The sequence below is a fragment of the Ovis canadensis genome, chromosome 3 (assembly GCF_042477335.2).
Source record: "Ovis canadensis isolate MfBH-ARS-UI-01 breed Bighorn chromosome 3, ARS-UI_OviCan_v2, whole genome shotgun sequence".
Lineage (NCBI taxonomy): Eukaryota > Metazoa > Chordata > Mammalia > Artiodactyla > Bovidae > Ovis > Ovis canadensis.
Genome location: NC_091247.1, coordinates 65,251,707 through 65,323,795, shown reverse-complemented (window position 1 = coordinate 65,323,795; position 72,089 = coordinate 65,251,707). Strand labels below are relative to the sequence as shown.

General features: G+C 41.2%; 1 long non-coding RNA gene across 1 annotated transcript; it reads left to right on the top strand.

The window, feature by feature from the left end:
* Positions 1 to 35,193: 35,193 nt before the first annotated feature.
* Positions 35,194 to 68,345, top strand: LOC138435579 (uncharacterized). Its single transcript, XR_011255146.1, has 4 exons — positions 35,194 to 35,263; positions 37,568 to 37,617; positions 38,768 to 38,795; positions 68,327 to 68,345. It is a non-coding gene; the product is annotated as an uncharacterized lncRNA (long non-coding RNA).
* The last annotated feature ends 3,744 nt before the right edge of the window (positions 68,346 to 72,089 follow it).

The window sequence follows — 72,089 nt, the reverse complement described above, 5'->3', positions numbered from 1 at the left end:
TATCTTGGTTAATGTCCCAGCAAATGTGTTTTCCCTAGGGCTTTGCTAGGGATGTTCCAACCCACATCTAAGGACAGGAGAGTTTGAGGACATTTTTATCCCATGCTCGTAATGGTCTGATGGTGTGTGTGTGTATGTGTGAGTGAGTGAGTGAGTTTAACGCATCTCAACCATAACTTTGTTCTAAAACTTGGACTCTCTTATCTCCAGCTGTCCCAAGTACAGACTTGGGTCCTATTAGGTCCTCGGAAGGGATGGTCGAAGTGAATTTGAAAACAAAGCTGAGTTCTGGCAACTTTGCTTCTTCTTCCAGGTTGTAGGGAACGAAGCCAAAGGGACAGGGTAAGATAGGGGGAGGCAAGCACCCAGAGCTGATCCCCAGCTGTGCCTTCTCCAGGCACGAAGCCCAAACTCCCACGGTTTTCTCAGCAATTTAGCAACTAGGAAAAGCTGGCAAAAACGATACCCTGTGATCCAAAAGAATGACTGCCCTGCCAGAAGGTGAGTGGTTCTGTCTTCCCAGAGGAAATTGTTCCTAAGAAGACAAAGAGCAATGATTAACATAACAACAACAAATAATAATGAGAATAGCGTGGAAGTGTGCTGTAGATTAACACCAAGTGCTTGAGAAGTTTACAGAGTTCCTCCTCCCTCCAGGAGTGATAGATATTGGCCCATCCTATGCCTGAACTGTTTGGCAGTATCTTAAAGCGCAGTGCTGCTTTAAGAGCAGTGATATTATCCTCCTGCTGGGGTGGCCCCAGAAATTTCATTTTTTGTTGAATGTTAAATATGTCCCCTGAAGTTTATCACAAACAGCATGAAGGAATAAAGCTCCACGTGGCTGGTATTCGGTAGCTCTTCCTCCCCACTGGAATGACAAGCCCTTAAGTAAGAGAAGTCCGAAGGGTGTGTGATAGATGGGAAGCGTGGGCTTACCTTCTTTGAAGGGGGCCTTGGCAGTGCACGCGGTCTCAAACTTTATGTAAAAATAATGCTGCCGCAGTGAATGAGAAGAACACACTGTCGTTTTTGGATGCCAGACAAAGGCGGGAGTAAACATGCGTTAAAATGGAATCTCTATTTTTAATTTACCTTTCTCTTTCTAGAAATCTCATCAAAATCAGATGACACGTAATACTGCATTTCTTTAAAGGCTGCAGCAGCCTTCTAGTATAACTCACAAGATCGTTACTTTCCCCATTGTTAATCAGATGTATAATGTCTGAAGGCACCCCCAACATTTCCTTTTGATTCAAGAGCCCAGATTTGTTAGAAATCGTTCATGTCAAAATCATAATGCGTTTAACAGCTCTTGCTTTGTGCTGATCTCTGGAATGAAGCTATCTAATATTTCAGTGGCCCCCTTTTCTCCTGGATCTCATTAAGTTTCCTCACCCTTTGGGAAGGGTGTTTATTTCACATCTCTTGTTTTGCTTTTAGTTGAGTACTTTCTAAATCCAGATGCGCCCCTAGGGGCATAGGCTCTGAGAGTCTCAGAACACAGGGCGTCTTGGAAACGGGACACGCACGTATGCTGATTGGCTTTTACAGGTGTAAGAGTGATTGTGGGAAGGACTTGGGGTGTTTCTTCTGTGGCTCTTGTTACTCCACTACCGAGAGGGAGAAATGCCCCTGTTGAGAGATTCAGGATTCCTCTCCGTGCCGTGTGGGGTCTGCTCCTTGTGAAGCAGGAGAGCTGAATGGAAGAATGAGCACAACTACAGAATCCCTGTTGAGTATTGCAGATCCTGAAGCTTCACACCTAATCCTTGCCTGGCCCTCACTCTCCACCCGGCCCCACTGCAAGGGCTTTCCAGGGGTTCCCTCTTTGTGCCTGGAGACGACACCCTGAAGCAGGAACTCTAATCCTCCTCTCAGTTTTACCAGGTGGGAAATGGAGGCAGAGGGTGGCCATGTAACTTGCCTGGGTCACAGAGCAGTCAAGCCATCTGACACCTAGAGGTCAAACTTATAATAGCTCTGCTCAGCTCCCTTTGTGGACCACACCCCATTTCATCAATGCAAGCAGTTTATCAATTAAATGCTAAGTGCTAAAATGTGCTGTCCTTTGATTTTCAAGACCACAAGGCCATCTTTCCATCAGTAGCATCTAAGACTTAACTTTAATCTTTTTCCTTGTTTGTGTTGCTCCTCACTGCTCATTTCCCAAGACCATCTTGAGGCCAGTAGTATTCTTTATTTTTAAACACTTGCCTATAGAGATGTATTGCCTATGCATGGGAAAGTTATGTGTATAAAATAAACACACCCACTTTAGGCTTAAATGCCTGATTGTACTTCGTTAGTACCACCTATTACTGTAGGGAGCTGTCCAGCTCTGGTGAAATGAGATGAAATCACAACATGAAATCAGATGGGATGCTCTCTCTCCATTGTGTGTAAATTCAGTCATATACAGTGAACCAGGGGGTGTGAAGATGGAATAGAGTGTTGCCAATTTGGGGCTTTCATTTTTATGGAAATTAAAAAGTTCTCCCAGACATTAGAGAAAGTTCCTAATATCCACTCTTCCAATAACTATTTATTGACCCTAACCTTGTATATTGAACTGTACCAAATGAGGCAGAAAATATGGTGATACATAAATAAAGGTCCCTTTCTTGGAAGGATCACAGACTAATGAAACAAGGTGATTGGGAATGACAGCCCACAAAACAGAAAGAACTGAAAGATATAAGACAGTGAATATAACAAGTTACTATATCTGAATGCCTTAGCCACTAATTTTCTGAATTTGAGAGAGAGAAAGAAGAACTAACATTTATGAAGACTATTTTATTACAGATTTTTTAATGCATTTTCATGTAATTATCACAATAGCCTACTAAGGCAGACACAATTATTTCCTTATTTTACAGACAAAGAAACCAACTGAGCCAAAAGAATGCCTGCCCTGCCGGAGGATAAATAGCTCTGTCTTCCTTATGACTCTCACTATAGTTAGCCTAAGCATTTGGTGGTAGATTTAGATATTTGAAGTCAGACCTTAGGCTAAAGTAGTCAGGGAAGGCTTCATGGAGGAGGTGGACTTAAATGGCTCAAGACAGAAAACGTAAGGGCAGAGAGAAGTCAGAGTGATTCTTGGCAGGAATCAGCATGAATAATGTGATGGACGGAAGGCTGCACCCACAGGCAAAGACCTAATGGTAATAGAACATTTCTTTAGGGGAAGGATTGGAGATAATATCAGAAGGAGGTGTGAAGCTGGGTAGTATCAGTATGACTTACGTGGTAAAGGGAGCATACTACGCACAAAATCTCCAATCTTTCAGTCATATTTCTTCCTTCAGTCTGGTATGTGGCACCAGTGACATTTCAACTCTACATTAAATTTATCTTTAAAAGTTTTTTTTTTTTTTTAATCAGTATATATATAGGTTTCATGGGCTTCCCTGGTAGCTCAGCTGGTAAAGCATCTGCCTGCAGTGCAAGAGACCCTGGTTTGATTCCTAGGTCAGGAAGATCCCCTGGAGAAGGGATAGGCTACCCACTCTGGTATTCTTGCCTGGAAAATCTCCATGGACAGAGGAACCTGGAGGGGCTACAGTCCATGGGGTCGCAAAGAATAGATAGAACATGACTGAGCAAATAAGCACAGGATAGCACATACAGGTTAAATAGGGAAATCAGCTCTACTTCTCCCATCACCATTCACTGAATTGCTCTTTGGAGTAAACAAACTGGGTAAAGCCCAGTTTTTTCCTTACCCTCTCATCATCCCCGTCGTCACTTGCTTTCACCTGAACAGGTCAAGTAAAGCAATCCTTGTGGATCCCAATGTGTCAGTTGCATCCGGCTGGGGTTTCCAAGGGGACTAGAAATGCAGAGCCGCAACCATACAGTCTTCTCTCTGGGACATGCATATCTTTCCACAAATCCCCTCTGCCTGACTTTATAATGTCACATTCTAAAATATTCAGGTTGCTTTTGTTGTTCTCTCCATAAAAAATTAATGATCATGAAAGTATTATCATGTTTATTTTAAAGCAACCATTTTCTACATTTTAATTAAAAGTTGTAATTCACCATCTTTTGACCAAGTTATCTTAAATCTTCATCTTATTGGTAATGGGTATTGGGCTGGATTCAGAGAGAAATACAAGCGTTACTTAATGCAAACAGTAAAATCTCGGCATTTCTAGAGATATGGTTCTGTTCATTTTGTGCTCTGCGCTCGCTAACTCTGCCTTTTTAATTAGAAATATCCTCCTGCTTATGCAAGAATCCTGGGAAAGGAGCATTGTCTTATTCATTATGTATTCCATGAGAATCACAAGTGGACAAAACCAGGCATAATACGATGACTGTTGTGTTATTAAAGCACTTTAATAAAGGTTACTCCCTTAGTAGAGTGAGCATCTCAAATACCCATTTCTTTTTCAAGAGGTGGGCTGCTTGGAGCAAGATGCTAGGTCTCCTCTGGGTACGTGTGAGGCCCCTTTTTGTACATTTTACAGGTCTCCGTGGGTGTACTAGCAGGATTAGTCCTCTCCCATTTTAGTCACCTGTCCTACCTTAGGGAATGATGTCTAGAAAGTATTGGGTTTTCTATTTTAGGCCTATGATATATATATAAGGAAATCATTTAAAATAATGATATATGGGGGAAAGATCTGTAAACAAAATTCATAGACTCATGACATTTGGGGCATTTTTTGTACCATGCTCTTCTGTTTATTTATACTCCTCTGTTCTCCATCCCCACCGACTAAAAGACACATTAGTTAAGAATTGGACCTCTAATAGTTTTCTTTAAAAGAAAATCTTTAATGGTACTAAAAATGTCTTTTAAGAAAGAAAATGCAAGTGGTGATGAAGGGTGGGAAGCAGGGAAGAAGGCAGAGAAGAAAGGGAGGGAGGGTGAAAGGGAGGGAGGTGAAAGAAGGAAGGGAGGGAGGGGCAGAAGGAGGAGGGAGGAAGAAGGTGAGAGGGAGGGAGGAGGAGGGGAAGAAGGAAGGGAAGAAGGGGGAAAGGAGGAAGGGAAGCTTTTAAAAATGGGCCCAGCCAGTTGCAGCACAGCAAAGACTTATCTCTATGCAGTACTTTGATTTCAAATTATTTTTAGCATGGCTTTTATTGTACTCATTGTTACATACATAAATCTTTAAAGTAATACGTTTTGTAAGAAATGGTCATAAAAATTTACAGCCAGTAACTTTTCCCCTGTCCCTTACAATGATATTCTACTAAAACCATTAAATGGTTCTCATTAATGCCCTTTAAATGATTGTGTAATGACCCACAATCGCTTGTAAGTGAACAACCATTAAAGAATTACCAGTTCTTAGCATGCTTTTAAGTACAGCTTAAATACATGGGAGGTAACATATAATATATTAGAACAAGTATTAAATTTGAAATAGTAAAAACATGATCGTCACAAAAGAATGAGTAGGTGTGCAGCCCTACTCTGCAATGACCACGGTTCCCACTGAACACATTATTGTACCAGATTTTATTGCGTTTGTCTTTTTTCTGTATTGAATCTTTTCCTTTTTCCTGGGATTAATAATAATAATAATAATAAACCCTGCCACCGCAGGAGTGAAAGTGCATATAAAAGCAAATGGTGAAAATAATTAAACCCATGTATAACAAGACAGCCACCTATCTAAACAAAAGGAGAACGATTCTTCCCCCAATATTTTCTACACGACAACACATATACATTTTCTTTTTTTAAACGTACAGATATTTGTTGTAAGATTGTCTAGGCACTCGAATGATTGCATTTTTTTACATTTCAAAGTATTCTGCATCATGGGAAGATGGTCAAAGATAGTAAAAGGTAATAACTTTTACAAAGACATGAAGTCAAAGGAATCCCCTGCCATTCCCAGCATGTTTTATGGTAAGCTTACCCACTCATGTAGAGCTGGGCAGTTGTTTTACTCCAAAGTGTCAGATAAAGGGTTTGGTGGCAGCTGTTTTTGAAGTTCTTTCACTCTTGACCTTGTTTTGTATTCAAGTGATGCTCATGGTGATGTGCTGATACAACGAGGGCCCCAAATAGAGCAAGGCACAGAGTGAGCATAAAGCCGGATTCCACGAGGGACCAGAGAAAATCAGACTTATTAACTGCTACTCACATCTACTTACTTTGAGGGCATTTAATCTACAAGGGTAGTTGAGGGACAGGGCAGCCACAGAAGTTTGAGGCCAGAAAGCACAGCTGTGTATTTTCCCTGTGTCATTTTATAAACTCAGGATCAAGGTTGAATCCCCCAACTGGTATCTTCTTAGCATCCCAGGACTGGTGACACACTCCATTTTCCTCCCTCCAGCAAACTCTTGCTTATCCCCGCAGGTGTAACCAGGTTCTCTGAGTTGCCTCCTTCTGGTGCACTAAGCAAGCAGCAGAGGGAAGAGTCCTGATTTTACAAATGGTGAGATGAGACTCATAAACATGATCAGAGTTGTTTCTCTACGTTATGAAAGTCTCACCTTAGCTCTTACTCCCTCTGGGGTACCCTCCCTAAGCCACACAGCTGGTCTATTGCTCAGCAAATGTTAGTATGCTGCTGCTGCTAAGTCACTTTAGTCGTGTCCGACTCTTGTGCAACCCCATAGACGGCAGCCCACCAGGCTTCCCCATCCCTGGGATTCTCCAGACAAGAACACTGGAGTGGGTTGCCATTAGTGACAGAAGATCTGCTGGGGTAGGGACCCTGTCAGTCCTGATCAAAGCCAGATCCCTCGTGCCTAACACAGCACCAGGTAATGCTGGGCTCAGTCAGTAAAGAATCTGCCTCCGATGCAGGAGACACGAGTTTGATCCCTGGAATATCCCCTGGAGAAAGAAACAGCAACCCGCTCCAGTATTCTTGCTTGGGAAATCCCATGGATAGAGGAGCCTGGCAGGCTACAGTCCATGAAGTCCCAAGAGTTGGACAAGACTTAGCAACTAAACCAACCAGACTTTCCCAGAAAGGTTGCAAGATAAGTTTAGTTGGTCAACTCAAGCCAGACAATTTTAAGTGGATCGCTGTTCAAAATCAAAACAAACAGTTACAAAACTGTCATTAGAACTGGGCCTGTCGAGAATGAAATAAATCTCAGGTAATCCCCAGGTTCCCCCCCTGTCGCCCTTCCCCTTTTTTCCTGTTGGTCCCTCTCAGCCTTCATCCTCCTTCAGGAAACTATGCTTCTTTTATTCTCATCTCTTCCATTCTTCTCCCTGGATACAAAGCCTCATCCCCTCTAAAAGCTGTTCTTCAAAAAGTCCTTCCACTTTCCCCAGTCCAGGAGTGTCTTTGATTTTGAAACCTTGTCATATCCTGAAGAAAATAAAGTTTCCCTTCCTGTGACTGGAGTTCTGGGTTTTGATGGGTTTGTAAACATCACTTCCTGGTACCCTGGAATCCTGACAGTGTGGTGGGAGAGAGTGGAGGGGAAGAAGAGGGCTTCAGTTAACTTGAAGTCTGACCTGTAAGGAGCATGTCCCATAACTGATTTGTAAAATAAATCAAGCGTAGAAACAAAGATGAAAACAGAACACAAAACCAGACCCTTTATTCTCCTGATATTTTCTTAGCTTCATGTCAGCTAGCATTCTGTCTTCAAGTCAGAGACCTTTCCCATCTCTGGCTGTGGGAACAGATCCAACTGTAAGCTGCTTCCTGTCGTGCCTGGCAGTAGCTGCCACACTGTGTGTTATTTAAGAAGCTCCGTTTGGCTCCCTGCTCCGTAGAGGAGGGGAACATATGGCCTTGACTGTTAAAAATATTCATGAGTCATGTTGCCCAGTACTGAAGTACAGCCACCTCAAGGGCAATTTTCCAACAGCTCATATTGGTTTATATAACATGGAATGAAGACCAGATGAAGTTCCAGGAGGTATTCAGAGGAGACAGAATGCAGTGAGGCAAGTTAGAATTTGGTCAGTATGCTGGATTGCATGTCCCTTCTGGAAGGAGGCATGGAGTGTTGGTAAAATCTCAGAGTGAGGGATCTCACTCTTTGGTTCCGTTTAGAGACTCGGTGTCCTGCTACAACCTTCTGTAGAAAGAACCTGAGAAGACTTGGAAGTGAGGGTGACTCCATTCATTGGTTCCCCAGTGACTTTCTTCTCTCCCTGACCACCAAGAACTTACCATGCCTCGTGGCGTTAGCTTGGTCCAGAGTACCCCTTCCCCTAACTCCTATGGTCCTAGCAGAAGATCCTTCCAGGGACAAATATTCATGATTTTTTAAAAAATGCTCATGGCTTTTAGGCAACTTCTGAAAAAGTTGAGATTGCAGATTGTAGTTACTGTTTCATTTTCACATTTCTGTAAGTTTCTACGGAAGTGGTCCTGAGTGGGTTTGGCTTCCCAGGGACATTTTATGTGATTTGTCAAATGCCAATATTGCCAATATTAAGTAAGCCCAGTTAAAACGACCAAGGCTGTAAGATAAAACGACTTAGCTCTCAGATGGTCTAAGAGCAGACAGGCTGGATGTCTATAATAGTTTCATGATTTAGAATACAAGGTACTATTTGCCCTTTCTCCTTCTTTCTATTGTAAATTAATCATTAGAGGGCTGTCTCTGAAGCACTCCTTTTCTCACTGTACCCTGTTTCCACCTGCCCCATGCGGGCGACTGCACCTGACTGTAATTTGGGGATCACAAATTGCAGTGGTTCAGCACTTTGTGCCTCCTCTAATAAGTTAATGTCACTCCCATCTTCTGGCACAATTCAGTTCAGAAGGGCCATGGTGTATCATTAATGCATTAAAAAATGTTGTGTTTTTAGACTGAATATCTGGAATTAGTTGGGAGACTGACTATCCAAAACAGACTTTTTACAGTGCTTGGGAGCCCTGAGGAAGCAATTCTTGTTTAAGCATCTGCGTTATCAGAGCAGCCCCAGTACTTCAAAGGTCTGTACAGGATGCTCAAAATAGGCACCCTGCCAAACAGAAATTGAAACACATATACGTACTACACTGTTTGCCTTACAGAAATTAATTTTCGTCCAGCAGCACCTAGGATTATTTAATATTTATCTTTAGCTGCAGGAAGATGAATCTATTATTTTATGAGTTGATTTTGTTATTTCACCTGAATGTTTCAGTCCATCTTTCCAGTAGGAGACACTTAGAGTCTCTTCTGTCTCTTGCCTTTCACCCTCTTTTTATTATTACTTTTATTTTTTAAGTATCTGGAAGCAATGGTAAGGTTCTTTTTTTTTTTTTTTTTTATAACTTGATGCCCCTAGTTGGTTTGCTGGGAAGAAATGATCACTGAACAGATTTTAAGGTCTAGGTTCATACCCATTGCATTGACTCAGTGGTAGTAATAGGTATTGAAGAAACAGTTTGGGATTGAAAGTAAAGAAGCCAAGTTCTAGAGTTTATCGCCACCTTTGTGACCCAGGAGAGATCCCTAAATTGTTTCCGAGCCTCCCCTTCATTATCTGCACCCGAGTAGTGTAGAGTCAGTCCCTACAGAGCTCTTTCCCCTAGCGATTCGTCATTCTGAAAGGCCACCAGAGTCCTACAGTCCTCCTTCTGTTGCTAAGATTCCAAAGGGGTCTGTGCTGCGTTGATTGTTCGCACCTGTGAAATTAAAGCACCAAGAAAGTCATGTGTCACCGTGTTGAATCACAAAATGACTGATAGAGTATCAGGGGGGACTTGAGTGTATAAAAAGCCACAATATTGCAAAGTACCTTGAAGACGGGAACTGTTAAATATCAATGGAGCATTGCTCTGTCTGCACCGTCAGCACTTCCCTGTGACCACAGTGAGAGAGATGCTAAAATGTCATTTCATGGACCACATTATGTGCTGCTTACGATGAATATTCTGGCCATGGTTTATTACATTTTTGATAAATTGTAACTTCTTGGACCCAAATTTGGTTAGCTTATCTCTAGTGCCATTTAAATATCTGAAAAGACTGAATTTGCCCCAAAGATTTAATCATCATTCAGCAGCGATCTGTAACCATGTGGTACTAATTTAAATTACTGTAGCAATGGACAAGTCTCTATCCAGAAATTAATAAATGCAATTTATAAGGAATGTTAAGTAACAACTAACAATTTAATGCTTTGTGAGTTTCAGCCAAACTGATTAAATAATTAAAACAGATTTCTAGGGATAGGGAAAGAGATTTTACCATAAAAGAGATAAACAGTTTGGGAATTGTATGCATTCTTTTAGACATTTAAGATAATTAAATCCAAAACCTATGTTAAAATAACACTAAAGGTCTGGTTTAAATCAGGAGTGGGAATTACCAAGTTAAGAGTTGAACATCATCCTAAGTGTCTGCTCCATTGTTTTAAATAAGGCATTTGGGGACTCTTGGAGCACTGGGTCAGTTTATAGAACCTGCTATTGGTGGGACAATATTGGTCTCAGGAATAAATAAATGTATCCAATGGAACCTTCTTCTTGCTATGATGTTTCTAGGCTTTTACTAAATAAAACTGGATGTTTAGATTCTTCAACGTTGCTGTACAAATCTAAAACTTCTTTGTAAATGGTTTTCAAATGCTTATTTGTTAAAAAAAGGTAAAGGAATTTAGAGTTCATAGCTGTTTTGATTATATATGTGTGTGTGTGTGAGTGTAATATATACATCTATAGGCTCAAATTAATTAATTTTTGTCACAAATTATTGAGTACTTGTGTATGTACAATACATGGATATCTCTGTGATATGAAGATAAATAAGACATGGAAGCTGTAGACTTCCATGAAGGCAAGAATGAATACTCTCTTTTTTGATGAATAATAACTTTGTAGGCAGCAAAAGCAGATGAGTAGCCCCCCTGGAGACAAATGACCATGGGTTACAATAGGATATATTTCTTTTAAGACATTTTTAAAAGTGATTTGCCCAAGTGACTCCAAGGTGTCCATCAGTCATCCTTTTACATTGTATCTGTAGCTCACCAACCCTCCTGGGAAAACTACCCAGTTGTAGAGCTCTTACCTTAACTGGGGGAAAGCTGGATGGTGGTATCTACAGGTCGGAGTGTAATGTGGAAATTGTTGGAAAACCTTCTTTCGGGTGGGGACCTAGTTAGTGAATGTTGGCAAGGTTGAATTTTCACTGACCTGGCCAGCTGTTTGGGAGTTAAGTAGATGCAAATTGCATGTTCTACTGCCCACTAGATTTGGAATTCATTATCTTCCAAATTGAACGTGTCATACTTTCCTTAAAATGTGCTTTTCCTTATGTGATAGCCAGTTACCCTGGTTTGCCTGGGACTGAGTGGTTATGTAGAATGCAGATCTTTTTGTGCTGGAACAGGGAGAGTCCTGGGCAAACCAGATGAGTTGCTCATCCTGCCCTCTAACTACTCCTCCTGTCTGCTCTGTCCTGAGTAATCATATTTTCGCCTATCCTATTATCCTGGACTTTTCTGTTTCTTTTCCCACATCTACGTTGTTACTGAATTTTATCAAGTGTTGTGTTCTTCCCTCTTCTCCAGACTGTTAGTTGTTGCCTTGGCCCAAGCAAGGGCATGTTTTTGCCTGAACTGTTGAAGTAGCTACTAAACTGAAAGCTCTGTTGCTAGGCTTGCTCTCACCCTAATCTTCTCTGGACGCAGCCACCAATATTTAAAATGCCTATACACATGGTAAAGTCTTCAGTGTTACTTATTACCCCAAAGCTCAATTTACGTACATGTGGAGAAAAAAGGCCCTCTCTCATCTGGTTCCTGTCAAAATCTCCAGGCTCACCCCCAATCACACTCCTTGCTCAACTCCATTCTTTAGCCATTTGAACCTAGTTGGTATTTCATGGGGGAAGAATTCACACATATATTGTACACCTCTAGCTTAAGTATTTCCTATTTTTGGAATGCCCTTCCCACTTCCTTTTCATCTTGGAAGTAATGAATCACTTTTCTAGATCCGGTTCACACATCGCATTCCTGTATGAAAATTCTTTCTATCCCCAAATAAGACTGGCCATTGCTAATTTGGGACTAGACTGCGCCTTGTATACTCATCCTGAATCTAAAAGCACACACGTTACAGTTGCTTATGTAGTTGTAGATTATATGCTCTTCTAGTAAAGGAAACCTGTTTTATTAATATTTATTTCCAGATTTGGGTATGAGCTGTGACACACAACAGACAATGGAATGATGTTGATGGAGGGAAAGAAGAATCTCGCTGCATCATGGGAACTATTCTGAGACCTCAGGGCAGTTTGTGTATGGTGAGTCTCTCCCACTTTGATAATGTCCTTCTCACATCACCTGGTTGAAACTTGAAGTAGTTATGTACTTGTTCATCCTTTTACTACTAGATATTCTATATCCTCATAGGGTAACTTCCAGAAGGAAACTTTATGTCCACATATTAGGAGATGTGCATTTTTATATCAACTTTTTTTTCTTATGCTGTATAAGTCTCGGGGCTTTCTGGTGGCCCAGCAGTAAAGGGTCCACCTGCAGATGCAGAGCCACAGGAGACATGGTCTAGATGCCTGGGTCGAGAAGATGCCTGGGTCGAGAAGATGCCCTGGAGGAGGGCATGACAACCTACTCCACTGTTGTTGCCTAGAGAAGCCCATGGACAGGAGAGTCTGATGATCTACAGTCCTTGCGTCACAAAGAATCAGACTCAACTGAAGAGACTTAGCACACACACCCACGCATTAGTCTTGATTCAAATCTAACACTGTTAACTGTCTATCCATCATCCATTTCCATTTCTCTGCCCTCCCTCAATTCCTTATCCTTCCAAGAAGAACCGTGTTTACTCCAGGGTCACCTCTTCATCACAGACCTTGTACTTCTGGAAAAGCTGCTTCCCCTCCCTGGGGAGTAGCTCTTAATTAGCCTAAGGCAGTCACAGTGACCCCATTCCCCAAAGCTATGAAAAGATGGCTTGAGGTTCTGGCTTGTGACACAGTTCTGGCCACTGAGATGTAAGACAAGTCTGAAAGTGAAAGTGAAGTCGCTCAGTTGTGTTCCACTCTTTGCGACCCCATGGACTGTAGCCCACCAGGCGCCTCTGTCCATGGGATTCTCCAGGTAAGAATACTGGAGTGGGTTGCCTTTTCCTTCTCCAGGGGATCTTCCCGACCCAGGGATCGAACCCAGGTCTCCCACATTGCAGGCAGACTCTTTAACCTCTGAGCCACCAGGGAAGCCCCTAGGGGTATTTTGGCAAAGTCCCCTCTCACAACAGAGGTACCGAGGAGGATATGATCTCTTGTTGCTTGTGTGTTATTCTGTCTATAAGTGACCTAAAACGGCTGCAACCATTTTGTGGCATAGAAGGAAGCCAGCTTTTGGATAAAGGTAACACCAAGACTGGGCTTCCCTGGTGGCCCAGATGGTAAAGAATCTGCCAGTGATGCAAGAGACCTGGGTTCAAGCCCTGGGTCAGGAAGATCCCTTGGAGTAGAGAATAGCTACCTATCCAGTATTCTTGCCTGGAGAATTTTATGGACAGAGGAACTGGGCAAGTTACAGTCCATGGGATCACAGAGTTGGGCACGATTGAGCAACTAAATTTTTATTTATTTATTTTAAAACTAAGACCAGCATAGCAACAAAATAGAAGGAGCCCCATCTTTGATGCCATTATGGAGTCTCTGATCCTGCCCCTATTGCAGCCCCCAGTCGCCTTCTTCTCGGCTTGTAATTATGTTCCATGTGGCTGAAAGTCTCATAAGTGATGCAGACAAGTTTAGCATTGCAGTCTGAGAGGGCCAGGGCCATTTGTTTAATACATACCACATGGTACTTCAAAGGTAAGGATAAAAATGCTTAAAGTATACTTAGAATAAAGGAAGAAACCCAAATGACCATCAGAGAAGATTCAAGTGCCACCATTTGTTCAATAGCTATGTTGAATGAATCAATCAGTGGGTAAGGATTCCATTGGAGGAACTGTATTAAGTGCTTATAAGGATCACAAACTCTAAGCGCTGGAAACCGTTCCCTGTATGAGCTAATGGTCTCATTACTGAGCAGGGCAGTGACCCAAATGACTATACAATAAAGAAGAAAGTAATGGATATTATAGTAATGATAACAATCTAACATTTACTGAGCAATTACTATGCACCTGGTGCAATTCTAAGTCCTTTCCAAGGATTTTTATTTGCATCAGCTATGTCTTCTCTCTCAAACATATTCCTCATAGACCACTTCAAAGCCTAAAACTACTTATATTCCCATATATGTCTTTCTCCTTCTAAAAAGAGAGAGAAAGAAAATCACCAATTTTCCTGAGTTTGCTTTTATGTCAGGATACCACCTTATTTCCCTTTCAAACTTCACTAATTGTTTTTACTGATAAAATTCATTTTTAGATTCACAAAAAACTGAGTGGAAAGTCCAGAGATTTCTCATATACCTCCTGTTCTCATATAAGCACAACCTTCCCTACTATCTACGCCCTCCCTCACAGTGGTACATTTGTTATGATCGACAAACCTACATTGACACGCCATCATCAGCCAAAGTCCGTAGTTTACATCAGGGCTCACTCTTGGGGTTGGATGTTTTATAGGTTTTGACAAACGCAGAATGGCACACACCCACCGCTGCTGTATCAGACAGAAGAGTTTGACTGCTCTAAAAATCTGCTGCGCTCTGTCTATTCATCTCCCCTTTGCCAAGATTTTGAAAAAATAAATAAATCACTCCTTCTATGAGCCTTTATTGTTCACATCATATTTATTCTTTGACCCACTGCACTTCTTTTCATTCCCCTCATTTTTCTGAAGCTGCCCTGGGAGAGGTCACCATGGAGCATGACATGGACAATTCAGTGACAATACTCCTGCCAGTTCTTTCTTTTGTCTACCCTTCCATTGCAGCACCATCTGCCCGGTTTATCCAAGCCAGAAACTACAGGCCCATACTTGACTCTCACCTCTTTTCTTCTCCCACTTGCTCGTTCTGTCTCCAGAATTTCTATTGCATGAATTTCTCCCGAGAGAAACACAGCTTGTCTCACCCTCCTCTAGGCTTCCTTCATCTTTCCTAGAGACCTCTGTAATAATCTCCTAACTACTCTCAGGCCAACCCAAGCCCTGTGGTCACATGAGAATAATTTTCACCAGTACCATTCTCTTCTCGCCACTCCCTGGTTGGAATACTTTCATAGTATCTCTTTCTAGCAGAATAGCCTGTAAATTCCTCGGCACAGCCTTGCAGGCCTTCACAATCCTGCAAAGGTGCCACTTGCCTGCTGTGACTTCTAGCCCTCCTCCGCCACATTCTCCTACCTTGACTGAAGTGGTCTGGGCCCCGAACACGCATACTTCCACTGCTCTGTGACTTTGCCGGGTCTATGCTCCCTGTGTGGCATGCCCTCTCTCCCTTGTCCAGGTCGTGAACTTCTACTCACAGGAAGGAATATTGCAAGTATTTTCTGCTTTCCTATCCATCTTTCCAAACATAGTTCCCTCATCAAAGCTATTGTGCTGTGTTATTACATGTGTTTGTCTGTATGCCTGACCCTTTCCCTGAAATATGAGCTTTTGAGATAAGGCATTCTGTATCATTCATCTCAGAATCTCTAGTACCTGGTACAATTTATATAGTCCATGGAATCCCCCAAGCCAGAATACAGGAGTGGGTAGCTGTTCCTTTCTCCAGGGGATCTTCCCAACCCAGGCATCGAACCGAGGTCTCCTACATTGCAGGCAGATTCTTTACCAGCTGAGCCACCAGGAAAGCTCAGGGATACTGGAGTGGGTAGCCTATCCCTTATCCAGCAGATCTTTCTGACCCAGGAATCAAACTGGATCTCCTGCATTGCAGGCAGATTCTTTACCAGCTGAGCTATCTGGGAAGCCCCAGTATAATGTCCAGTAATTAATAAATATTTGTTGAAATAAGACTGTTGTGATGGTGTGAATAGAGTGTGATGGGAGCTCTGAACTGGAGCATTGGAGGGGAGTTTAATTCATTCATCCATCCATTTTTTTTCCCCCTAACAAATAGGTACAGAATACTTACATGAGCCAGACACTCTTCAAAGAGCTGGATATAACCATGAACAGGCAGAGGACCATCTTACACTCAGAGATCACAGCATTCTATTCTAGCGAGAGAAGACAAATACAGTGAGTTTAGCAAAAGGCCAGTACCATGAATGAATGAAAAACTTAAGACATAGACAGAAGACATAGGGAGTGGTAGAGGCCATTGTTAAACTGGGCAGTCCATGATCCACCCAGAGGTATTTAGTTAGTTAGTTTTGGCTACACTGAGTCTTCAGTGCTGTGTGTGGTCTTTCTCTAGTTGTGGCAAGCAGGGCCTGCTCGCTAGTTGGAGTGCACAGGCTCCTCATTGCAGAGACTGCTCTTGTTACTGAGCACAGGCGCTAGGGCATGGGGGCTTCAGCAGTTGCAGCTCACAGGCTGTGGCTACCCAGCTCAGTAGTTCTGGATCTTGGACTTAACTGCCCCATATCACGTGGGATCTTCCTGGAGCAGGGATCAAACCTGTGTCCCCTGCATTGGCAGGCAGATTCTTAACCACTGGATTACCAGGGAAGTCCCAAAGGCATTTATTTAAATTCACATCAAAACATCAGTAACAGCATCTGTGCACAACCTGGCCCATGAAACATAGCTTGGGGCCAGGTTTGGTCAGTGGACTACCTCTTTAAGGTCTCTGTTGCATGGGCATCTCTGCTATGTATCTAGTTCCTTGAAAAAGTAGAGAGAGACCATAGATCCTTGAATCCTGGCAGTATTTCCTCATTAGTTTGACTCCAGTCTACCTTGTTAACAGCGTCTTACTTTGTCTTATCCTCTTTATCCTGTGCTTGTAGCTTTATGATGGTTTTTTAGCAGCCACAAAATTGTCCTGAGAAAATGGACCTTTTGTATTCCTTGGAAAGAATACTCCTGTACTTGGAAATCAAAGGCCCAGCAATGAGAGCGCAAGGCAGCAAATGAGTATGGGCTCTCTCATACCAGATTCAGAAGTTTTGGTGTCTTAAAAATAGCTCTGCAGTCATCCATGTTAGGGGATGGGAGAACAAAGAAATATGACATTCACATGTGCAGGTAAAACTAGAGGACAGAAAAGTTGAAAAGGCACCTAAAGATAATTCAAGATTAGCCCCTTTGTTTTGTAGACAATGCAACTGAATTGAGAATCAGTAACTTACTAAAGTCATGGATCTTAATGTATTCAAGTGGAAATATAGTTGACCATCCACTTATCCCCCTACTAATAGCTAGGGTTTCAAACAGTAGAAATGAATGAAGGCTCTAATCAGCAAATTGTAGATGTTTTCCAAATTTTTGTGACCTGAATAATCAGCTGTTAATGAGAAGAGGGGCTTCCCAGGTGGCGCTGGTGGTAAAGAACCCGCCTGCCAGTGCAGGAGACATAAGAGACCTGGGTTCAATCTCTGGGTGGGGAAGAGCGCCTGGAGGAGGGCATGGCAACCCACTCCAATATTCTTGCCTGGAGAATCCCACAGACAGAGGAGCCTAGAGGCTATGGTCCATAGAGTTGCAAAGAGTCTAACACAACTGAAGTGACTTAGTTCGGTTCAGTTCAGTCGCTCAGTCTTGTCCAACTCTGCGACCCCATGGACTGCAGCACCCCAGGCCTCCTTGTCCATCACTAACTCCCGGAGTTTGCTCAAACTCATGTCCATTGAGTTGGTGATGCCATCTAACCATCTCATCCTCTGTCGTCCCCCTCTCCTCCTGCCTTCCATCTTTTCCAACATCAGGATCTTTTCAAATGAGTCAGCTCTTCACATCAAGTGGGCAAAGTATTGGAGTTTCAGCTTCGACATCAGTCCTTCCAAAAATATTCAGGACTGATTTCCTTTACTATGGGCTGGTTGGGTCTCCTTGCAGTCCAAGGGACTCTCAAGAGTCTTCTCCAACAGCACCACTCAAAAGCATCAATTCTTGGGTGCTCAGCTTTCTTTATAGTCCAAGCCTCACATCCATACGTGACTGTTGGAAAAGCCATAGCCTTGACTAGATGGACCTTTGTTGGCAAAGTAACACACGCAATGGGCAAAAGACTCATAGCAGAGGTAAATGGAGCCTCATTATAGCTGACAGGAAGATATGAGGATGAATTGTCTTTAACTCCAGCCTGTAATTTAAACAGAAAGCCTTGCAAAATTAGCAGTTCAGTGGTAGGTGTGAGAATGGTACTGCTATTGAATTATTCATTCATTTGTTCACACATTCACTTATTCATTTCCTCATTCACAATTGCTGAACCCTCACTGTTACAGGCTTCTGAACTTAGTGCTGCAGGGACCACCGTGTTATAGAGTGCTCCTCCCTCCTTGGGCTCAAAGAGCTCCCAGTCCCACAGAGGAGCTAGATGTATAGTTAGATCATCACAGTGCCCTGGGCCGTGCGGTCATGTGTGTTCTTCCTGGATAAAGGAGAAGCTTGGACTAGACTCTGCAGGCAGTTTGCCCTCAGTCGGGGGATATATTATAAGTACTTCACTGTACCCTTCCTAGTCATCCCAACATTGCCTCCTGTACAGCCATTATCCTCTGAAAAGCCCTTCCCCCTCAGGCAAAAATAACCGCCTTGGAAGAAATTATGAAGAGCTTTTCTGCTTCTTTTGAAGTTACAGTACAGGCCAAGTGACACCCCCCGTGTTTCTGTTACACTCTTCCCGGAAGGACCAAGTCTCCTGAGTCATAAGATGGCAGCCATCCTTTGCAGCCATTGGCTTCTGAGGAGCAGGCATTTCCATCCATCTGCAAAGGGAAGAAGAATTAGCTGCCTGCTTGAATCAGCCGTATGTGTGTTGGTTGGGGGCTGTTAGGAGATGTACCCCTGACGAGAGTCTAGTTGCCCAGCCAGCTTCCCTTTATCAGATGGGCTGGTGCCCGTTATCATTGTTCTCACAAGGTGATAGCAGGAGTTGTTCCCTGTAAGAAGACGGTGGCATTCTGGCAGGGTCATCATGGTGTTAAGATGCATAGCGTTTGTCAGGTTTGCCTAGGACTTCTGGAGGTTTAGTTATGAAACTTGTTAATTGAGCTATAAATATAGCTGCAGCCTTTGCCTTCCAGTAAGGCAGTGTGTTAATTTGGGTTTGGCAGGGGGATGGTACAAGCTGCCAATGTTATGTTAGGATTAGTAACGTGCGGTACATTTTAACTCCACTTCCCCATGTGCCATGCTTTCTTCCTCTGTTTGATATCTTTGTGAGGGAAGAGAGAAGAGAGGAGAGAGCAAGCTCATTGTTATGAGCATCTCATGTTAGGAGTGTTTATCCGTGGACCTGCTTTGCACCCTGCAAGTCTCCAAGTGGTTGGAGTTAGCTACATGAAGAGAGCCACGTGCGCCACCCCAGAGAGGGTTCAGCCACAACCTTCTGCCCCGAGGTAGTGTAACCGTGGTTGCCAAGAGCAGAGTATTTGCCCTTGCTCCCTCCCAGGAACTCTTCCCTATATTTAGAGCACCTCTCTCTTTGTTAAAGTGATAATCATAAATATGTGTTTTCCATAATAAAAAAATACATCCTCCCCTTCTTTCACACAGAAGGAATCACATGGGGAATGGAGTGGGTTTGTTTGCTTATTTCTTCCTCAAATACTTATTAAAGGGTAAACATGTCACTTGCTCATCTCACTGAGGAAAAAGAAACGTTACGTTTTAAAGCTGCACATAAAAATAACTTTGGCTGTGTCCTTTGTGGTCCTAGGGGGAAGGAAAGGGTGCTGTTGAAGCAGTTATTGCCCTGCCTGTTTTGAGATGCTTGGTAAGTGATAGCTAAATGAATGAATGAGTGGGGCTCACTTAAGTAGTGTTTCAAAAGAATGGTCTTTGTAGATTATCCAGTAGATCACACCTCCTTTTGTTTCTTAAAATGTAATACTGACCTGGAAATAGGTTGGCAAAAATGTGGAATTCTGTTTGTTGGCAATATGATAGAGGAAAGAACCCACTTCCGGCTAAACAGTATCAAACATTTAATTTTTTTTTTTTCTAAATGCACCTGGCTTGAGTAGAAATATGAAAGAATGTGGAAGTCCAACATCCTGTGTGTGTCTCTGGAGATACCACTGATTGCATTTTCCCTGGTTATGAAATGTTAGAGAGATCAGCTCCAACTCAATATTCTTTGTGTTTCATTCTGCTTTCCCCCTCCATGGGCATGTCTCTCACCTCTGATAAGTAGAAATTTCCAACTCTTTTTGTTTTGTTTAATTAGAGCTGGATGTCTTTCTCCCTTCTTTGGTTGAACTCTGGAAATGAAGATGGTATGTCATGGATAGAGAAATGTGCTTCAGTCTAATGAAGATTGTATTGATTTTTTTATTTTTTACAGTGAAACCATAGCCTGCCTCAACTACACCAGCTGTTAATTGTATTTTTCCTAAGTCCTTTTGGTATTCATTTGAAAAGCATTTTATAACCCATCTGGTGACCTCGCTGCTAACCAACAATTATAGTCTGACATCTGAATACAAAGAATTTGGGACAAGCCACAGTTGTACATGGAAACTTTTAAAACAATGTCTCCTTTAATATAGTCTTTACTAAAAAACATTGTGAAGAAATGATTATAGCCTCACTAAATTCTGACATGCTGAAAAAAAAAATGGCTGTTCACTCTTTGGGAATTTGTACCAACTTCTCAAATGAGAGATTGAGAGAGCGATAATCATAATAAAAAAGGGCACCAGCTCTGCTAGGCAGTGCACTTTTTGTCCACTCTACCCCATTCACAAACCTGACGCTGCCTAGACCGATGTTAATTCCAACGGCTGGAGGTGGACAGAGAGTGGGTGCTATTCACAGTGTGGTTACTCTGGAGACTGAAGAATCTGGAACCAAATTGCTGGGATTATTAGAGTCTGAAGCAGGATGGCTGTGGGCACTTGTGGGTTTTTGTACTTAGGCACCAGGCCGAGTAGGCAAGTGTGGGCTGGAATCTAGCCCTGGGACTTCTTGCCAAGTTGTGTGCCCCAGCTTGAGGCTGCATCAGCTGGGAGGAAGGGGCCTTTCTGCAAGTCAGCTGCCAGGGTGGAGTGCCTTTTTGTAACTTGCACAGAGATGCAGTGTGTGCTTGAGGTGGCCTCGGCTGGATCTAACTATTTGAGGGACCCTGTCCTTTTACCCCTGCTATAGTGTATCTGACACTCACCTGCCCACCCTCATCTCAACTGGTGGGAGGAGTGAATTATCTGATGGGGGATTTGGAAGGGGAAACCAAGCCAGGGTAGCTCTGGCTCTTCTGCTGGCTTTATAGGGAACCAGCCACCTGGCTAGGAGCATGGATCGTGCACAGGGGTATGGGTGGCTAGGAGGAGGGGAAAGGGGCCTGACCCAGTCCAGCATCTCTAAATCTAGGAAGCTGACTTGCCCATCTTTCCCAATCTTGCTTTATTCCATAAGAAGAGTGATAATTTGCCCTCCTCTGACCTCCATCAGCTCAAATTTGTCTCATTTTTTAGTTAATTCAAAATTCAGAAAGAAGGATGCTGTTTATTGAACTTCCTCTGCCCTCCACCAGGGTCTTAGGAACCATACAATTTTCCATTTCCCTTTGCCCTGCGCCCCCACATACATAGAATTTTTCTTTCCAGCAGAAGCCATGAACCCGTGCACGCCATTAGCCAGATCTAGCCTACATCATGCTTTGTTCAACCCACAAAGTGACTTTTGAAAATAGGGTACACCAACACTGAAAAACAGGAGAGTGCATGTACAGGAAAGATTTCTGGACAATCTTAAACAGTCAAGTCAGAAAATTTGGCCAAATTGTGTCTGCCTCCCCAAAGGGCTCCACTCAGCCTGAATGAGACCCCCCTTTCCACTGGATATAGACCCCCAGTGTCCCTGTCCCCTCTACTCTATTGGCTCCTGGACTGAGACGTGGTGTCAGCCACCATCCATCACCCCTCTCACACAGTTCTGGTTTAGAAGTACATGAATGTCCCTTTATTCTGTGTCCCTTTTAATAGTGGACTGGGAAGCCTCCACTGGTGGAGCCTATGGGAGACAGCATATGTCTTTATGGAACTATAGATTATTTCCATATGCTTAATGCCTTTTTTTCCCCTGGATGATTCACACATTAGGCTACCTATTTGGTTCCTATAATCATGTGGGATTTCTTTAGCATTTTTTTAAGAAAAAGTCGTTCAGAAAAGAAACCTAACAACTTAAAAAAAATTTTTTTTTTCCTAATCCAACCAATGAAAAGAAATCTGCTACTTCTCTGACCAGCTCTTCACATTATGTGGAAGCTCGTCTTTATCTGAACCTGATACCTGGACCCTGTACAATGAAACCCCAAACAATGAAATTGGCTCAACCATCTGGTGACCAGTGAACAAATATCCTGCTGCTAGTTCTTAGAATGGGTTTCCCTGGTGGTTCAGATGGTAAAGAATTTGCCTATAATGTGGGAGACACAAGTTAGATCCCTGGATCAGGAAGATTCCCCTGGAGAAGGGAATGGCAACCCATTCTGGTATTCTTGCCTGGGAAATCCAATGGACAGAGAGGAGCCTGGCGGATTGCAGTCCTTGGGGTCACAAAGAGTTGGACACGACTGAGTGACGAACACACACACCCACCCAGTCCTTAGAACTGTTCACTAACATTTGTTATTTCTCTGGACATGGGAGAATTTAACTCCCAGGCCCATAAAGTTAGCCGTGGCACAGTGATTTGCATTGGCCAATGAAATGGTCACTGAAGGGGTGAGCATTATTTTCAGAGAGAATCTGTAAGATTCAGTGTGAAATGAACAGTTCACCTCTCTTCTCTCTGTCCATGACCAGGGACTGTCCCTGTGCAAGGGCACATCTCAACACTGCCCCCCACCACCCCCACCCCAGATCAGAGACAGACTAGTAGAACATGTGAGGGGAAAAGAATGTTTGTTGTTGTTCTAAGCCCCTGAAATTTCAAGGTTGTTTTTTCATGCTGCAGGCCCAGTCTATCTCGACTGCTAGACCCCTGCCTCCACTTGACTGTCCTGGCATTTGAAGAACATTCTTTTGTCTTTATTCTTTTTCCCTTCTGGAATAAATTTCCATTCAACGGATGCTTGTATGTTTTCTAAATACGTGACAGTTCCCATTCCACTCAATTGTAAGAAAATCTCTCTCAAGATGATTATTGCTATGGTCAGCTCTGCCAACAGCTGCAGAACATTCCAGAACAGAGAGTGAAATATGCCATGAGGCCAGAAAAAGGACAATGTGACCTACTCCTTATTTAAGAAGATGTCACACTGGGCCTGTTTGCTGTTCTATCTAGCCCTAAACTGTTCCTAACAGGTGTGCCAAGAAACAAGTCATGGAGAGTGCAGTTGCTGTCCACGGGTTTGGCTCTGAGGAACAAGCATGGGTGTTCTTCAAGCATCCCATTGAGTTCCTGCCATGCTTGCATGCATCCAGACACCTTGAACTTGCTGGTATACATAGATTTTTTTGGTAAGCCTAGACTTAGTTGGGGGAGTAAGCACCAAGGGTTACTAATTAGTATGCAAACAAATACTCTCTTGGTTGATTCTGAATAATATCTTCCAAAATTCAGGAAACACTACCTGGTTTTAGTATTATAATTTTATAGGCGTGAACTCTGTAATCTCTGATGACATGAATTTTCCCTGTCCTACTGAGAAAAGCCTTTCTTTTTCATTTGGGGCTTGTTTATAAGGATTTTTTAACTATTCCTAATAACTTATCTTAATAAATATTCCTAATAACTTAGAATTGCAATAGCATAGTATATACCATGTATTAAAAAAATAAATCTACATCCATTTGCCCGTCTACTTGTCTCTGTTAATATGTCCTTTTCTGTTTCTGACTAAGTGTGTATTTGGGTGGAGTGGGGGGTGCCAAGGAGGAACTAAATGGGAATGACAAAGAAGAAGCAAAAATTCTTTTTGCTTCTCCCTACACCTCTTGGGACCTCCCCTCTCTGTGGCCCCCATTCAAGATATTAAAGTGATGAAAGCTGAAGATTCTAAAGGCCAAAGTGAAGCATTGGGCTCATCACAAATATTTCAGTCTGAAAACCATTTTGATCTCCTACCTACTGATTATAATTTTGGGCAAGGTAAAACAGAAAGAACTTGAAATTCTGCAGTAAGAAGCTTCTGGCTCCAGTTCTAGAGACTGTGAGGCTATTTGTCTTGTTTGAGCCTCACATTCCTTGTTTGTAAGATTTTTTTTTTTTTGTTTCACCTATCTTACCAAGGTGACCCTGTGTGTCAAGTTCACTCTGGAGCATTCTTTTAGAGTAGATGTCTCTGAATGGGCTGAATTGTTTTCATTACTGTTCTCCCATCCTAGGTGGCCAGTAGAGGACATTTTAATAGTGGGAAATTTATTTATTTATTTAATAGTGGGAAATAGTGGGATTTTTATTCCTTTAAATTTTTTTGAGTGTTTGTCCCCCCCCCCCCCCCCCCCCCCCCCCCCCCAGCCACTTGGCTTGTAGAATCTTAGTTCTCTGACCAGGGTTGAACACGATGACCCTCTGTGTCAGAAGTGCAGTCTTAACCATTGGACTGCCAGAAAAGTCCAATAGAGGCATGTTTTCTAGGAGGGGATGGCTTTCCCCAGAATGTTTCGGGTGGCCCCAGTTGGCCCTGTGCTCCTGCCAGCTCTTCCTCCGTAGCCCTTGGCAGAACACAACTTCACAGCTTCACAGAGTAACGGTGAGCATGCTTCCTGCACCAGGTCATCCTCACCTCTCTCCCTGCTCTGCACTGAAACCCCTGAGAAATTCAGCACTTCTCTGTTTGGCCCTGGGCTCTTTGCTGAGTTGATACGGGAAGTCCATGAGGTCCCAGGCCCTAGAAAGCTGACGTCTGACTTGGCAGGAACTCGAACTCTGGCTGTGCTCAGATATTGGACTTTTCTGGCTGGGGATGTCTCTATGGGACCATGACATCTGGGGGCAACAAGGCTCTGTAGGGGTTACTGAAAGGGTCCTGGGATGCTGCAGGAACGAAGGGCTGCAAGCACTGTTGGCAAGCCACTTCTGCCCCAGAATCTCTTATTCCTCCAGAGGAGGGTGTGTTCCTTCGCTCCCTCTCCCACTTCTGCCACCTGGAGTAAGTTCTTTCTCAGACAAGGATGGTTTAAAGAACTCCAGTACAATTCTGATACCTGGGCACTTGGTCAGGAATCTTTTCTTCGCTCAGGGGCTAGCCACTTTCCAGTTTATTTTCTGGATAGTCGGAAGTTTCTGGTGTGCTGATATTACCAGATTTAGGATCTTATTATCAGGCCCCTGCAGAAATATACTTTCTGTCAAGCTTCGGTTTCTGACGTGGAAATACCTGTAAACCATTGCTGCCACCTTATTCTTTATATTTTTAAGATTATTATTTTGAAGACAGACCAGCTGGGTGGTGGACTGAATTGGTAAAGGAAAGAGAACAGGGTTCTGAGGGATCAAGTCATTTCTTTCTGGGAAAGCAGACTGTGGGTGAAAGCAGAAGTATAAACGAATCTACAGATATTACATTTTTATGTGTCCTCCCATCTAAAGCGTATTCCATGTAATAAGAATGTTTAAGCCAGAAGGGAAGACTTTGTGATCTATTTCTTAGATTTATTTCTGCTCTCTGGAGTCACTGCTTCGCTAACCTTGCTCTGCCCCCACATCATCCCTCATCCTTCCAAAGTAAATAAATGGAGTTTTCTTTGCCTTTTGTTCTTAATTAGCTATCAAAATTTGAGGTGTCACCCAGACTCTGAAGGCCCTTGTGACACTGTCTTAAGAATGTGGGGGTCGCCTTGTTGTCCTTGACTAACTGGCCTCTCTCCCGTCAGCAGTCTCTGAGATGCATGGAGCTACACAGGCATTTTCTGCCTGGCTCTCATCACCAGCTCCAGAGATGATGGAGCTCCTGGCCTCTGTTTGTATATAGAGCTGTCTGAAATGCATTCGGGATCTCTTGAGGTGAAAAGAGTTATATAAACAGAGAATGTTATTATGGATTCTTACTACAGATGGAAATGACTGGGTATTCTCAAAATAAATAACATTTCACATTTTTATAGATATGTAACATAATATGCATGTGTGTGTGTATTTATATTCTTTCCATCTTGAATACACAGCCTCTCCTTCCTTAGCACTTGGATAAGCCATTCATTTTGCCTCCTGCTTTTTTGATTCTCTTCTTAAGAATTCATTTAATTGTTGCCAGCATTTGGAGAGTTAGGATGAAGCGGTTATAGGCTTCCTGCGAGCTCCCGCCAGATAAGTCTGCCGTGGCTATCGCATTTAGGAGAGCTGAATGCTGAAAACACTTAAGTTCTGTTTTTCCACCTCCCCTCTAAAGAGAGATCAATCAGCTTGTGGCTCAGCATAATTACAAATGGAAACTTCCTAGAAGAGGTGCCCAGAGTTTAGAGGATTCAGTATAAGGCACCTAGATTCACAAGTTGCTTATTTAGATACTTCAGGAATCCCCTTCTTTTTTTTTTTTAATTGAGTCAGTGTATTTATTTTCCTTGAATATTTGAGGGCAAAGCCTGCTGTATCTTATTTACATTGATCTACTTTCAGTAAAACTAACAAGTGAATGTAGGTAAATGAATGATAGGATTATAACTTTCCTAACAGTGCCTTTCCCACAAGGAAAATCCAGAGTATGGGGACCCTATTGCTGGGGGCTTACAGAAAAGAGCAAAGATGCCAAAGATTTATCCCGAGCCATGGGATAAAGAAGCCATGGGAAGAAGATTGGCATCCACAAGTCTGAGCAACACGAGGCGGACAACAGCTGGCTGTGCCAACTCCACCTGGCTCCAATAAAGGACTGGCTAGCATCCTTGGCAGTAGCTGGTGGGAGAGGCAGGCGGAAGCCAACTGCCCCGAGGCTGGCCAGTTCTGGCGGAAGGAGGTGGAGGAAGAAGAGAGAGCTGGGTGAGAGGGCCTCGGGCCCTCAGTATGGTGCTGAGCAAATGGTTGACTTGGGGGAATTCAGGCCAATTAGAGAGTGATCCTTTCACAGGCAGCCATCTGGAGGGACCCATAAGGGGACTGAGCCTGTAATTGGGAAGCTACCCTATATGACAACTTCCAAATTTTAAGAGGATTTGATCAAATTTTTTAAACTAAGATTTATTGAATGCCTCATACATAAACAGGCTCTATGATAGGTGTTGAGGTCTACAATAATCAAAATAGTGATAAGAACAAGATGATTGATGATAACGATTGCTAACTTTTAATGAGCATTTATTAAGTGCCAAAATATGTTACATGCCTCGGCCATTTACTTCTCCCAATATTCCATAAGATAGGCATTATTATCATCTTCATTTTAGAATGAAGAAACCAAGATTTAGGGAGTTTAAGTAACATTCCCAGGGTCACAGAATTAGGTGATACATCTGTATTCTTGACTATGCTTAAAATGTATGGCCTGTACTTAAGGAACTAATAGTCTAGTAAATAAAGTAGACATGAAAGAAAATACATAGTAATGAAAATAATCCCACAGTAATGCACTCTGCAACAAATCGAATTCAGATATAACATGATTGAATATTGGGTTTCATTCCCTTGCTTCAGACTCAGGTATACTAAAAAATTAATGGCATTATAACTCAACTTGTATTTTTAAGATTAGATTATTTTGGACTCCATTCATAGTGATATGGAGGTTGTCACTGTAAAGTAACAGTAGCTTATTTGTATGGTGTACTAATAGTAGCTGCTTTTAGTGGCCATGTACTATAAAGTTGTTAGTTCTAGTGTCTACGATCATTGGGAAAAGTAAAGAATGCTATTTCTGATGTACAGGTCATCTAACTCAAATGATTTGCCCACAGTTCAGAGTTAGTGAAGTGGCAGAACTTGATCAGAATGGAGACTATTCTAATCTAATGCTTTCTTCACTATGCCCATCCACATTGCTTCTCTCCAATAGAGTGGGATGGATGTGGTACAGCTACACAGAGGAAGAAGCCTATTTAATTTTATGGAAGAGATTTGCATAGGGAAGACAGAGAGAACATGTATTGAATTCTTCCTCCATGCCATCCACCATACTGAGTACTTAGCATGTATTTTTTTTCATGCATTTTTTTTTAATTTAATTTTTATAAAAGCTAAGTCGGGACTTATGGATGAATAGGAATTTTTCCAAAGAGACTGGGGAGCTGTGGCTATTCCAAGAGGGAATGGTGTGACAAAAGGTACAGAGACATAAAATACTATGGTGTGTTTGAAGGAATTAGAATCAGGTTTATATTATGAAAGCATAAAGGGCAGTGCAGAAATAGAGAAATTGTGGTTCTGGGGGAATGAAAGATGGTAGTGACTGGAGATGGGGTTGTAAGGATAGAAATCCAATGAGATTCTGGAGGGCCTAGGACAAAAGAACATGGAACTTTTCCTAAAGGCATCCGCAGCAGAGTGAAGAAGAAATAAGTTCAGGTTGAAATTCCATGTTCCAAAAAATTTTGAAAAGTAGAGCTATTATCCTATTTCTTTTAAGTCAAAAGCAAGTTCAGATAGAAAGATGAAGGACTTTAGCCAAAATCATACAGTTTGTAAATGGCAAAGCTGGGCTTTGAACTCACATCTTTGTGGCTCAGAAATCTACATTTATTTATAACCACTAGGTGTTATGCTTGAAATAGCTCATTTCCATATATTGGAAGGAAAATGATTAGAAATAAGGAGAGCAGAAAGTGTTCAGCAGCTTCAGACCTGCTCATCCAACATCCTGTTGTGAAAATGCATTGTTTTCTTCATATAGATGTTTATTAGAATTTCTAATATTACACTTGTCGTGACGAATTTTTAAAATGTCAATCAAGAAGCATGATGTTAAACCAAGAGAGGCATGTGGGGGTGGGATGAATTGGCAGATTGAGATTGATATATATATACATACACACACTATTGATACCATTAATATGTGTAAAATATTGAGTTAGCCAAAAAGTTCACTTGGATTTTTCCAAAAAATATAAGGAAAAACAAACACACATTTTGGGCAACCAAAGATAACTAATGAGAACCTACTATATAGCTCTGGGAACTCAGTGCCCTCTGGAGACCTAAATGGGAAGGAAATCCAAAAAAGAGGGGATATATATCTATATCTGTATCTATATCTATGTGTCTGTGTGTATGTGTGTAGCTGATTCACTTTACAGTAGAAACTTACCCAACACTGTAAAACAACTATACTCCAATAAAAATTGATTGAAAAAAAGAAACATGATGTTTAAAGATGGGGTCAACACAACAGCATGAAGAAAAAGATCAAGTCGAGGTGGAGCTTCTCCCACTGCTGTCACTCGGCAGGTCACAACTATTTAAAATTTGAAAGCAGAGTTGCCAAGAATCGCTGCAAAGAATACATGGACAGTGACACACAGTGAGGACAGAGATCTGACTGGAAGTCCCCTTCCCTAGACCCAGCAGTGAGCTATTTCCATTTGGAGTAAGGCTTCATTTTACTATCTATAGAGAAAAGGCCATATACATTAGCAGAAACCACCCTCAGAAAAGAAGGAAGCATCAATAAATTGGCGGTTCCTATTAAAAGTTTTATCTAATCTCCACAGTTTACATTATGGAGTACCACCAAATACATAAATGGTAGCATTTAACTTCAGAGTTAATGGGCTTTCAACCTCTGCTCCAAATTGTGAACCCTCCCATGCATTTGCTATTCTTAATTGACACTAGAGATTTTGGTTTGGTTTATGTTTTGTCCTAACCTTTATAGAAAGAGCTGTGTATAGGAGTCAAATAATTCACTTTTCTACTCACTAGTTGGCTGAACTTTGCCATGTTGGTTACTTTCTCAGAAGTCTCCTTTACTCAGCTTCTAATTTGGCATAACAATGCTACAAAGGTGTTTCATGGGAAGGGCCTGGCTGGAAATAAGAGCTAAAAGTGGAGAGGATTATTTTATTATCTGTATCTTACATAGTATCAGAGTCAAGATCATAGCACAGGTGCATCTTCATCCAACCTGGCAGGGAACTGCTGTCACTGCAGAGCCCCCAGGTGACAGATTTACTCCAAGGACAGATAATGGATTGTGGACTCAAAATGGGGACATTGTGAGAGCCATACAAGGACCAGCCTTCTGGGTGGTCCAACGCCATACCACCTCTAGACTATTTTTGTTCTGTAGCCTTTCTTTGAACCTTTCTTTGGTTGAAATCCAATTTAACATGACACTTTTTAGTTAATATAGATGTGGTACACATAAAGTTACACATTAATATTAAATATAATATATATTTAGGTTATATATTAATGTAAGTAAATTGTCTCCTTCAAGTCTTTGCCTAAACGAGCTTTCTCAGAGTAGTCTCCCACATCTACCCAAAATAAAATCCAACCTTCTTCACAGCACCCCTTCTCTTCTGCTTTATTTTCTTGGCAATTTTTACCTTCTAATATACAATTTAATTTTTATTTTGTTGATGTTTTATTTTTCTCCTCTGACCAAAATACATGCCCCATAGGAGCAAAAATTTTGATTTAAAAAAAAAATCTTAATAGTCTTTTTTCCCAGTGTGTGGTATTTCATAGGAAGTCAGTATTGAAAAACATTACCATGTTGCTTTTCTCCCTGAATTTCTAGGACTTGAGTTTACTTTAACATAAACTCATTCATTAAATGGTTTTTATTTTCATAATTGAGATAAAATTACAGACATAGAAGCTCTCATTAGCATACTCAAATATTTTACATGGCCCATCATTTATGAAAACCAAAATGATTTCCCAGTTGTCCAAGGTGATATATTTTTCTCTGGGATAAGAGGCCTGAAGGTTGCCTTTGTCTATTTCATGAAAAGCAGTAAAATTTAGAAGTGTCTCTTCAGCACATGATCTTTGTTTCCACAGTATTATTAGAGACTTCTAAGACTGTAATGCCAGTCAGAGATATTGCCTGCTGCTGCTGCTAAGTCGCTTTATCATGTCCAACTCTGTGCGACCCCATAGTCAGCAGCCCACCAGGCTCCCCTGGCCCTGGGATTCTCCAGGCAAGAATACTGGAGTGGGGTGCCATTTCCTTCTCCAATGCATGAAAGTGGAAAGTGAAAGTGAAGTCGCTCAGTCATGTCTGACTCTTAGCGACCCCATGGACTGCAGCCTACCAGGCTCCTCCATCCATGGGATTTGCCAGGCAAGAGTACTGGAGTGGGGTGCCATTGCCTTCTCTGGAGATATTGCCTAATAGATAGCAATTAAAGACTTTAGTCTTGACACAGGCAATGCAGTGAAATTGCTCTGAAAGGGTAAAGAAAAAAAGAAAGTCCATCTGCTCCATTTCTCTCAGTGTGAAAATACTTGTTTATAAATTGTCAACTCCATATATGTGTGTGTATGTTGCTTTTGAAATAATGGTTATTTCAAGCAAGTAAAAAACTTTGCTTGTGTCACCTATACATAACATTAGCATGAAAATAATGAGACTGTTTTCTGGTGACTTGATTGATCCATTGAATTTTTAAATGCCAGTTAAGTGACTAAGGCAGATGAGGTGACAAAAAAATTTTTTTTATCTTTTCTTAAGTGCTATAATGGAAACATAAATAAATTACAGTATGTTTGTATAAAGGAATCATTTAATAAGATAACATAGATTTGTGTGGGTTGAGAGGGAGGAAGGGTAGTGTTCTCATAGAGAAGGATAAAATGGTACATAATTCGAGATCACAGGCAGCTTAATCACATAAATATAAATAGAGACAACCCATTTTATTTGTTGGCTTTTGCTCTTATATTTTTATCCTGGAACTTTATTTTGCTTAACTAGCAGAGATTTTTCTTTCCCTCTCCTTGAGTAATTATTTTTTTTATCCCTGAGTATGGGGAGAGGGAAGAGGCTTAAAATCACAGTAAGAAAATAGAAGGAAGGACTAAGCCACCTTTGTCTGTAGGTTATAACCGGCATTGATAATTTTTAAGGGGTTAAGACACAGCTGCCATGGTCTGCAGAAAAAGGGGATCATACTGGCTGGTTCTCTGGTTCTTCTGTTCAGAAGCATTTCAGCCTAAGCATAGTGAACTTCCTAGAATACCACTCTCATCAGCTGATGGAAGCTGAGCTTGTGTTGTAAGCAGTGCATATTACTGTATACAATTTACTGCAAAGGGAAGTGATATGAATAGAGAATGGATACAGTAGCTTACTGCGTGCTAGCAGGTCTTTTCTGGGCTCCTAAATGTTAACTGGATAGTAATGTAAGTTATTACACTCATTAAATTAGGCCACAAACAAGTCAACAGTGATTCAGCAAAATGGCTTTGTTTGTATAGTGCAAGGAAGTCTGATAGATATCCAGTCACACATTTATGGCTAAATGGATGAAGATTTTAACATTACAGCCTAATAAAAACCCCATACTGTGTGATTAAATAAGAGGGAAAGCAGTAAAAAAGAGAACGCATAATGACGGTAACATGTAGGTCAGTTACAATTTAATTGTCATTGCACTTCATTGCTAACATATCAATTCTCTGCTGCTTAGCTGAGCAGAAAACAACAACTTAACATGTACACTGGGCCCACTGACGAGTCATCAAACCCCTACTTCCATCACCTGCTTTTGACTACTTCCTTAACAACCACATGAAGTCTTCCTGCTTTAATAGGATAATCTCGCTGAAAGCTCCTGCTGATTATTTCTTCCCATGCTCAATGCATCAATGATCAGTAAATTTACTTCACACTCTACATAGATGCTAAAATTAGATTGTTTGCATTACAACTTTCAATACTTCTGCAACAAGAAACACCTGCCTGCAGATTTATATTGTTTTTTTTTAATGGTTTAAAATAAAGATAGCCTCACCATGGCGATACCTTGATGTACTATATCGGAGGCGCACAATGGCTGATCATTTTTCTTACTTATCCAATTTGTACTGTATTTCTTGCCATATAAGGTGTAGCTTCATTATCATTAATTGCAGCTTTACAAAAACCGAGGAAGTATTTATTCTTGCCAACTTTGCTGCAATTTTACTTATTCATTCAGTGCAACTAAGAGGGGGGGTGGGAAGTAAAAAAGCACTGTATATTTAACTTTTTTCTCTCTGAATCTGGATAATTCACAGAGTTCTCAAAGGGGCTTTGGCACCATTTTAAAATGTTAGCTCTAAAGGATTGTCTGTCTAGCACACTTAGGCTGATCTATAGTAAAGACTTAACCGAATACATAACCAAACTATTAATTCAGGTGCCTAAGGTGACATTTTTTTATCCAGCTTAGCGCAGTGTATTCCATATAGAATAGAGCACAGCTCCTCATAGAAAAAATGATCCAGAAAAAGCTAGGTAACTTTATTAGGGTGATTAGCAGCATCAACAATTTTTCTTCCCATTCGAAATCTCATTTTAATTTGGATTTCTGGGAATCAAGCCCACAGATTCCAAATGTCTCCAATACGCTCTCTATGGGTAGATTTTATTCCTTTTGCACCTCTTTGTACATAGCTAGATAGAATTATGTGGCATCTAAGGGCAAGAATTAGGACCTGGATTTCAAGATCATGGACAAGCAAAGCAAAAAACCCAGAAATAGGTTCTACCCCTGGATTGATGTCCAAGGGAGCCACTAAGCAGTGAAAGTTATCTGGTGTGCCTTGGAGATTTGGATGGCCTTGCAGTTACTTCCAAGACTGGCAGCTCATGAATCCCTGAATTCTTACTGAAGGATCAAAGATGGATGGGTTACTAATCCAAGGCTGTCATGATTAAGAAAATATTCATAAGAGCCACCTTCCTGTATTCATTTCTTTTTTCTTTATCGACTATGGAATGGGAAGTCCTTTGAGTTCAACAAGGGAGAAAACCAAAATAATACAGTACTTTTCATTTCCATGGTGCTTTATATAATGATTATGCGAAGTGTTTAATGAATGAGTAACTCTTCTTGATATTTTGTAGATAAGACATGTAAGAGATTTGGACAAAAATAACAATATGAATCAAGATTTATCTGTGGTATTCCAAACACCTGATTTTCTGCATGTTGCCCTAGTCTACTCAAATGCACCGGGAAAGTGACTGTCTTCTCTTGACATTACTCTTTGACATGTGTTCTGATCATCAGTACAGGTCAGATTGGTTCCTCCAGCTTGGGCAGCTTTCTTACCATCATGGATAATGGTCTAGTGGGATTGATGACACTTATTGCCATCTAAGAAGTGAATGCTGTTGATATGCGGAGACTCTTTGACTAGGTGGTACACCTTGCAGACACTCAAGCATTTGAGGCTAAGGAAGACCTATCATCTCTGAATTATCTGATCAGCCTTTTTATTTTTAACTGTTCTGTTAAGTGTTCATGTACATTTCTCTGTGTCCCTTTTAGAAATAAATTGTCCCTGTTAGAAATAAGTAAAAGACTCATTTTCACAAGTAACATTTATTATCAAGGGGGGATAAATGTATTGATTTTGCCATAAAAAATGAGCTCTGTAGATTTACAAGTGCCTGGCTAGCTAAATATAGAACTGTGATAAATTCAAGTTCACAACAATGGATTTAACCACATTATTATCCAAATAATCCACTTAACCATGTTTTAACCTCTCTGAAAATAGCTGGAAGAAGGATTGGAGGAGAGAGTGTTTTCAGGTGTTTTTAGATGATATTTTTGAGTCATATCTCCCACTTGTCTAATTTTTAAACCTTGACCAGAAAAGCCATGCTCATTTTATCTTTGAATCAAAGGGAACTTGGCAGATTTCCTAATGACAAACTCCATTCAGTGACTCGAAGCAATGATTCATCACCCAGCGTATAAATATCTCGATCCTTGGTGCTAGCTGCTTCATGTGTGAAAGCCAGTTGGTGTTCTCTGGGGCCACTTTAGATTTGCTTCTCCCAAAGCAGTAGGAGACCAGGACCTAGGCATGGGATGAGGGAGGTGAAGTTCCATTACACACTGCGTGTGTCTATGTGTGTGTGGGGGAGGGGGGCGGTGGGTGTGCGTGAGCAAATGCATGAGGCTGATGTAATGCTTGATTTGGCAGGATGGACTACCACTTTCTCCAACAGCTGCCTTTTATAAGCTTATCTGAAACCTTGACACAATTTTTGGAAGCTCATTAGACTTAAGAGTGATTGCAAATGAAAGAGGATTCACGGTTACTCACTGACATTCATGCCTGCTCTTTAAATCTTATGCTGTGTTGTTGCGGACCTTGATTTCACACTCAGATGCTTAACCCCGCATTAATATGTGTCTTCTTTCCCAAGATGAACACAGTTGCCTTTGCTATCTGGCATTATCGTTCCCCGCCAACAAAATGGATTGCAGGAAATTCAGTGGTGAGTGGGGGCGGGGACACAGCAATGATGTCTCAAAATTTTAACCATGATTTGTCCATTTATTCTTTAATACAATGCATATATTTTTGAGAGCCTACTGTGGCAGCCCAGTACCAGGCACTGTGCAGATTCTTCTTGTGAGTTAGGCTCTTAAATAAAATGGCAGATGTTTTCATCTCCTAGGGTCATACCAGAAGTCTATTTCTTTTTATCTTTCCTTATTAAATTATGTTTACCTGAATACATCAGGTTCATTTCACCTAGGCAGGATGTCCCATTAAGCATGACAAGTAGAAGGTTGCAAGATTAATGCCCTTCTTGAGCTTGAATTAGTGTGTCAGCATCTTTCCAGATCTGGGACCAGAGTCTATAGGAAGTATTCCATAATGGACCTTAGCCTCTAACTGAACTGCTCTAATATTATTCCTATAACAAGACTCCTTTTAAAGAGCCTCATTATTGGCTTCATTAGATATGTTACTTGCATCAGTGGCTGTAGTTATGCGTATAATATAGGAGAGGTTAACATAGCATATTTTTTATGTTTTCTATGGCATACAGCTTTAAGTAGCCAAAAGGTTTATGGCGATGTAATTGGTAGTTAGTGTGAAATTTGTAAGACAAATAGACAATATCTAGGGTAACCCCTCTAATCCTCTTCTTTCAGGTTTTTACAGCCACCAAAGGGCCTCATTAAAACAGCAGTCAGCACCTAGTGAAAAGATACAGTGCTTAGAGTGCCCAAAAGTGACAGAAAATCTGCATTTTGTAAATCTGACACCTTTGATCGATTATACAGTGTGAAGCCATTTCTTCTAAGCGTTATGATAATACTTCAGGTTCTCTTCTGAATCCAGCTTTGCTATATGTTCACTAGGTATAACAATGTGAAAAAGAGTCAACTGAATAAAATGAAGCTTAGGAAGTAAAGAGGAACCTTTTTCTATGGCACAAAGCTCTTTGCAAGCAAAAGGGCTGGAAAGCACCATTAGCATTTCCAAGGACCATATAATCTTGGGGTACCACTCCTATAAAAATGAGGATACTGCTTATGAATATACCAGTGTTTGTGTAGATGGAGGTAAAACAACCTGCAGGCTTCCGGGAAGGAAGGAATCATTTTATTTGCTCCATGGAAAAAAGTATTGGTTTTTTTCATCTATTTTTAGATTAATGTTTTACAATTATACCCAGGCTAAGGCAATTAATGAAAACCTTACTCTTCATTTTACAAAGTGAAAGTGGAAGTCGCTCAGTAGATTCCAACTCTTTGCAACCCCATGGAGTATACAGTCCATGGAATTCTTCAGGCCAGAATACTGGAGTGGGTAGCCTTTCCCTTCTCCAGGGGATCTTCCCAACCCATGAATTGAACAGGGGTCTCCTGCATTGCAGGGGGATTCTTTACCAACTGAGCTATTAGGATACCTTTGAAATTTGAGACTTCAGAATGAGGGGGTCAAGTGAAATGATACAAATTTTGGCAAAACTTATAATGTAGTTCTAGGTGGCTGTCATGTAGAGCAGGCCTTATGAAAATGACACTGAGTTTCAGAAGCATTATTGCAGATATCCTAAACAAAGATTGTCTCCTTCCAAGCCCTCCACACCTTCTCCCATGCCAGCAGAGGTGTTTGGGTTAGTCTCTTCTACTCAGACTCTAGACCCCAATGCCCTAATCAGTTAGATTCGTTTGGATAACTGACAGCAAAGATAGAAACTAAAATTAGAGGATCGGTAGAAGAAATATTCTTTAAAATTCTGTTAAATGTAAATTTATATTTTCATCATAGCCAGAAGAGAGGAAGGTGTGGAACAGTACTTAAGTGTGATTATTCTCTATTTTTGAGAATAGAATATTTTGAGGAAGATTTGAGACTGTTTACCAAGTATGAAAGGACCAAAATGGAAGGGTGACCTCGCCTGAGTCCTTTGTTTCTGCGTAGGATTGAACACTGTCCTTGTGTATATATTTCCATCAATTTCAGCAAAGGGAGAAAAGCCCATTTCCCACTCTCTCATTCTTTCTATCTTTTTGATCAAATGATATTGAAGTAAAGTTTTTGTTCACAGAAACTTCCAAAAAACTAGCCAGACCATTTTGACCTGTATGATTTATGCATTTTGTGATGAGTATAAACTGCTTAATACAGTAATAGAGTATCTTTATGAAAAGTTAAGAGTAGACACAATGATTGCAAAGCATCTTGCATCATTTGTGGTTTGAGTACATAGCATGATAATAGAGCATTGTTTGTAAGAAGCTATCATTCAAATCTTATCTGACCATTGTTTATATTTTAGAATTGAAAGTCTTCGAGGACAGATTGATAATCTGATTTAAACATGCCAAGGTAATTGCCTTTCTTTCCCCTTAAATGTACCTGGCTATAAATGCCTGCTGAAATTTTCTTTTCAGAGTTTTATGTATACTCATTTTGAATCAGTTTATTAAAAGGGCTAGATTTTTTCCCATTGTTATAAAAGAAACCAGTTTTCATTTAAATGATTCCATTTAGGTATTTGCAGTTATTAATAATACAGTTTACAAAGGGAAACATTTTAATGACAGGAACCTTGGAACGAATCCTTGAGAATCTGGAATGGATATTACTTTCTCTTATAATAATCTGGAGCCAGTATCTACTTTTGTTGAATGCACCAATTTTATTTTATTTTATTTTTTTGAGGGTCAGAGGTATTAAATTTTAGTCAGTTGCTAGAGGGAGTGGCAAGCCTCTTGGCTGAGAAATTTACTTGAAATTACACTTTGGGAGGGAAAAAAAAAGAGAAAATTGCCTCATCAGATCCATCTTTCAACCAACAAACCCTCCAACTCTCACTGTTCTTAATTGTTGACCCCTACCATCTGTGTCACACAATGTGGCAGGAACTCTCTCTTCAAATAAAGATACATGTTACCTCATCAGAATGTACTTGTTAAAAGTGATAATGGTTTACAATCAGTACTTAGCCATGTGAAATACAATACCCTCTTTTAAAATGTGGAGGTTTGGGGCCTAAGTTAATACCTTGGTACATAAGTCATTACATTATCTGAAAAATCACTTGATTCCAGGGGAGAATATCTGAAACGCTTTTGTTAGCTTCAGAGTTTGAAATGCAGAATTTATTTAATTTAGGAAAGGAAGTTATTGTGTGATGTCTGTTGCTAACTGTTGAGTGGCACTTAGCCTTTAAAAAGTTGCCCTTACATAGACAGTACCAACAGTAGAAAATGAATGGAAGGAAATTAAATACTTTCTCATCAAATAAATTTTTAAAAATCTGAAATATAGGAGGCATTAGATAAATGAGACTGGACTTACAAAAACCACCATCTTTTAGAGTGAATTCTCTTGGTGTCTATAGCTTGTCTTGCCCTAAAAAATGAACTTTAAGGGACATTGTGAACAGAATGTGTGGGTTTAAAATTCAATGGATTATCTACATCTGTTAGGTGAGAATGAAACCATGCTGAAATAATGTATTCTTGTGTTTCAGAGCTATCACTGCCAAAGGCTACTGACTAGTAAGTATCAACATCTGTGTTACTTCTTCTTTAGATTTACTGATTCAATGTGTCTAAACATTTCATTTACCTCTGGAATTTTTTAAAGTTGTTTTAAGCCTCTGTTGGATGTACTATTTCATTGAAAGATATTATTAGCAAATATTAGTTGAGGGATTATATGTACAATTAGCCCTAAATCACATTAACCGAATGTTGTGATTCGTATTATTGAAAGAACGTCACACTCTTGAAACGGTAAATAATGGAATAAAAATAAATAACAGTACCTGTATTTTGACAGTGATATTCCACCTCTGGTTTTCCCGTGCGCAAGCGTAAACACGCATACACTCGCTAGCTCACACACACACACACAATCATTCAAATGCCTTTTCTTTCTCTGACAAAAATATTCATTAAAAACATTTCACTGTGCTGCCTTTTAATATAGCACAGGCATTCAACCTGCGCAGGAAGCTTCCTGGAACCGCACAAATACTGTGTAATTATCTGGTGGCTCCCTGCTGGCTGCTGCATATTCCAAGCACAAAGTGAGCAGTGCATTTCCAGAGCCTGACTCCTGTCTTCATTGTCCCTGCTTGGAATACGAAGCCTCACTTCATTATAGGAGACCTGATCAAACTTGATAGATTTAGCCATTATTCTTGACTGTGTCAACTTTCCACAGTTTTTTTTTTTTTTTTCCCCTCCTTGAGCACTTCTGTTTTACCACCCAGGGAATGCAGAATATTCTGAGTCTGGGTTTCTCTCTTTCTTGCCTATTCTCTTTCTTCCCTCCCTCCCTCTCTCTCTGGGCTCTCCCCATCCCCCCCTTCTCCATCCACCCCACTCCTTTCACCATCTCGCCCCCTCTTTTCTCCCCTCTCCCACCCAAACAAACCAAGGATTCAACAAATAATGTTCCTTCCACATCATGTGATTCAAGGAAAATAGGGCTTGCAATTTTTCTCTCAATTGTCCTCTTTGGGTTTGATTTTTCAGTTACTATAAAAGAATTCTGCCGCGATGTTGACATACAAGGCAGAAACACTTTGAAAATCCTTTTTCTATTTCCTCTTAGTAGCACCGTAACTTTTGCTCTATGATGTTGTGATGATGGTTGGGTGTTTTTTCTCTCTCTTTCTTTTTTCTTTTTTTTTGCCTGTTTTATAACAACTTTCAAGGAGTACTTCAGAGTTCGTATTTTCAAGGATCATTCACATCAGTGTATTGTATCGAATTTTATAAACGTCGCAGTGCATTTTCTTTGCAAAAGGCATTAGATCATTCTCTAGGCAAATACAGATGTTGGTACAACTGGTTTAGCATAACAGATTGCTTTGTAGTTTTTGAGAGTTGCTATGCAACAATAGAGAATAATATCATAGCTCCAGCAAAATTTTAAAAGATCAAAAAATTAATGCAAGCTGCAGCACCATAATTAGGATCGCACACCGATCCCTCAAACTGTCATGGAACAAGTTAATCAATATGTCAGGTATTTGCTACTGACCTTACAATGCTTATAAGGTCAGTTTATCATTACTCTAGTTAATGAATATATTTTGTGGTGAGATTTTATTCACTGAGTTTTTTTTTTTATATACATACGTATTTTCCTTTGATGGACCCCAAGCACTATTTTAAAGTAGCAAATAATGGTTCATATTTAGGTCTGCTTATTAAGTGCAAATTATTAACACAGTGAAAAGGAAGGATGTTGGAAAGTCCTATCACTCTTTTCCCCAAACCCCTCCCATCCCCTTGGTTATGTTTATTTTTTGAAAGCAAATGCCAAGCTCCCCGTAGAATGCCTTTCAACAAGTTTGCTCCCAGGATGCGTATAGAGTCTGGTTCTATGCCACAGAAATAAAGCAAGACGCTAGTATAGCTTGAATTTAATGTTATCCTCCTCAAATTAAAAATAAAATAATTATTTTTTTCAGAGTGGCATGTTCAGTCACACCAAAAGCTTCGCAGCGTCTTAAAATGTAAATTGCCGTGAAGCAACACAAAGGAGAAAGGGAAGATTGTGAAGGCAATCGTACTGATCACTTAATTCAGTCGCTGCATATCCACTTGGCATAAGGTAATTAGAGTGCCACATTGCTGTAAAGACAGAAAGCTTAGGGTCCCATTCCGACTCACCCAGACGATAATACATGATTAGAAGTCAGTGACAGATCACAACTGCTGAATGACCCACCAAGGTCTTATCAAGGGCAAATCACATAATTAGCATGCACTTGGCTGGCAGAGGAGTGCAATGCTATTGTTCCCGCACAATCAAATTAGCCCCGCCAATGAGGTCAGTGTTCTCTGACCTTAACGACATTTCATGTTTTATCCTCCCCCCTTGGCACACACACGCACACATGCACACATGCAATCTGCACGCCTGCACCTGCACTTAAACCGCACCTGAGTTCTGTGGACACTAAAAATATGTTTCACGTACACATTTTTGAAGTACACTCCATTGACTCTTCAGTTCGTCACGTATGGAATGAGGAATGCAGCTAATGTAGTCTGACCCAGAGGGACACATATGTAATGGAGCTACTTTGACATAAATTCAAGCATCTAGTGAGGCCCAGATTTCGTTACTTGCTCTTCATGCATCTGCACCATCCCACGTGTACTAATGAAGTCTGAACTCATGCTCAGGTCTCCCTTTCCTTCTTGAAATCAAAAAGACCCAGGTGACATGTGCACCCTGCCTCCACCCTGTTGACATTGCCCTCAAGTGTTACCTATCTCTGTGACCCAGAACTTCTCTCAGAAAGAATGGTGTTTTGGAAATGGCTGAGGTTCCTTGTAGCTCCAGAGTATGCTTGCAGCCGAAGTCTCATTGAGTTCAGTGGTTGCATGTCTGAGGCTTTCCTTGCTAGGTTGACATGACAGCCTGCAAAGTTAGCATCTTCTTTCCATTTTTAGCCCAGTGGGGATCCAGGCAGAACCCTTCAGGGAAACAACCTGACGGCCTAGTGTGGAGGCTGTTTTATTTACCAGCCTTAAAGTCACTTTCTCATGTGTTCTCCACACTTGATCCCTTGTTCACTGCACACAAGGGGTCGCTTGGTCATCAGCATAGAGCTAGAGTTTGTTACCTTTGCCTTGTGACTCCCATTGTTCAGCTCTGCTCCCTCTGACCCAGGTATCACCATGGCCCAGGCTTCTGGATCCCATTCTCCTGACACTGCAGCTGCTGCTGCTGCTGCTGTTGCTAAGTCAGTTCAGTCGTGTCCAACTCTGTGTGACCCCATAGACAGCAGCCCACCAGGCTCCCCCATCCCTGGGATTCTCCAGGCAAGAACACTGGAGTGGGGTGCCATTACCTTCTCCATCTCCTGACACTGCTTGCTGCCAAATTTTGTATTGATTCTTTTAAAGAAATTATTTACATCCTATCAAATTAAAACTGGGTTTTGAGTTCTTTAATGAGAAGAGCTTTAATGTGTCCTTTAATTTAAAAGCTCAATGACTTCATGTTTTTGTTCACCAAATCTTATTGCTCAAGCATGTCTCACATTTACTACTATTAAGATAAGGTTGAGGTTTCATAACTTTTCAAACACATGAGTGGCTCAGTGGTAGAGAATCCATCTGCTAAGCAGGAAATGTGGGTTCAATTCCTGGGTTGGGAAGACCCCTTGGAGAAGGAAATAGCAACCCACTAAATGGCAACCCACTCCAGTATTATTGCCTGGAAAATCCCATGGACAGAGGAGCCTGGTTGTCTACATTCCACAGGGTTGCAATGAGTTGAACACCACTGAGTGACTTCAGTCCAGTATTCTGGCCTGGGGAATCCTATAGACAGAAAAGCCTAGTGGGTTACAGTCAATGGGGTCGCAAAGAGTTCCATAGGACTTAGCCACTAAACCAACCCCACTAGGCCACATTGAGATGCTAATGAAATGTCTAGAGAACACAAATTTGTGTTAGAGGGAAGAGGGACTCTGGCTTGAGGCTGGTGTTGTGGGGATGGATGCTACAGGAGAGGTGGAGACTTTTCGATGTCAAGAAGCGGTGGAAGTGAATATCAGATGACTGGAGTCTAGTCCTGGCTTTGAACTTGGCCAAGGCTTTTTTCATTCTTGAGTTCAATGTCTTCATCTACAAAATGACTAGATGTGATAAGAAGCGCTCCCTGATCCTTCCTAGCTGTAGCATTCTATGTTTCTGAAACCTGTGTGGGAGCTTGGCCCCAGTCCATTTGGTTATGTGTCCTAATCAACTGGAGTACTTAACATTCACACTGATGGATAGCAATGTTGCAGGTAGGGAACCAAGACCTTGGACATGAGGACAAGACCACACACAGGGAGGAGAGGGGTACAAGTACATCTACTGTCTACAAGATTTCCTCCCCCTGCGCCAAGCTTCCATGCATATACCTTCTGTAATTGAACACTAAAGAAGGGGAGAAGCCAGTGAGAGCACAACTGATTTATGGTTAAATAATACATTCCCAAAGTGTCAGTGAGAAGGCAAGTTCAAATCTGAGCCAATTAAATAATTCCAGCTCCCCCTTCGACCCTTCTGTAATTGTTCTATTTTGCGATGCTTGCATCTTCAGGGGCAGTGCATTTCTACCACTGTACCATGATACTCTTATCTTTCCACACTTATTTTCTTGGATAGATAAAGGATTTCACTTGACTTCCATTTTCTGAAGCTGAACTACATGGATATTTTAAGAGAAAGAGATTTAAATTAGAGATTAGCTGTGCAGGATTGTCCCTAAGAATTCATTTCTAAAGTGTATTTCATTAATTACAAATGCCTTGGTCATTTGTGCCAAACACATGGATGAAACTTTTTTCTGGTATGGCACAAAGATAATTTCTAAAGGTGTTGTTGATCATGCAAACACAGGGACATTTCAGTGAAAATTAATATTGCCTGTCCATAGAACAGTGGCAGCATTCAGTGTGCCCCTAAAGTTTCTGCAAACATTGTTTTTATAATGGTTGTGATAAGCTATTCCATCCGCCTGGTATTTAGCCTTCATGGTAACTTCTTTTTGATGAAAATTATAGCAAATTATGCACAAAGGGGCAGTTTTTATACTTGTAATGAAAATATTAAAAAGGGACCCATTTCTACCAATTGTCTATCTAACAGTGATTTTACAGCGTCTGTAAAAGACAGGCGCTGCATCTGACAGCACAGTGTCTGGTATAAGGGTGTGTGCCAGTTTGCATAAGGTGTCGTCATATGTACGCTCTGTGTCCACTATATGTATCACAGATAAATATAAATCATGGTGCCCAGTGTCTCAGGGGGACCCCAGCCTTAGTCCTCCAGGGCAAACCATGAAAGTTCCCTAACAAACAGGATTAAAATTCACTCCTTTCAACCATCCCAGGCATTTATTCCTTCCTTTTCATTGAGCTACATTTGTCTGATTTAACAAGATAAGATTTGAGTGCTGATGCAGCCCGTTGTTAATGTAGCAGCCGCATCCACCATACCATCGACACTCGGCATCAGAGGAATGCATAAATCAGGTATTCAAAAAAAATTAGATATGCAGCACACCAGTTTTATAGTCCCAGCCTCAGAAATTGAAATGGCCCAGATTAATGTATTATATCTTACACACTGTCCGAGTGAATCAACTTTAATATATTGAACAGATTCGCAGAACAAGACTTTGTTATCTAAGGCGCACTCGGAAGAAGGAATTGACCTGAGGATTTGATTTGGTTCAGGTAGTTCATGTTGTACAGCAGCATTTGAATAGTTTCACATAAAAATAAAATTTGTATTAGAAATATTTCACATCATCATTTCTGGGCTCATCTGCACGGCAGTTTTGCAGAGGGCCAATATTATAGAAACAATGTCCGGCCAAGATATGATTTTAACCTTTGCTTCTGACATGGCAAAACAATATAATTGTAATTTTAATGCAAGCTGCTGTTTCTCGGCGAGGCAGCTTGTACAGGCTGACTTTAGTTTGGATTGCGACTGGAAATGAAATGCCCATTGAATTGCTCATACAATAGAAGCATCACAGTTTGTAGCATTCCATTCCCAAAGGCTCAGTCGGGGCTGAAGCCGTTCTGTGAAGAAGCTGCTTTTTATACGGTTGGATTCCATTCCAGGGAAGGACCGGCTTGGATGCATGGTGGGCCTGTGAGGACAGTAGCTCTTTTCCTTGCCAGGCTGGGATAGCCACAGTGAGGAAACAATTTGGGGATTTGCAGGCAGAGATGATGTGGTCCTTCCCCCTGAGTACCCGGAAGGGGCGGAGGGGGGGGAGGGATGGGGAAAGGAGCAAAACTTGAAGTCTGGGAGATATAGATTGTATTTGGGGATTCATGGCCAAGTGCTTCATCCTCCTATGACTTTCTCTTATTTCACATTCTAGAGGGTCCTGTTTGTGTAATCTCAAGACCTACAAGGTCATGTTCTCTTTCCAGTGATGGAGCCTGAAATCTTGTCTTGTATTTATCCACAATGTCAGCTGTGTGGTCCACAACCCTTCCCTGCCCTGCCCTGAGATGGGGGCTTCCCTGGTGGCTCAGATGGTGAAGAATCTGCTCGCAGTGCAGGAGACCTTGGATCGATCCTTGGGTTGGGAAGATCCCCTGGAGAAGGCAATGGTTACCCACTCCAGTATTCTTGCCTGGAGAATTCCATGAACAGAGGAGCCTGGTAGGCTATGGTCCATGGGGTCGCAAAGAGTCACCCACCCCAGAGATGAGATTCTACCTATAGAATGCAGTTGATAGAACAAATGTTCTTAGTCCATGATGATTTTTCTCATGGAACTCAGAGAAACAGACAGAGAAGAGGTACTACTAAATATCAAGACAGCAAACAGATCCATAACTGGTCAAACACTAGTTCCTAGTCCATGCAGATGAAAGGTAATCGAGAAGTTGCAAGGAAAAGCACACTTCTTCATAGGATGGCACCCCAGCCCCTGTTGACATTTATACAAATTCCTTTGCCTATTTAATCCAGTTAGCCTTGCCTGTTTCCCATAGCTTTGATTTATTCTGTTCTTGCAGATATTGGAGGCCCAAACAAGCTACCCAGTAGCAACAACTAAAAGACTTGTTTTGGCATATTCAGCCAGTTTCATGGTAGATGGCAAATGCCTGTTTTTCTCAGATGAGTGAAGCTAGTTGTGAACATGTTTGACATCAGAAATCTGGCTGTGTTTCCACCAGCCTGATTCTCTTTTTACCCACCTAATTCTCCTTTTTCTCCAGATGTCAATATAGGCGTCTTTTGTGACTGGGCACCCAAACCTCAGCCCTCTTTTGGCAACTCCCTCCACTCCCCCAGCCACACCCAGGAGGGCTACCCTCCTGCAGCCTCTGCTAGCATCCTGGGTTTCTCTCTGTCACACATTTACCTGCTGTTTGTAACTGGTGATTTAAGTCTCTCTCTTCCAGGAGAACTCAAGCTTTCTTTAAAACAATTTTTTTTTCATAATTTTATTCTTCTTTTAGCACAGGAGAATTTTTCTTTGCCTGGCACAGGAAAGATTTTTGTTAAGTGTCAATAGAATTCACTTATTCAATCCATAAATATTTTTGAATGCCTACTAACGTGTCTGCATTGTTCTAAGTCCCGGGGACACAGCAGTGAACACAGCAAAGTCCTTTCTCTCACACAGCTTACATTTTAAAATGAGAGATCCATCACCTAACAAATATTAAACAAGCCTATGAAATTGCCAGTATTTGACTATAGAAGATCTTTAAAATATATATATATGGTCCAGCCTAATACATGGTGTGTCATGGGGAGATAATGAGCACTTCAGTGCAATAATGGTGTTTGACAACATCATCTGAGCCACGTTACCATCTGAAGGGCTCCTGCTTGAGCTTATTATACTTTCGGGTAAAAATTATCCAAACAGTATAGGACAAAAATCGGGCACCATTAGTCAGAGGGAACATAATTGTAGCTGTAATGATTACTGAAACAACAATCTCGTCCTGTTAACATGTATTACGCTGCAGAGTTTACATGGCATGTCCAGGCCTTGCTTCTGATCTCAGGGGTCTCAGCGTGTCCTCAGAGCCCTGGTAAGCCTGCATTGGCCAAACCCTTCTGTATCCTGGGATGGGTCTGGGACCCATAGTATTCTCACTGTGCCCTGGTTCTCTTTCCTCATAAGCTCTGGTCCTGCATCAAGGTTCCAGTAAGTGACTGCCACCACGCTGGGGGCCAGTAAGGCAATGAAATGAGCCCAGGCATATTTGGTCACCCTCCTTTGGCCCGAGCTGAGGAGTGCCAGAGACTACAACTGTATTGCAAGTGGCCAGTGGGGCCCTTTCCCTCACTGGTGCTTGCCCTTCTCAAAGGCGCTGTTGGGGCCCGACCTATGTGGGTGGAGCGGCCGTCAGAGGAGTTCAGGACACTGAGGGGACACACTTTCCTCCTGCAGGCACATTCGGAGCCAGATTCCTCACAGTGGGTTCCCCTTATGCCATCCAGCTTTGATGGCGTGCATCCTCTGAGCTGGTGTGGGAAAGTGTCACAAAAAGTGCTAACATTTCTACTAGTTTGAATCATTAATTTTCTCAACAGATTACTAAATCAAATGACTTAAAAAAAACTCTCCTACGCTGCCATTTCTAAAGTTTATTTTAAATGTTGAGTGCCCTGATTTTTTCTTCTTCTTTTGCACGTTGTTTATTTTTTCCAGATTAAGCTTCTTAGCTCTTTCATATGATAAATATTTTGTGTAAAAAATTGTATAGCTCACAGTGCTGCTTGGTAGCTTTCTGGAATTAGAAAGGGCTGTTTAAAAAATAAAACAAACAAACGAGGAAAACCAAAGCAAAGAGAAGCTTTTGCACAGGGTGAATAAGATGCCTTTTTGTTCCTCTAAGATGCTGGGGTTGACGAATGGACTTTGATCACTGATCTACTCGAGTTGGCTGAAGGCCAAGGGCATAAGTTTTCTTTGGACCATTTCTAGAGCAGCTAATACAAGTGTGTTTAGTAGGCTAGAAGGGAATTTGTGGAAAAATTATCCCACATACCACTTACAAAGCACGGACTTTGTGCCAGATCATTATGGGGAGCATTCTTCCCATTTTACATCTAGGCAAACTGAGGTCTGGAGAGTTCACTGCATGTACAAGTTTATATATCGAACAAGTATGGCAGGACCAGGATTCAAATCCAGGTCCCTACCTCCAAAAGCCTGTGCCCTCTCCACTCTTCCTCAGCTTCTGATAGGGCAGAGTTCTCAAGATAGTTAGATGGATCTCAACTGTTCTGCATTTGTCAGCAGGAGACATTCATATTAAAACTGAATTCCATTGTGTGTTTTCCCCAGGCTAGTTTAGGGAATTCTTGGCATCATTTTCTGCCTTTTGTTTGTTTGTGTGTGTGCATGTTTTTGGCCTTCTTTCCGGAGGACTTGAACCTTTCCAAGACCTCTTCTCCCTGGTTCCCAAGCACCCTGACATCAGGACATGTTACACAGTAAAGTGGATGATGGGGGAGAGGTTTTTTTCCCTGCGACACCTCTTCATATTCTTGTCCTGACAGACAGCTACAACTTGGAGATCCGCAATAACTTCCAGCATACCTGTGTCATTCTTTTAAAATAAAAATGAAGCGGCTTCAGCCTCCATTATTTAGGTTTCCCCAAGCTTTCTGGGAATGTGGAGCGAGAATAGGAAATGCTATGCTCTTCCAGCACCCTGACTCAGAATTCTCCCTTTCTCTGAACTCTCTCCACAAAGCTCAGCTGCATTCCTGAGCATTGTCTTCATTTCCTCAAGCACCACAAAAAAATGAGTTATTATACATAGTATGCATTTATTGACAGTTTCTAATAGTGAAAAAGGATTCCAGAATAGGACAGAAAACAACTCTAAATTAATTGTGTGACATCTCTGCTCCTGAGTCTTAACTGTGGTCACTGCAGGGCCTGTCCATCTGGCCATGGTCTCCCCTGGGGCCCAGTCTCCGGGCATTGCACTTGCTCTTTCTACTCTAATCTTGAATGCCTCTGCTCGCCCCACAGATTTCCAGCCTTCTCCCACCTTCATCCTCCTAGTCCACTGAAGAAAACTGAAAATTCCTGTGAAGATAACTTGCCTAACAGTTGAATGCTGTGTTTCCCCAAGATACAGTTTGATCGACTTTCTACTTTTGCATAACCCAAAAGGCCCACCAGTTGTCTTAAAGAGCCCTCTCCCACTGAGAGGATTTCAGGAACTTTCTTAGAAAGACTCCATCGTTCTTTTTCGTAAAGGGCATTTTGCCCATTGTACTAAGATTTTTTTGCCCACCGGTCTGATCTGGGCTTGATCATACTTCAGAATTAAGCTAATAGCCTGTCCTTTCCTGTCTCTGCTCTCCCCACACACTCGGTGTTTTCCTGACTTGAAAACCAGGTTGGGGGATCCTTGAAATCTTTACCCACCCACCGCCCCAGGAACTGAGAGCTAGTCTTTGAATCTAGGTGTTGGTCCTCTGTTTTGCTTTTCTTCAGTCTCAACTATCAAGCAGTTCCAATGCCATGTGGACATGAGTCAAAGTCGTTTCTTTTCATCCAGAACCTGACTTGGTTTGGTTGTAATTCACGTGTAAATACGCCATCCACAGTGCCTGAACTCATCAAAGGACAACTATAATATGAAGAATATGAAGCCTATGTGTACTAATAGTAACTATGGTGAAGAATCTGCCTGCAATGCAGGAGACCCAGGTTCAATCCCTGGATTGGGAAGATTCCCTGGAGAAGGGAATGGCTACCCCCTCCAGTATTCTTATCTGGAGAATCCCATGAACAGAAGAGCCTGATGGGCTACAGTCCATGGGGTCGAAAGAGCCAGACACTACTGAGTGACCTTCGCTTTTCACCACATATTATTTTCTATGTGCAAGGTACCGTGTCAACAGAGCTTCTATCATTTAAGCTTTATCAACTATTGTGCAGTGGAGAAAGTTAGCCCATTTTACAGGTGGAAAAAAACCAAGACCTTGAGAATTTCGTGACTTGCACAAAGTCACAGAAGCAAGAGGAAAGGTTAGAGCTTGAGTCTTTTTGTCTCCAGAGTACAAGTTCACAACCATCTGATTGTGTCACCTCTCTACACAGGTGATACAAAATATAGCCTGATACAAATACAGGATTTGCAGATAATCTGAGCCAATGGGTTCCATGGCTTTAGGTCAATAATGAACAAATCCTAAAATCCATTAAACCTAATTAAAGGAAAAGGGAGGTGCCACCAATTCAAGCATTTTCTTTGAGCAGACATAAATTTATCTTTGATTTAGTTATTTACATACCTAGGCAACTTCTTAAAGTCACTTAAAAATCTAGTCTTATCAGAACATCTTACAACAATCCATTGCTTATCCATCTCCCCTTTGTGTCTCCTGGCATTTTTTTTTCTTTACAGCAGGTTGTATCTTGGAGATCATCAAGTGAGCCAGTTTCTCTAAAATGTACCCAGTCAAGCATTTGGATAATGTCTACAGCAGCTAGTGGTGGGAGTTTAGAGTTGATTTTATGATGCTTCTAAAGGAGGATGTTTGCGCTGTGTTTCAGAACTCTCTTTGTGGCTTAACTTACATACACAGAATGCTTGAAGTGTCCTTACCTGAACAACATGGTTCTCTTCTGTGCCTCCTTGAAAAATGATGTTCTGCTGCTGTGAAGCCAGGTGAGTCATCAGTGGTTGGTACTGGAGAACCACACTTAGAGCAAGCTGCTTTTAGGTTCCCCAAGGGCCTCCTGCTCCTAGGTCTGCAATCACTGTGGAATAGCACAGTAGCCCTTGGAGAGTCCCTTTTTGCTAAATATCTCTACAAGACAGGGTACAGGGATCTGAAACTAAGAAACTCTTGGCCACATCCTAAGAGCTAATCTAAACACTATCTAAAAAGGAAAACTCAATCAATCATCCAGAAGTTTTAGCATTCATCATCTAGGTATTTTCAACGTTGGTATCAACCAAACGAAGCCATAGTATGTTCTTGGTCAAAAACTCTGCCCAAATCGGGTGAAGTGACCTGGATGTTCTGAAGAATTAAGCTTGGAATTTAGTGGTGAAAAAGATATTGGAAATGATCCAGTTTATCTGGTAAGTGGTCATGAGGATATGATTTAGCCCATTTGGTCACATTGCTAATCCCCAAAGCAGCAGTAAAACAAAGTTCTCTTGCTTCTGATTGAATCTTCTTGTAGTCATCTCGTTCTGATTTCCTTTCTTGAGGGCAAGAGAAAGTGGTGACTAGACTATTCTACCTCCGACACTGGTTATGCAAGGCTGTTTCCAGACATGACATGCCTGCTTTGGGTGGATATTCCACACATGTTGTTACGGCATCATCACCATCAGCAAAACTGTGGGGTGACTACACCATATGTGCAAAGCCCCTGACTAAGTCCAAGAGAGGATGGAAAGAGAGTTGAGATACCAGCTTACACTTTACTTTGTGGTTGTACCACTAAAAATAACCATTTACGCATATCTAGAATTTCAGAGAACATAAAGAAGCCTAAAGAAAATCAAGTCTTGAGTCAAATCCATTTTAATGTGTTCAGCCTTCCTGTAAACCAACTTTTTCATGAAAACATGTATGTAAAGGTATTTTGAAAATATTTGAGAAATGCAGATAGCTATGTTTTCTTAACATAGTTAAGGGAAATCAGTCCATGTGAATGAGAGGAGGAGGTGGGTATTCAGTGGCTACACCTGTGAGCCTGGGTCACAGTAAGGGGAATTTCATAGGATAAATTCAGATTTTTGAAGCTATTGACATAGAGTCATGATTGAAATACTGTATGCATTGTGAATAGGTAGGAAAGGCCAACAAATAATAGCATAGCAACAAGCTCACAAAAAGAAGACAAGGCTAATTTTATAAATTAGGTGGTTTTTGCTTTTAAGGAAGCCCTGAAGGGCTCATATATTAGAAACTTTATTCCCAAGGAAGCCCTCATAAGCTAAAAACAAATGTGCAGTTTCTTCTCAAATGAGAACAAAATTAATTGAGTATTTGTTACTATTTCAAAATTCTAGCTTTTAAAAATAATGAAAGCATTTCAGACTTGCCCCCTGCCATGCAGAGAGTTAGTGTTCTCGTACCTCACTGAGTCCCCCAGACCACTGGTCTTCAGATTTTCTCTTTCTTGAGAAGAATGCCTCCACCCACTGGCTCTCCCACCAGCAATGCTGCTTCCACCACACACCAGCACAAAGCACAGATTGCTGCCCAGCTCCTTGGAGAGGGGCCAGTGCATTTGTCAGGAATTGAAAAGTTTTGGAGCCAGTTTGAGGACTTTCTGGTACACAAAGCGTTGGCTGGAAATGTGGTAAGTATTAAATGGGATGTTAATTTTCATGAATATTTTCCCCATGGTTGTAGCTTGTGGTCATTGAGCAATTTAGCAATCACCATGTGGTCTGTTGGACACACAGCCTGGGTGAAGTTCAAGAAATTAGCAGCCAGTCAGTGGGGAGAGGGCCAGAACTCATTTGTATTTTCACATTCTTTCTTTTTTTTTTTTTCCCTTCCTACCCCATTGCAGGGGATGGTGGTTTCTTTATTAAAACTTTAGGTGCAACATGAGATCTGTGTGTACCTCCCATATTGATGCTTCTTCCCATTTGCAGGCATTTCTTGTAGCCTGTGTTTCTCAGACTTGTATTCTGCCTCTAAAATCTGTGATTTCGTGATTCTTGGCCTGTTCACTCGTTGCCTCATCACATAGGCTATGTTGCATCGTTTGCTTCAAGGACTCTGTGTATAAGTGCAGGACAGTCCCAATTTCATTCTTTTCTTCTAAATGAAGGGGGTTTGTTAGAGTTCCTGGAGTCAGCAACCATAGAGAAAGAGTTTGATGGTAAAATGTGGCCCATTATTTGATAGGAATACCAGCTTCCTTTATATAGTACCCTTCTTATATCATGTTTTTTTAAAAATTAATTAATTTACTTATTTTTGACTGCACTGAGTCTTTGTTGCTACATGTGAGTTTTTCTCTAGTTACAGTAGAGGGGGCTACTCTTTTTTGCAGTGTGCAGGCTTCTCATTGCGGTGGTTTCTTTTATTGTGTAGCATGGACTCTAGAGCACGGGCTCAGTGGTTGTGGTACATGGGCTTGGACGCTTCATGGCATGTGGGATCTTCCCAGACCAGGGATCGAACTTGTGTCCCCTGCATTAGTGATTCTCAATCACTGGACCACCAGGGAAGTCCCACATCATATGATCTTTATTACTCTTACCATACCTTGTGAGGTATCTGAGTCTGGAACTCTCCCAGTCCCTTCCTTATAGGCTCTTACAGTTCCTACAGGTGAATCTGGGCTGCCCAAGACCCACGGATAGGACTGGAAGAGAGGTCCCCTGCCACCAACCACATCCTCCTTCCTCCCTGTCAACTCTTCCCCCACCTTGAGGCCCAAGTTTATCAGGAGGGATTTTTTATTAATAACTAAATTAGCAAAGTCTGCCCATATCTTATCTTTCTGTATTTCTATAAATGATACCAAGTCAGATTTCTATTCTGGTTCACTTTATATTCCAGTATACTTCCTTGAACAGAAGAAACTCGGTAGTGATATTACGCGTGTTCTACGAGTTGTGATGACACCTGAGCCTCAGAGTTTCTCATGGGTACGACCAGGGGAATGGGTGTAGCTGGCAATGGTGTGGGAGATTTTGTTGATGTGAATTGAGAGCCCTCTACTGTATAACCTCCTGCTGTCTGCTGTATTAAGAGGAGCTATTTGACAGAGTCATTTTAAAGTCCCTTGATATTTCAGTGCCAGCCATGATAGAGCCAAGAAATCAGACTTCTGCATATTTTCATTTCTGGTTCAAGGAAAGGAAGCTCTGATGTCTGATATTGCCTTCTAAAAATTAACTACTCAATCAACCTGAAACAAGTCTCTAAAAGTTCACTAATAAAAATCATGCTATTTGTTTTTCTGGCATAGGGATTATTTCTCATATAATTAGTAATATATAATAAAGCACATTGTATGTATATACATTTTTATAAATGCATTGTGCATTATGTACATTCTCAAGAATACGTATTCATATGACTTGGAAAAGACCCTGATGCTGGGAAAGATTGAAGGCAGAAGGAGAAGTGGGTGGCAGAGGATGAGATGGTTGGATGGCATCACCCACTCGATGGACATGAGTTTGAGCAAGTTCCGAGAATTGGTGATGGATTTGAAAGCCTGGCATGTTGCAGTCCATGGGATCACAAAGAGCTGGACATGACTGAGCAAGTGAACTGAACTGATGTATTTATAGAATGTATGAGCCATACCATTTTAAATTCAGTATTGTCAGAACAATAAATTCTTCTATATATATGAAATTTTGGTTCCAAACACATTTTTAATATTTTAAATAGTTTCATGGACTTTCCTATGAAATGTGTTCCATACTTCCCTTCCAGGAAGTAAAGAGAAAGCTGAAACTCACTCAACTGTTTTTGGATGGTGCAGGCCAATATTATCAGCAGAATTTATTAGTTCTGTTCTCTTGCAGAACTCTCTCCCCTCCGGTAGGGTGGCCCTGGAGATTATTTGAGACATTTTATCTATAACATTTTCATGTCTGTGCTCTTATCAGGATAACTACTCTAGTTTTTAGAAGTTTTGGCCTCATATTCTCTAACATCCTTGTCATTTGCTTCTTATCTACCTTGAGCGACAACATGCAATATAAATATTACATAGAAAATAAGAGTTGATAGGCTCTGACTGATTCAAGTAAATATAAATTATGAGGGCTTCATTGTGTGGAATAAGAACTGAGTTGCTGATCACAGGAGGAGCCCTTTTCTCTGCTTTCTCTTCAGTCTCCCGGCAGGATATAAAAAGTGGAGGTTGCCTAATAGGTGAAGTGTTATTCTCCATGAAAAAGCAACAAGGTGCATATGAACGCTTTAAACCTTAGCGGGATTAGCAGTGTTTAGTTTGGGCTGACCAAAGGATAAGCATGGAGTGCTTCCGGCTGTGCATGAGAGGAGTGTGTTTATTTGTGTTTCGTCAAGGATGAACCCGTGAGCGCACCACAAAAGGACAGTGCCTCTTTCACAGCGACTCTGGCTTCTGTTCCTGCGAGCTTTGCAGTGTTCCTCCGTAAAGCAGCATGAAAGAGTTGATTTTCATTTTATGTTGTGCTTGTGAGTCATTAGCATGATGTTCTAACACTTGTAAATGAATACAGCTCTTGCCTAATCTGTCATTTTAATGCCTTATAGATTTTATTTCACTGGATGTTGTACCAGATTCTCCATAATAATAATCAACTGCTTTGTTGTTCTCTTGCAGAAATTAAATTTCTGCAGTGGGTGTGCAACTAATAAAAAATGTTGCTTGAGGAAACGAAAAATAAATATGATGAATCATAAAAGTTGGGTGGGGGGGGGTGGTGTGGAGGGAAAGTTGCTCGTCAACAGGAGACAATTATGGAGCCAGTGGTGACTGTGTCTGATTTTCATATTGTCAACAGCTTAATAACCCTCACAAAGTCTTTAGCCACAGTGCTTATGTCTTTCAGCGTTAGCCTCATGGACTGGGTGTCTTCCACAGTTTCATTTGGAAGCATTAAAATAAAAGGTGAGGGAGTGAAATAACTGTTCTCTTTGCTGTACACCCAAGACAACTCTGCTCAGGGTTGCCATTTAGCCACTCTCACATACCTTTTATCTTTTCCCCTGTCACCAGCTTTCTAGGAGAGCAGCATTAAAGGCAGCTGTGTGGGACTCGGAGTATCAGCAAAGACTGTAAAGTGGAAAATAAACAGTGTGTCTATCACCAAGCTACAAGAACATAGCACTCATAGCAGGGAAATGACAGTCAGTGGCAAGCAACTAATTGGTCACCAGCTTTGGCGGAAATGTATTCTTCCAGACCTCTGTCATTTCCTATGTTCTTTACTGAAAAGACTGCCAGGTTGAAGTGTTGGCTTGAATCCCTCCAAAAGAAAGAAAATGAAGAGTTAAGGCAGCCAGGCTGGGCAGGCGCTTTGAAGACTGAGTAATTGGAGGCATCCACTGCTAGAAAAATAGTTGGCTCCCTGCAAAATAATTAATTCACCCCCTTGCGCACAGGTATTGTGTGGGTCCAGCACTAGTGATGTGATGAATGTTGTTTTTCACACAGTTTCTGCCGGAGAATCCAGGCTCAAGTACATTCCTAATAGTGGCCGAATTTTCTTAAGCGACTTCCTTTATTCACCCCCTCCAACACACACATACATTTGTCCCTCTTATTTATAATTCCTCCCAGAAAGGTGATAGGTTGATGAACTACAGGAGAGCAATTGGAACCATGGACATCTAAGGAGAGAAGGGGGCTGGAGTCTAAAACATAAACACTTAACTAAGGCAGAGAGAGCCAAATGTGAGGTGACTGACGTTTATCATGCTAGACTCAGAACTGAAGTGTAATATTAAATTCGAATATATTAAAATGAAGGATCTTGAAGTGTAATTGAATGTCCTCGAGTGTGTGGACCTCCATCCCAAACTGACACCTTGTGTAGGGAAACAAAGGGATAAGGAAGACCTCCTTACCCAAGCAAGCACACTGCTTATGAAATGTATCAGTATATCCGTGTACGGTGTTCCAGTTCAGTATGGCTTGGTTGTGATGCCTTAGTGTGACACCTTAGTGTGCACTGAGATGTTGAACTCAAAAAGCAAGATGCCATCATAGAAATATCTGGTTGGTTGTCTTAACCCACAGAAGAACCTAGTCCAAGCATTATAAGATTGTTTACAAGCATATAGGTTAACACCTTTATAGATTTAGGCACTAAGTCCTGTTAAGCCTTGCAGCGATGGATTTTAGAGGATTCACAAGCCCTCTGGAACTGTACCCTTTATTTTGCATGGATGTCTGTGCACTTTAGGGGTGCTAGAGAAGATGAACACTTTCCTCAGATTCTCAAAGAGGTGCAAGACCAGAAAACAAGCTGAAACCTACATAATCATGTAATCAGAAGGGAAAAAATGAATAATAATAGATTTATGGAAATCTAGCTGTTTGTGAAAGTCAGTTCTAAGCTGGAAGGGATTGACAAAAAGCAGTTTTGAAGAATTGTTTGCTTTTATAACTTGCTTTTAATCAGAGTAAGAATCATCTTAGAATTTGTAATGGCATCCCTTTATATTCCTGTGACTTTCTTTCCATCTTTGTAATAAACACATAACCTAAAAGGTGCCCTGACTTTGTCATTGCTTTATATTATATAGTACTCTATATGTGGGCTTCCGTGGTGATTCAGTGGTAAAGAATCTCCCTGCCAAGGCAGGAGATGCAGGAGACACAGCTTTGATCCCTGGGTGGGGAAGATCCCCTGGAGGAGGAAATGGTAACCCATCAAGGACTGGGCGGGAAATCCCATGGACAGAGGAACCTGACGGGTGACTGTCCAGGGGGTTGCAAAGAGTTGGATGTGACTGAACACAGCACCCTGTGTGTACCATTGTTCCAATTTGTTTATTTATTTGCGTCCTCTGCTTTTTCTGAAGCAGTAACATGTGGTCTGCCCAAAGATTTGCACTGAATAATACTTGTGGTTACCATGAGAACATACCTCTTTGATGACAGGAACATAACTGATCTAGAACCTCAGATGCTACACTGGTGATCCAGTGTAGTCTGTGACAGTCTGTGCTTTTCACAGGCTGCTTCTAGCCTGACTTAGCCTGACCCTGTTAATGAAGCAGGTTCCTTCCTAGTAGAGTCAGAATCCTCTGATGGGCAAATTAGGCGCAAGGACCACATGATGGCTTACTAGACTTTCCTTAGAAATGGATGCATGGCGGCTTGAGATTCTCTCAGTCAGTCGTCTTCTCCTTGCATCTCTCCTTCACTCGTGGTCACTGTATCATGTCTTGAAGGCTCCACTGTCTCTCCAGCCTCTCTCTCCATTTTCTTTCACAGATGTTTCCTCTAATAAATTTCTTACACATTGAATCCCATCTTGGCATCTGTTTCTTGGAGGATCTGGACTAATGTAATAATAAAATTCACATTTTTTTTTTCATACTCCACTGTATGCCAAGCAATGTGCTCCCATGTTGTCTCATTTAATCCTCTCAAATCTGGACCCGTAAGAATTACATTTATTTTAAAGAGGAAAAGCAGCCACTCAGAGAGGTATAATGACCCAATATTACACAGTCAGTAGATTGCTGAGTTACTATTTGAGGAAGGTTTTGTTCTACTCCAGAGCCCTTGGTCTCCATCACTCAACTGTAGCCTTTTAGAAGCAATCGCAGTTTCCTCCAAATCATGTTAATACCAGTCACTGCATTTGATTTCTTCTTGAATGTGACTGGGGTTTCCCTGGTGGCTCAAACGGTTAAGAATCTGCCTACAATATAGGATACCTGGGTTTGATCCTTGGGTCAGGAAGATCTCCTAGAGAAGGAAATGGCAACCCACTCAAGTGTTCTTGCCTGGGAAATCCCACGGACAGAGGAGCCTTGAGGGCTATACTACATGGAGTCACAAAGAAACAGAATGACTGAGCAGCAAGTTTCACTCTTGAATGTGGCTGTGTTTAGAAAATGAGAGGATTAGTATATAGTCATGTGTTCTATTTGTGACAGAAGAGATGGTGACATGAAATCCCTGTTTTCACTGTGGGAAAGTGAAAGTAAAAGTTGCCCAGTCGTGTCCAACTCTTTGAGACCCCCCATGAAATTCTTCAGGCCAGAATACTGGGGTGGGTAGCCTTTCCCTTCTCCAGGGGATTTTCCCAACCCAGGAATCAAACCAGGGTCTCCTGTATTCCAGGTGGATTCTTTACCAACTGAATTATCAAGGAGGACTTTGTAATTGATTAGTGTACAGAGGATTTGGGTTACTTTTCTGAAGCTTACACCCAGAAGTGCCTCTCAATTAATCCTGCCCATGTATCCACTCACCTCCCTACTGAAATGCAGCTGCTGGGAACAAGAGCTCCCACTGGCAGAGTAGAAGCTGGCTTCTGAATTCCTCCTTCCCGTGTGTGTCTTTCCCTGTTATCAGGAAGGTCATGGGGTCAGAGCTGGTGGGTTTGTTGTTGTTATTGTTGTTGTTTTAGAAAATGAGAAAAATAAATGTTCCTCTTTCAAGGTTTCTGTCTGATAGTGTTTGCTAGACAAAGTAGAATTTTCATAGCACAAGCCCTTAGCTCAAGAGCTCCACTCAGTCAGCAGTTATTTTACGTGCTTTTTATCAAGGCTTTCTTGTTAAAAAAAAAAAAAAAAGAAGAAGAAGAAGAGGAGAAAGAGAAATTTATCCACTCAAAGTGAGCTTTTTGCTAAACTTGTCTTTCCCTTGTCATGTTAATTACATCCCAAATAACCCTCTTTCAGAGAATTCTGCAATCAAACTCTAAAGCCCCATCAGATGTACATTGGTTTTTAAAGTGGACTGGTTTTTCATGTAATAATGACTTTAGTATTATATGTATCTCTAAATAAGTGCAGATTCTGCCCCTCAGGGTACCTGCTCCTTCTTATGCCTTGTGACCTACTGTAGCAAGATATTTAATCTCTCGTTCCTATTTCCTTACCTTTAAGATAGAGATAATAATAGGATATTTTTGGTGTGTTATTATATACAGTGTACTATGTGCTAGACATTCAATCCATATTAGTGTTTATTAAGTCAATAAGCAGATATTGCTCAGTAATTTGGGGTAATACAGTTTCACAGTTCTATCATCAATAGTTACATTCAGCAAGCTATACAAAGGAAAGACTTTATCTGACGGCTTTCTGACTGGACAGTATCTGTGCGTTCAGACCATTTGGGGAAGCAGTTTTCTCCAGGAATGGCAGATTCTATGAAATTGCAACTCATTGAACATAGTAAGTGTGCAGTGAATGTCACACAAGTTTAATGATATTAAGGAAAAGAGGCAATGTGCCATATAACAGGCTTGGTCTTCTAAGGTAAGAGAGAAAGCTAAAGTCTCCATCAGTAAGAGGTCATTCCTTCAACTTATTTCATAGAGGACTTACATTCAAGAGTCACTCAGGTTCCCTTCAGTATTATTGGTGAGTAAGGAGGTTCCATGTTACAAAACACTTGCAAGTTTAACTAATGAGTAAATCAGTAAAATTAATTTGTTGCAGAAGTAGGGTAGTGTTGACTTATTCAATATGCAGAAAATTCCCTGCTTGTCCAAAGTGAGACTATACTCACCTTTTGGTTCAGTCCACTGGTTCATAAACTCCAACAAACAAAACAATACCAAATGGCATACCAAGCATACCAAGTTTTTCCAAATGACTTTAAAAGTGCCATGATAATGGCTAAAATTTTTGCATGATAAATGTATTTGATGATATGTCAACCATGGTTACAGATTGATTGAAAAAGCTTATTAGTTTAAGAAGGGATAAGCCAAAGAATCCTGCTTGACTTAAATAAAGAATTAAACTCATTTTGGAGAGAGAGGGGTATATGTGATTCCTAATTGAATGGTTTCATCTTGATCCTAGAGGAATCTAGAAGTCCAGAGGAGTCCAATGTTAGATTTATATGCAATACGGAATCAGCTAATTAAATCTTATAAAACTTAATTGAGCACTATTTTGTGATCATCTTCCAAGGACCACCTAAGAATTAGAAATATTAATAGAAGGAAAATTTGTGCACGTCTCTGTCAAGCTTCAGAGTAAGTCTTGGAAATGTCTATGACAGAAGCAAATCTGCTTTTTTCTTAATCACTACTGTGTTAAAATTCCACCTTATAGTATAGTTAGCTATGGGTGCACCTGTCATATTCCATCTAACTGAATCAACTCCTTATAGACAAATTCTATTCATCAAATAAAACAGGTATTGAGTCCCTGTTTTGTTGTGAGCCCTAGTAACACAAAGGAAAAGGAAAAAGATGTAGCTGCTGACCTCACGAAGACCACCAACTGGTGGTCTACATACGAAGAACTGAATTTGTGACTCCTAGTGCAGCACTGTTCAGTTCAGTTCAGTTCAGTTGCTCAGTCGTGTCCGACTCTGCGACCCCATGAATCATAGCACGCTAGGCCTCCCTGTCCATCACCATCTCCCGGAGTTCAATCAGACTCACGTCCGTCAAGTCACTCTTCAAAGTGACATTTATGCATCAAGGGTTAGGAAGAGCATGTTTGATAATATGAGAACATTAGATAATATTAGAATATCTAGATTTTTAGACGAGAAATTATATTTTTCTAATATTGAAAATGTGGATTTACATATACTGTGTATATATCATTATGCATGATTATATGCTAAAGGTACTTTTGGGGTGGAGCTATGAAGGTTTAAGACAACTGTTACGTTACATAGTACTATATACCCGCTGGATGTCAGTAAACAATTGTTGAATGAAAACATTTAGAGCTCACGTTAGTAAATGTTTATATTTTCCCAGGTGCACTAAAATCTACTTCCTTTCCTTTTGTCCACCGTGCTTTCTCTACTGCATTTGCCCTCAGTGACCCGATTGCCTCCATTGTGACTGAAGGTGGGGGTCCAGCTGCTTGCTGCTTAAAAGCCAATAAGGAGGCACGGTTGGTGGAAAGGAAAGTTAGCTGTATTTTGGATGCTAGCAATGGGTTTTGGGGTGGGGTAGACTCCTGTCCAAAGGCTGACTCCCCTCAACTGACAATCAGTGAGCAAGAGATTTGAGAGGTGGAGGGAGGGGGCTCCATGTAGAAACGGCACAGACAGTGCTGACTAATCTTCATCAGTAGTGTGGTGGGCTGATCAGTGTCATCTCGAGTGTTTTCAGTACAGTTACTCTTCAACTCCAGGGTCAGTTTGTTTCAATTTCTTTGAGGCCAGCTCTCAGAATTGTGACTGCTATGTCATGGCTCCAGTCCTGTCATCTTGTAGGAAGCTTCTTCTACCTGGTGGGCATTTTAATATCTATAAGAGCTCAAGGAATATGGCTCAGGATATTGTCTGTAGCCTTTGAGAAGGAACTAAAGATCCTTGACTTTGTTTAATGACTAAATTATTATTATTTGATCTCTTTTGACTGTTTTCCTTTATTTCTGCATTTTCTCACTTCTCTGATTAAACTTGTATTTTGGCTAAAGTTTTTCCTCAGACAAAAGGCAGACTGAGGACATGGGGTGGTGGGGGTGGGTATAAGGGCCACAAGGTTCTGCTCCATTTCACCATGACCTGGAACTCATAGCTCCTCCTTGTCCTACTGCTGAGCAATTCAGAGCTCCTAGTTCAACTGACTTGAATAGAACTGAATTTAATGTTTCCCTTCAGTGCATTTCTGATAATGTTTTCATGAGGAAACGCACAGCAAGCTTCACAGAAGCTTCTCTTCACTTCAGTTCCTTAGTGTGAGCATTTTAAACCCAGTGTTGTCTGAGCCCCTCAAGTCTTTATCAGTGGGTGCATAAGGCAATGTCTCTGGGTCACCCAAAGTAAGAAAGGGCTTTCCAGGTGGTGCTAATGGTAAAGAACCCACTTGCCAATGCAGGAGACATAAGGGATGCGGGTTCAATCCCTGGGTGGGGAAGATCACCTGGAGGAGGGCATAGTAAACCCGCTCCAGCTGCCTAGAGAATCCCATAGACAGAGGAGCCTGGTAGGCTACAGTTGATAGGATTGTAAAGAGTTGAACACAACTGAAGCGACTTAGAACACAACGTAAGAAAATGTAGTCAGGACTAGATTTCTAAAGTTTCTCCCTCCAAATTTGTGGCTGACTGATCATTATTTCTTCAAGAAAGAAAGTTAAGATTTATTTCCAGGGATTAGAGTAGGGCTTCTTAGCCTCATCCCTATTGACATTTGGGACTATTTAACTCTTTGTTTTGGGGGTTATCCTGTGCTCTGTAAATGTTTAGCATTATCTCTGTTCTTTACCCACTAGATGTCCATAGAAGTACCTCTCCTTCCCCATAAATGTCTCCAGACCTTACCAAATGTTCCCTAGGGAGTAAAATTGCCCCCAGTTGAGAGCCACTGGGTTAGGATAAAATAGTATGAAGCATTAAAAATAATACACTGTGGTTCAACAAGCAATAGATTGACCATGTGGTTGGGTTCAAAAGTGATGTGAATATATGAAACATGAACAATCGAAAATGATTTATTTGAGAGGTTAGTGTCAACTCCAATCCACTGCTAATCAAACTAATTTCACATTGTGACTACTAACTTAAATCTTACTCCTCCCTGATCTTGTTTGTCCATGACAGGCAGAGATTTTGAGCAGTGAGATGGTAAATGGTAGGAAGGGTAACATGGAGGATATACAGACAAAAGAATACATGGTGAGGGCTGATTAACAGCTTATTTTCTGCATAATCCAATAAATCAAGGCTATCAGGAAATTCTATCACTTATGACATCCACTGGGAGGTGTGCCCAGAAACAGCTAACAAAAGGTAGTATGGTATATAGGAAGAGATGATTCTTGAAATCTCATTATTAAAAAGTGGCTCAAGGTCAGCTTCACAACACATTAGCAGAGCGCATGTTTTCTGAATGAGCTAGCTTATTTTACTCTGAAGACTTCCTCTAAATTCTAATTGGGGAGTCTTTAAATCTTCAAACATGAATTTGTTGAAGAAGGGATTCAATTATGTGTGAGTTGAAAATAGGAAAAGATTTGCTTGACCAATATATCTCTCCTTTCCTATGAGAACTAATGGAAAAACAACCCGCCTACTCCAATGGGCAAGCTGTCCATTTTCTGAATTTATGTCAGATAGGGACTTATTAGGAATCCAAGATATTGCAAACACAACTTGGGTCAAAACTGTCAATTACATGGAGAAATTATATACAAAATTAGGATTTTAGAGACTCAGAATTTTTGGCAGATAACTAGATTCTAAACCCCTCTGAAATCAGAATAGAGTCCAATGACCCTCTGGAGTAATCCTTCCATTAAATTTGCAATTCTTCTATGTTTGACACTGTCCAGGGAGCAAACAAATGAAGACTCTTTTTATAAAATGTTCTTTTTCTTCCTACCTGACCGAAATCTGACTCCAGATTTTCTGTGGGGTATACTTGGAAAGGTACATGTCCTGTGACAATTGCCATCTAGAATTTATGCTTCTGAAAATTAAAAATGGCTACTGTTTGTTGTTTTGTCACTACGTGTTACACCTACAGATTGTTTAAATGAGAAAAGTAGAGAAAACATATCTCATACATATGTAAGAGCATGTGTAATAGAATGTATACATTCAATAAGATGAAGAGACATTAGATATTGCATGTGTAAAGTGATACAGACTTTAAGGTATATATATATATGCATCATATTTATTTGTCTTATGGCAACTATGTATATAGACTTTAAAACCATTTGAATATTAGCTTTTGCATAATTGAGAAACTGCTGTTACCAGTCTGTAAGCACAAAAGCAAAAGACATTTTAGGAATTGCTTACACTGAATTGTGGGTGATTTGAAATAAATTTGTAGGAAGCTTATTAAATCTTTTCTTTCTTTACTGAAAAAACACCAAAGATCATTTCTGTAATGCATCGGTCTGTCAAATCTGTATAAACAAGTATAAATGTTAAAAAAAAGTAAAGAATACTAATCAAGAGACACAAGACATACACTGCTTAATAAATCTTGCCTTCAATTTATTTGTCTAGTATTACAAAGGCAGAGGAGATATCAATTAATATAGGCAAAGAGGACCCATAATTTATAATTAACTGGCAAGTGGTTTGTAACAAACAGCAGCACGGAGTCTAATAGCCGGTAGAAAAATAACTAGTGTTGATTTGTCCCTCGGCAAATTAATAGAGTGCTTATCAATGACAGGGTTACATAAAACTGCTAAATAAATAATCATCAGTGAGTTCGAGTGAAGCAGATCTTTAACAAGCTTAATCTGAACCTCTTGACATCTGTAGACTATGAAGAGATTAAATGGTAAGAAAGGGAAGATAGAGCGTGCATATTGTAAGCCTGCTCAGGAACTGTACCAGATCATGTTCTTATGTAATGAGAAATAAAAAACATTTTTATTGCAAAATTACATTGAAAAATGATTTTCATTATAATTAGAGTGAAAATTATAAAAGATATATCAAGGAAATGCTGAATTGGAATTTGCCAGATGAGAGTTTCACTACATCTCTTAACAATGAAAACATATAATTTTCGTCACTTTTGATATATTTTCGCTCGTTTGCTTCACTTTTATTACTCACCTTTGTACATGCCATGCGTTCCAACTCATATGTCACCACAGCTACACCAGCGAGCTTATTTTTGGTTATTATGGTTCCACTATCGAAGAAAATTAATCAAGATCCTATATTTAAATGGACATTTCCATCCTGCCTTCTCAACCACCCCCAGCCACTTACATGGAACTCTAAATTTTTGTTACAGGATGCTTCATTCCTTAAGGTTTTTCTGGTATACCATTTACAGTGCTGTGAATTAACAGACCTGTATAATACCTCCAGCCTTTTCTCTGAGAGGTTTTTAAAGTCACCCTTATTTGTTGGTATATTACCAGTATCATGCCACCTGTGTTTCTTAATTAATGAAATGAATATTCTTAAAACCATGGAGCTTTGGGAGAAATATTCTGAATCAATATGTCATTATGCCTCAGATATTAACTTTTCTTAAAAGACTCTTTTTAAAAACAATTTTAGGCTCACAGAAAATTCAAAGGGAAGTTGCCGAGATTTCCCATATACAATGTCTTTTTAAGATATACATAGATAAAGCCGCTCACAAAAATAGGGAGATGCCATAATTCTTAAATAGAAACCTGGTTTCCAGTGGGATATATATATATATATATATATATATTCTCAAAAGTGTTTCAGTGAGAGACAAAACATGAGAACCTGGAGCTGGAAAGTCACAGATTGCATTCCATGTGGCAGTTCCCTGCTTCTAAGCTAGAACACATCCTGACCTCATTTCTGCCTTCTTTGGACTTGGGATGGCCACCTCTGTGGGGATTCACCCTTAGATTCCTGTCTTTGCTACTCTTATGAACTACTGGCCAAGATTCAGCTGTATGTATAGTAGATCACTTGCAATTTATTTATAGGATATGTCATATTTTCATGTTAAACATCCACTTGTACCAATGAAAGCTGCTGGTATTGAGTGTGAATATGTGTGCAGATGTATTCAGTGAACTTTGTAACTCACAGCAAGCTACTCAGAGACTTCAAATATTATTGTACATGCCAGTGTTCAGATCTAGGTCATCAGCATTACTGCTTTTCTGAACTTCAGTTCCAATTTCCAGTAACCTTTTGGACATTTCACCCTTCATTTTCCATGAGATCTTTATATTCACATACTGAAAACTGAATTCAGAATGTTGTTGTTCAGTTACTAAGTCGTGTCCGACTTTTTGTGACCCCCATGAACTGTAGCATGCCAAGCTTCCTTGTCCTTTACCATCTCCCTGCATTTGCTCAGACTCCTGTCCATTGAGTCAGGGATGCCATCCTACCATCTCATCCTCTATCACCCCCTTCTCCTCCTGCTTTCAATCTTTCCCACAGAATAAAGGTATAAGATTTCACCAAGATTTTTTTTTTTTCAAATTTAACCAATTAGGAAACATCCTTAATCTCCTTCTCTCCCTCATGCCTTCTGTCCACCCCAACCCTCCCCCATATGAATATATGTACTCTTTTAAAAAAATCTTTATTTTTTGCTGCACTGGGTCTTCTTTTGCTGTGGCTCCTCTTGTTGCAGAGCATGGGCTCTAAGCATGTAGGCTTTAGTAGCTGCGGTGTGTGGATAGGCTCAGTAGCTGCTGTTCACAGGCTCCAGAGCATGGACTTAGTAGTTGTGGTACTTGGGCTTAGTTGCCCTATGGCATGTGAGTTACAAGGGAACTAAACACTCTTTAATATTAATATTAAATATTAATAGGTTCCCTCCTATCTATTTCTTTTGTAACAACCTTTATTTAGGCCCTTATAACGTCCTATCTGAGATTTTGTAATAATTTCTGTGATGGGAAGAGTAATGGCCCCTGAAAGGTGTTCATGTCTTAGTCTCCAGGCCCTGTGATTATGCTACATGGCAAAGGGGAAGTAAGATCACTGATAAGCTGATCCCCAAATGGGGAGATTGTCTTGCATAACTCGGGTGAGTTCATTTTAACCACAGTGGTCTTTAAAAGTGGAAAAGAGAGGAGGCATAGAAAAAAGCCAGAATGACCTGATGTAGAAAATCTTAACCTTCTGTTGCTGCTTTGAAGACAGAGGAAAGGGTCACAAACCAAGGAAAGCAGATGACCTCTAGGTGCTGGAAAAGACAAGGAAATGGGTCCACCCTAGAGCCTCTGTGCTGTGCTTAGTCGCTCAGTCATGTCAGACTCTTTGCAACCCCATGGACTGTAGCCCACCAGGCTCCTCTGTCCATGGGGAGTGTCCAGGCTAGAATATGAGAGCGGGTTGCTGTGTCCTCCTCCAGGGGATCTTCCCAACCAAGGGATTAAAACCCATGTCTCCAGCATTGCAGGCAGATTCTTTGCTGTCTGAACTGCTGGGGAAGCCCAACTTTACTGGGGACCTTTTGTGTGAGAGGCAAACGTGATAAGCACTACACTAAGGAAATGAGGTAAAGTAAAAGTGAAAGTGTTAGTGACTCAGGAGTGTCTGATTCTTTACAACCCCATGGACTGTGTGCAGCCCGCCAGGCTCTTCTGTCCATATAATTCTCTAGGTGAGAATACTGGAGTGGGTTTCTATTCCTTCTCCAGGGGATCTTCCTGACCCAGGGATCGAACCCAGGTTTCCTGCATTGCAGACAGATTCTTTACCATCTGAGCCACCAGGGAGCCTCTAGAAGGCAGGCAATTTTGCCAACACCTTGGTTTCAGCCCAATGAGAACTCTGTCAGACTTGGAACCCCAGAACTGGAAGATAACAAATAAATTTGTATTGTCTTAAGTCACTAATGTTTTGATAATTTGTTATGAAAGCAACAGGAAACTAATACAGCCTCTTTAGCAAGTTCTGCTGACTTCACCTTCCTTCTCTTGGATCGATTTTCCATACTTGCCCCCAAATTATCTTAAAAATATATATTGGCTATGACACTCTCTTGCATTAAATTCCTCAATGGTCTCTTATCTTGACCAGGATCAAATTGTACTGCTTTCTCATGGCACACAAAGCTCTGCATCATCTGTCCTCAATTTCCAGCTTTTACTCTTATGTTGTGTAACCCTTCCTCTTTTTTCCCCTTACGTGCATTCCACAAAAATACATTCTGCATTCAAAACATATTATCTTAATCACAGTGTCTGGAATATACCAATAATCTTAACGGCTGCTAAGTACTTGTTATACTCATGACTTCTGGTGGTGTGCTCATCCCTCACTTCCTTCCTGATAAATCCACCCAGTAGAAGTTTCTCTAATACTCAGTTCAATGTATGTCTTTCATGGCTATTTACACAATTTTGTTCTTTAGTTGCTAAGTCATGTCCGACTCTTTGTGACCCCATGTGCTATAGCCCTCCAGGCTCCTCTGTCTGTGGGATTTCCCAGGCAAGAATACTGGACTTTTCCATTTCCTTCTCCAGGGGATCTTTCTGACCCAGGGTTCGAAGCCACATCTCCTGTATTGGCAGGTGGATTATTTACTGCTGAGCCACCTGGGAAGCATACTACTGCCCTTGGCTAGACTGGGTAAGCACCAACTAAGTTCTCTATGTAGCTCTCTACTGTTCCATGTGTCCTACAAGGAATAACTCATTTATTCCTCACAGCATCCTCAAGATAAAGAGATATTATGAACACCATTTTATAGCAAATGCAACTGATGCATAGGATGAAATTCTTGCACAGGGAAGTTGAATCATATTCCCCAGTTATAAAGCTAGTAATGAGATGGAGCTGAAACTCAGTATCAAGCAGTCTGACTCCAGAATCTGTGCACAAAGCATTGCTTTATATTTTCTCCATATCCAAAACATGGTCATCTTAGTGAACAAAGAGAAGAATTGCTTTTTTGACTTTGTGGAAAGGACAAACTTAGTTATTTAAAATGCTGTTTTGCTGGAGATGTTGACAACATGATACAGTCAAAGTCCCTAACTCTCTGATGTCTCATTAGCTTTGATGTATTTGGTTCATCAAACAGAGTCTTTCCAGGCCAGAATTCCATTTGTTGGAATTTAAAAAAAAATAAACAAACTATGTTCATGAGGAATATTCATCTGCAGTTTTCTTGTTGGTTTTTGGTTTTGCTATTGGGGTAATTCTGGCTTTGTAAAATGAGATGGGAATTATTTCCTTCTCTTCAATTTTGTGAAGGAGTTTGTGTAAAAATTGGTATTATTTTCTTATATGTTTGGAAGAATTCAACAGTGAATCCATCTTGTCTTGCAGTTTTCTTTGTGGGAGAGTTTTAAACTGCAAAAAAAAATTTTAATGAATAGGATTATTAGAATTATCTTTCTCTTCTTGAGCAAGTTCTAATAGTTTCTGTGAAGAATTTTTTCATTTTTGTCTAAGTGATTGAATTTATCAATATAAATTTGATATAATATTCCCTATCCTTCCAGTAGGCTAAAAAACTTAGTCATGTCACCTCTTCCTTTTCTAAAAGTGAGGATTTGTGTTTTCAGACTGTCTTTTTTATTAATTAATCTAGCTGGAGATTTACCATTTTATTGATTTTTTTTTTTCTAAGAACCTGCTTTTGGTTTTACAAAACAATGACTAGTATGCTATTAATTCCATCCAAGTACATTTTTATCTCTAGGAGTTTTTGGTCTTTTTATCTTTCATATCTCTTCTTAATTCTTTGAACACATAGAATACAGTTATAATAGCTGTTTTAATGACCTTGTCTTTTAGTACTAACTCTTGTGTCAATTTTGGGTTTGTTTTAATTGATTGATTTCACTGCTCATTTAGATCCTTGGCACATCTGGTAACCTTTTACCCTGTTGGGTCCTGGTTATTTTTGTATTTCCATACCTATTTTTGTCTTTTGTTTCTTTACTGGCTCAGACAGTAAAGAATCTGCCTGCAATGCTGGAGACCTGGGTTCCATCCCTGGTTCAGAAAGATCCCTTGGAAAAGGAAATAGCAACCCACTCCAAGATTCTTGTTTGGGAATTTCATGGACAGAGGATGCTGGTGGGCTGCAGTCCATGAGGTCGCAAGGAGATGGACAATAACTGAGTGACTAACACTGAACTACCTGGAAAGTTGAGTTCTGGAAAGTCCAGAGGAGTATTTAGCCTAGGGCAGCTATTTCGCACTAGTGAGGCAAGCACTTATGTGCCCTCTTTACAGTGGTCTGTGAATTGTGGGACTTGCAGTCTTGCTGGTGGGAACAGGCACTCTCCCAGCCCTGTATGGGCACCAGGCAGTGTTTTCTCTAATCCTTGGGTCAATTTCACCATCCTCAGGTAGTTTCATCCCAGGCCAGGCCTCTGCTAAATTCTCCAGGGCTCCTCTACAGATCTCCAAGGTTCTTTTTCGATGCAGCCATCTCCTCCTCTTCAGCTGTCTTGCTTATTCTAGCTGCCTGCCTGTATCTCCCCACACTCATCTTTGTCTCCTCAACTGTGGGTTTGGGTGGGCTCTGCCTGTGTGCCCTTCTCCTTGTACTACATTTTCTACTCCATCTTGGTAAGACGTTATGTCAGCTTATCTTGTTGCTCATTTAGGGGCTTTGTGTTGGGGACAAAGTTTTAGGGCCCCAGAACTGAATGTTATGTTTTGAACTAGGACACCTGATGAGTCAGAAGTTTTCTCGACCTTCGGGACCTATGTGCCCTAGCTGGGAATGAGAAATGGGTGGCTTCTGGCAGAGTTGGGGTGTACAAAGAAAGTGTCTAGAGAGTCTGTCCTGGTAATACTAGCCTACCCAGTGATGCCAGTTACATTCTGTAACACTCAGGGATAAAGCTATATAGAGGGCACTCCATGGACTTGCTCTTATGGTAAAAGTCTTGTCGTACAAATAGGACCTACCAGAGGGTGGTCCCAAGATGGAGGAGGAATAGGATGGGGAGACCACTTTCTCTCCCACAAATTCATCAAAAGATCATTTGAATGCTGAGAAACTTCCACAAAACAATTTCTGAACACTGGTGGAGGACCCCAGGCCAGAAAAGCAGCCCATTCTCTTCGAAAGAAGGTAGGACAAAATATGAGAGATGAAAGAGAGACAGAGACCCATCCTGGGGAGGGAGTGATAAAGGAGGAAAAGGTTCCAAACAGTAGGAAACCCTCTCACAGGCAGGTCTGTGGGGAGTTTTGGAATCTCAGAGGGCGACATAACTGGGAGGGAAAAAAAAAAAAAAAAAAAAAACCAGAATATGCGCCCAACCGCAACTGCTAACAGAGAAGTAGCCCAGACGCTTGTGTCTGCCACCAGTAAGCAGGGGCTGGATTAGGGAGGCGCGGGCTGCATTGCTTAGGGTAAGGACGGGGCCTGAATGCCCTGAGGATGATCAGGGAGCTAATGTGAGATAGCAACCCAAACTGTGGGTTCACAAGAGAGAGGGAGAAAAAAAAAAGAGAACTTTCCTGCGAAAGGCTCTAAACTGTAGCCTGACTGGCTCACAGAACAAAGGATTGAGCGAATACCAAAGGAGAGCTACCCAGCTGCATACAGGCCCCTCCCCCTTACCCCGCCGGAGGCAGAGAGGCAGGCTTGTGACTGCCAGAGCCGGAAGGCAAGAGGCAATCTTGGCTCCAGAGACCGGCTTCCTCCACCAAACTGATCAGGCTTCCAGTTGCTAACCACGTCTTCCTGGGATTCTGGACAGTTGACATCTACCAGGAGGGTCGCAGCCTGAGATCAGCTCCCCAGAGGAGACACAGGGCACACCTGAGACGGCGCTCTAGCGGTGCACCTGGAAAACCAAGCGGTTGGGACTGGGGAGGTGATTAAGATGCACAGTGCACCTGGGACAGTGCGCTCGCCAAGCACCCGGTCGCCTGAGCTGCTCGGACCTGGCAAGGGCACAAAACACACACTCAACTGAGTCTGTGCCCTTGAGGAGTACCTGAGACCCTGAACCTGAGCGGCTTAGACCTGGGGAGTTCACAAAATGCAGGGCCCACTTTGGGCGGTGCTCCTGCAGAGCACCCTGGAGCCTGAGCAATGTAGACCTAGAAAGCACACACTTCGAGCTGGGGCAAACTCAGTGTGGTCCGTACACTGCGAGCACTCCCCACACACACCAGCGATATTTGTTTGCACTGTCCCTCCCTCGCTACAACATAACTGAACAAGTGAGCCTAAATAAGTGACCACCTTCACCTCCTTGTGTCCGGGCAGAAATTAGACACTAAGAGACCTGCAAACAGAGGAAGTTAAAA